General features: G+C 38.1%; 5 protein-coding genes across 5 annotated transcripts; 2 read left to right on the forward strand and 3 right to left on the reverse strand.

Moving 5' to 3' along the window:
- Positions 1-1,373: 1,373 nt before the first annotated feature.
- On the reverse strand, positions 1,374-2,477 carry LOC115955184. The gene has a single exon (XM_031073242.1). The coding sequence runs from the start codon at positions 2,475-2,477 to the stop codon at positions 1,374-1,376; it is 1,104 nt and encodes a 367-aa protein (XP_030929102.1).
- A 19,923-nt stretch (positions 2,478-22,400) lies between these two features.
- Positions 22,401-38,740, forward strand: LOC115958978 (serine carboxypeptidase-like 20). Its single transcript, XM_031077298.1, has 14 exons — positions 22,401-22,481; positions 22,645-22,815; positions 25,255-25,331; positions 25,534-25,656; positions 25,811-25,913; positions 26,038-26,075; positions 26,196-26,297; positions 26,600-26,680; positions 26,800-27,030; positions 27,265-27,330; positions 27,419-27,543; positions 37,604-37,717; positions 37,922-37,967; positions 38,428-38,740. The coding sequence occupies exons 1-14, from the start codon at positions 22,451-22,453 to the stop codon at positions 38,509-38,511; spliced, it is 1,392 nt and encodes a 463-aa protein (XP_030933158.1). The 5' UTR covers positions 22,401-22,450; the 3' UTR covers positions 38,512-38,740.
- Positions 38,741-43,065: 4,325 nt separating this feature from the next.
- On the forward strand, positions 43,066-43,476 carry LOC115955191 (uncharacterized mitochondrial protein AtMg00860-like). Its single transcript, XM_031073254.1, has one exon. It carries the CDS (start codon positions 43,066-43,068, stop codon positions 43,474-43,476), a length of 411 nt encoding a protein of 136 aa, XP_030929114.1.
- A 2,672-nt stretch (positions 43,477-46,148) lies between these two features.
- Positions 46,149-48,779, reverse strand: LOC115991592. The gene is made up of 4 exons (XM_031115406.1): positions 47,886-48,779; positions 47,195-47,759; positions 46,996-47,094; positions 46,149-46,884 (listed from the first exon to the last, which is right to left on the reverse strand). Exons 3-4 carry the CDS (start codon positions 47,084-47,086, stop codon positions 46,451-46,453), a joined length of 525 nt encoding a protein of 174 aa, XP_030971266.1. The 5' UTR covers positions 47,087-47,094; positions 47,195-47,759; positions 47,886-48,779; the 3' UTR covers positions 46,149-46,450.
- A 4,729-nt stretch (positions 48,780-53,508) lies between these two features.
- Positions 53,509-60,372, reverse strand: LOC115991584 (probable protein phosphatase 2C 33). Its single transcript, XM_031115394.1, has 5 exons — positions 59,157-60,372; positions 57,868-58,257; positions 57,651-57,768; positions 54,472-54,695; positions 53,509-54,356 (listed from the first exon to the last, which is right to left on the reverse strand). Exons 1-5 carry the CDS (start codon positions 59,409-59,411, stop codon positions 53,889-53,891), a joined length of 1,455 nt encoding a protein of 484 aa, XP_030971254.1. The 5' UTR covers positions 59,412-60,372; the 3' UTR covers positions 53,509-53,888.
- Positions 60,373-71,832: the final 11,460 nt, after the last annotated feature.

The raw sequence follows: 71,832 nt of genomic DNA on the forward strand, positions 1-71,832 counted from the left end.
CTTTGATACGCTTCCCTTATCACAAGGGGTCCCTCCCATTTTGGTGCAAACTTGGATGGTCCTGCCAGACCTCGTCTGACATAGTCTGCCACTTTTAACACTAGTTGTCCTTCCGCAAACACTCTTTCCTTGGTCATCCTGCCATAGGTTTCAGTCATCTTTTGCCTGTATCTTCGACTCCGTTCTTGGGCCTCTTCCCTCCTTTCATCAAGTTCTTCCAAGTCCTCAAACCTTTCTACCACGAAGACTTCTCCCTCTTTTTCTTTTTCTCGCATCTGCATGACCCTTAGGGACGGTGTCATTATTTCTGCCGGACTCACTACTTCAGTTCCGTAGACTAAGGAAAAGGGTGAAAAGCCTGTGGCTGACTTTGGTGATTTTTTGTAAGCCCAGAGAGCATCTGGCAGGTGCATTGCCCATCCTCCCACATACTCTTGGCTCATTTTGCTGATGATCTTTATGAGAATTTTGTTCGTTGCCTCTGCCTGCCCATTCCCTTGAGGGTAATAAGGTGATGACCTGTGGTGCTTGACTTGGTAGAACTCTAGCATTCTCCTTACATCACTGTTGACAAATGGTGTGCCGTTGTCACTGATGATCCTGTGGGGCACCCCAAACCTCACAATTATATTTTCTTTGATGAAGTTTGCCACTGCTCCCCCTGTGGCTTTGCGGAGTGGCACTGCTTCTGCCCACTTAGTAAAATATTCTGTAGCTACCAATATCCATATGTATCCATGTGATGGTGGGTTGACTGGCACTACCAAATCTAGCCCCCAAGTGTGGAAGAGCCATGGGGTGACCATGCTGTGCAAGCCTTGTGGATGGGTATGAATCAAGTTGGCTTGTACTTGACAATTGTGACACTTTTTTACAAATTCTGATGCATCTTTCTTCATGGTTGGCCAGTATTAACCCATCTGCAGCAGGCATCTATAAAGTTTTTTGTTCCCCTGATGTTCACCACATTCCCCTGAATGTACTTCATTTATCATTTCTTTAGCCTTTTCAGGGCCCAAGCATCTCAAAGGGTCTCCATCATATCCTTTTTTGAAAAGGACCGTGTTATGCAAGAAGTAACGTATTGCCAACCTCTTAAGCTTATACCTTTCACTGTGCCTTTGTGGCAGGACGCCTTCTGTTAGGTACTGCATGAAAGGGCTTCTCCAATCCTCGCTGATGAACACAGCGTAACTCTCCTCCCTGTCTGCCGCAAGCTGGCAGGTCCCACACTGGATTTGGACTTAATCTGCGTCTTTACCCATGCTTGGCCAATAGAAGCCTGCCCTCTGGAGTCTGTGGTAAAGACTGACTTCCCTGCAGGACCCGCAAGTCTTGTTGTGTATTTCTTTCAATTTTCTCTGGGCTTCCTCCTACCCCACGCATCTGGATAAGACCCCACCTGGCATCCTGCGGTACAACTCTTCTTTTACCAAGGCATAGTCTTTTAATATCTTCAATTCTGCTGCATCGTCTCCCTTCACCAAGGTTTCGTTTATGGGGATTCGCCAATCCCCTTCGCCCTGTTCCTCCCGGAACTTTTCCTTCAACACCTCAATGATGGATTCTTCCCTCTTGCTGACTTCTATATTAGTGTTATTTCCTTTGAAGATTATTTGTGAACCCAGTGCAACTAACATATCCGCAAATCGATTTTCATTTCTCGGAGCATGTTCTATCTCAAAGGTTGAGAATTTCTCTTCCATTCTTTGGGCCATCGCTCTGTACGGGGCTAGGCTGGGCTCCTTTAAGGAAAAACTTCCATTGGCCTGGCAAACGACCAAGTTCGAATCTCCCAGTACTTTCAAATGTTTGACTCCCATTTCGAGTGTCGTGGCAAGCCCAGTTAGATAGGCCTCGTACTCCGCCGTGTTGTTTAAACAGGGGAATTCCAACTTAAATGACAGTGCCACTACCTTGTCTTCTTCATGATACAGAACTACTCCCACCCCTCTGGAATGGGTAGTAAAAGACCCATCAAATTTCATTACCCACTGTTCCCTGACTTCTTCTACCATAGCTACTTCCCCTAGAACTTCATCATCCAGTGGGAATTCTTCCTCTCCTGGAAACTGCGCCAATAAATCTGCTATAGCCTGACTTTTCACTGCCCTAGGTGTCCCCATTCTCAAGTCGTATTGTGATAACTGTAGAAACCACTGGGATATCCTGCCGGAGAGAATCGGCTGTTGTAATAGAGTTTTAATGGCATAGGACTTAGTCATCAGCCACACTTCGTAGGCCAAGAAGTAGTGACGCAACTTCTGTGAAGCGTATACAATGGCTAGGCACGCTCTCTCTGCCCTTGGGTAACGAGTTTCTACATCTTTTAAGGCGCGGCTGATGTAGTATATTGGCTGCTCGATACCACCTCCATCTTCTTGAGCGATTAGTGCACTGATGGCGTATGAGTTGGTGGCCAGATAGAGTAGTAGTGGTCTTTTATGAATAGGGGCCTGCACTGTGGGGAGGTTCATCATTATCTGCTGTAGCCTTTTGAAGGCCGTCTACTGCGCTTCCCCGCATTCAAAACTTTGCCCCTTCTTAAGCAACTTGGTGAAGGCAGAGGTGATTGATGCCAACCTAGGAATGAATCTCCAGATATATGAGACTTTTCCCAAGAAGCTCTTCAATTCTTTTACTGTGGCCGGAGGTCTCATAGTTGCTATGGCTGTGGCTTTGGCTGGATCCACGTTTATACCTCTGCTGTGAACCAGGAAACCCAAAAAATTTTCCAGAGGACACTCCGAATGCACACTTGAGGGGATTCATTCTTAACTTAAAAGCTCTGCATCTTTCAAATACTCTTTTTAACACACAAAAGTGTTCTCCTCTCCTCCTCGACTTAACCACTATGTCATCCACATAGTCTTCTAGCTCCTGGTGCATCATGTCGTGAAATATGGCTGTCATTGCTCGTTGATAAGTTGCACCTGCATTTTTTAACTCGAAGGGCATCACAGTATAGTAGAAATTGCCCATGGGTGTTCTGAAGGCAGTTTTCTCTGCATCCCTTGGCGCCATCTTGATCTGATTATACCCGCCGAAGCCGTCCATGAATGAGAACATGGCGCTTCCTGACGCGGAATCTATTAGTAAATCCATGTTCGGCAATGGGAATTGTTGAGATTTCTGAAATCTACACAGCATCTTATCTGGCCGTTCTTCTTCTTTACTAGTACTATGTTGGATAGCCAGCGAGGATGCTGGATAGGCTTGATGAATCCTGCGGCTAGCAGCCTTTACACTTCTTTGGCTATCTGCCCTTTTATTTCTGTGTGAAATATCCTGGCAGGCTGGACCACCGGCTTGGCCTCTGGGTCCACATTCAATGTATACGCCACAAGCTCGAGATCGAGCCCTAGCATCTCATTGTAATCCCAAGCAAAAACGTCTTTGAATTCTTTCAACAACAGTATAAGTTTTAACTTCTCCTTTTCTGTCAGGCTTGCACTAATTGAGATAGCCTTGGTTCTCGCGAATCAGACCCTAAGTCAACTTCTTCCAACTCTTCCTCTGCCATAACCTGGATATCTTTTTCTGCCGCAACTGCCTCATCCTTTTCTTCTTCTTTTCCCAAACTTCCTTCAGCAGCGCAACACGCCAAACTCTTGTGTTGCCCTTTTTTGGGTGGGACCCACTTGCATCTCACCCGTGGGCCCCACGCACCTTCATAATTTATACACAATCCTGCCATCAAGGCCTCGGACCTTGATGCATTGAGGTATCTCGTCTAGCTCTGCGGCAGGCGCTTCTTTCCTTTTCTTCTTTCGCTCCAGTAGCTCTCTTAAATCAGGTTCCGGGACATCTTGAACATCTTCCCACCTAGGCACGAAGGTGCCTCATGGCTTTGAAACCGAATTTTCTCCAGATGGAGCCCATTGGTCATAAAACATGGTTTCCACCAAGTGGGTTTCTACCTGCTCGAACGGCGAGGGGTTCGCCGCTATGCGTATCATCCTGCCATTCAATCTTCCTTTCACACATTGGTGGTAGGTGGACGGGACTAGTTGGTGTTTGTGTAACCAGGGTCTTCCCAAAAGCACACGGTAAGATACTTCCGTTCTGACCACGTGGAAACGAGCTAAAGAGGCTATAGGGCCTACTTTCAACCATAACTGAATGTGACCTGCGGTGTACTCACCTCTTCCACCGAACCCCGTTACTTCCATCAGGCATCCTTGGATCTTTTTCTCTGAAATTCCTGCAGCTTGCAAGGTGCTCAACGGAATGAGGTTTACGGAAGCACCCGTATCCACTAGGGCCCTCTTGATGGGGATTTGATTTATAGATGATGCTAAATAGAGAGGCCTCCTATGATCTGGGTGCCCCACTTCCATATCCTCACTGCTAAACGTGATTTCTGTTGATTCCTACAGGAGGGCCCTATCTTCTGGCATCTCTGCTGACAGGCATTCCACCCCTGCCTCGGAGGCGATGCTTACCAAAGCCTCCATGGCTATTTTTCTTTCTTTTTCTGTAAGTCCCAATTGGTCAAATAGAGTTTTGAACTTGGCACTCTAATGAAGAGTGGTAATCGCCGCGGCAGGCAGGGCCAAGTTTTCTTCCTCGTCTTCTCCCGGGTTTGCACATATCACCACTGCTGCTGCAGCCTTTCCCTTGTGGTTTGGGAGAGGGTTTCTTTGGACTTCCTGCTGAGTCAGCTCTAATGTGCCTTCTTTAATCCTGCGGTGCACTAGCCTACGAAGTGCCCAGCATTCTGCAGTGGGATGTTGTACATAGTTGTGCAAGCGGCAGAAGCGAGGATCCCTCCTTTCTTCTTCCGTAGACTCTCTAGAAACCTGGTTAGGTTTAAAGATCCCGTCCGCTATCCATTTGTCAAGTAGCACATCCAGCTCCTTGGGAGTACATGGTAAGGGTGGGGGCGTATCATACTCTTTCCCCTATGTTTTCCTTTTCTGGTTTCCAGTGGACACCGCCATAGCCTACGGTCCGTTTCTCTTGTCTGAACTGGGTTTCACAGACTGAGCCATCTTTCTAGCTTTCTGCAATAGCTGTGCGAACTAGGAAATCTCCAGATTCTCTAGGACAGCTCTGAACTCCCGAATCATATTGGTCATGCACATTTCTACCAACGTCCTTTCTTCACAGTGGTCATAGCAATCAAGTGCTATGTCCCTGAATCGTTTGATGTATTCCATCAAATCCTCTCCATTCCTTTGCTTGGTTGCTTGCAAAGTTGCAAGCATTACCGTTTATTCCCCGTGAAAGTATTTAGTGCAAAATACATCCACCATGTCATCCCAGGTTAGGATTGATCCTGGTTTTAAGCCAATGTACCAGGTGTATGCCCGGTCGCACAGTGACTTTGAAAACTCCCGCAGAAATTAGTCTTCGTCTACTGCGTAAGGGCCAAGGGGGTCAATAAATTTGCTCATGTGCTCTACCGCACTTCCCTTCCTGCCATCGTACTGTGCAAAGGCCCTTGCTTCATACTTCTCGGGGTACGGTTTGCTGAGTACTTTTAGAGGATAAGGAGGTCTTCGTGCGTAAAACCTCTCCTTTGGTGTTCTGGCTCTCTCTTGCTCCAAGAGAGCCGCTACCTCAGCCATGGTAATGAAACGCTGTCCTGCGTTCCATGGGACACCTCCTGCCAGTGTCTCTTCCCTGTCTGCCACATGATCCGGGTCATGTTGGCTGCCTTTCTCTTTTGTTTTGTCTACCTTCAGTTGGTGGATCTCTTCCATCATTTGTTGCAGCGAGTGCTGCAATGATTGCAATACTTCGATGAAGGTGCTGACATTGTCCGCGCGGACTCTTGTCTGAGGCTAAGGATCAGCCCCCGTTCTGTTGGCACCTTTTGTTTGGTTAAGTTGCTCTTAGTGAGGCGTTGTTGGCCTGGATTCTACTTGTGAGGGTACGGCACTCATATTCCGTGTTGTCTTGGACTTTGGTGGCATTGTTTGCGAGGGGCTCTGTTTTCTTTTCCTTTGCCCTTGTCTGCTTCCCAACTCCCCAATGGAGTCGCCAATTTCATGTAGGAGCCTTTTTTGTGTTTTGTGTGTTGGGCTGGGCTACCTCCTACGGTGATGGGCCCGAATATTTCTGAGTAAAGGAGTTGGGGCCGGTCCAATTGTAACTCAACTTGGGCCGGTTTATACACAAACTTATACCTTGTCTGCTAGGAGTAAACTTACGGCAAGCAGAACTGTCACAGACGAGTTACTGCAGGCAGATACAATAACAATAATCGAAACAGAGTATTCTGACTATTTAAATAAATAGCTGTGTAATCCCTACTTATAAAGCATAAAGCATAAAGCATGATTACAGTTGTGATAATGTCATTGCACGGAGAAAAGTAAAGGAGAAAGAAAATAAATATAAGCTAATCCAGAATGGGCATAAATCAAGTTTTTTAATTTAGTCTGCTGAAGCAAGGCCAAAAAGGAGAGAACGCATCTTCTCAATGCAAATAATCTCCCAGGAAAGGATCCTGCCGTGGGGATTAATGGCTTTGAGGGAGTCGGATCTGAATGGTTATTGCCCAAAAGAAGGAGTCCTTGTTTACGTTTTAGAAGAGAGGAGGATTTGAAAGGGGAGAGAGGGAAACTGATCTACAGGTGCATGCCCATTGAACTATCTCTCTTTTTTCCTTAGTTTCCTCTCTTTTCTTCTCTGTTTTCTTTCTTATCTTTTTTCTTTTCTTCTTACTCTGTTTTTCTTTCTACTCCGTAAAAATTCTCTGTTTTTCAATCCTCCCTTCAGGGCACAGCAAGGGCCTTTTTATAGTGCTTGCCGTGACCAAGGTTTTACCATTTTGCCCCTTAACCGCCTTTGTCTGGTCTGGGCGTACTTGCCGACCACCAGAGGTGTGTGCCACTCACTCTTGCCAGATAGACGCAGGTTTCATTTCTCCTTCTACCGTAGCACTTCTTTCCTGTCACGGTATAAATGCTTTCTCTCTCTACTCTCAAGGCATGCACCCAACGGTTCCCCCTCAAACTTGCCTCTTTTGGGTGGTCTGTCATCCCAGCAGGACGTACCTCCCAAAAGGGCTTGGGCAGGAGCTGCAAATAGATCTTTTCCCCTCTCCCTACCACCAAACCATACCCCCCTTACCTCTTACCTCTGGCCCATGGCCCCACCAAGTCCTATATTGGCTGGGTACAGGCTGGTGGTGCCTGGGCCTTGCGCGTGCTTTCCTTTTAGATATGTCCAAGAGTCTGCCTACTGCTCATGCATCTGCCATGATCTGGAGGGTCTCCGTCTGTGTTTTCTGACCTTTCATGTGGGCTTTTCCTCGATTTCCTGCTCCATTCAGGAGCTGGGCTTTGTATGATGATGGGCCTTACATTTCTTTGGTCCACTCTTGATTTTCTTTATTTCCTGCAACATTGAACTGTTATTCCTGCTGTAATAACTTAATCCTGCTGTACCTCTTTTTGGGCCAACCGTTTATCCCTTTCCTCAGTGGCCTGTTATGGGCACTGTTTTGCTTTTACTCATGGGCTCCTATGTCCCTTTGGGCATCCACGGCCCACTTGCTTTCTTTGGGCTTCCTCAGCCCGTTTGCTAATTCCACACTCCCATGGGCTTTTTACTAACTTCATTGGGCTTCCTTGGCCCAATAACCTTATTCTTATCTTTGGGATTCATGGGCCTGCCATAAACTCCTTACTCTCTTAGTTTGCATTGCCTTGAGCCTGCGGCGGCCCTTTCTCACTTTTCTACCTCATACACTGCCCATGGGATGCTATTTCTTTCTTTCCTGGCTCCTTTGAGCCCGCTTGCCTCTTCAAGACCCATTTATTTATTTTTTAGGCCAGTGATCCATTATTCTTGCCGCTTGAGCCTAATGGGTTTTTTGCTATCTATTTTGTCAATTCTTTGTAGCCTCACTATTGGGCTTTCTTTCTATCTGGGCCTCTACAAATGGCCCTCAACAACGTGCTCGAGTGTAAAGTGGATTTATGGATATTAATCCTACTGGATATGGTCCCAATACAATATTAACCAGTTTTAAGCATTTCAAAATTAGACTTCTTCTTCTATAAAAAAAATTATAATAGTAAATAAATAAATTATACTTCTTCCGTTTGGTAAGCACTTCAAATTCAAACTTTCAAATTAAATGGAGTGGCTAGTATCACTTTTTTTTGGGAAACTAAGGGTTTAATTTAATATACAACTACAACAATAATTCTATTGTTTAAATAAGAACTAATTAATAAGTAAGCAATCAATTTGAAAGTTTAACAAAAATAATGTTATTTTTCATTTTTTTAACCAAATATAAAATTTAATAATTACAGTAATTATTAATGGGGCATTATGATTATGTTTCTATATCTTTTATAAAAAAAAAAGATTATGTTTCTATATAAAATTGTATATTCTACCTTATTTTAATATATATATATATATATATATTATTTGATAAGATTCTAATGAAATGATTAAATAAATAATAGAGCTAAAACTATAATTATATTGTTTTAATTTAAAAAAAAAATACAAATCAATAACCAGTGTACAGAAAAATCTAACAAAATATCCTTCTTTTATGTTTTATTTTTAGATTAAACATAGAATTTAATAATTATGTTAATTATTAATAGGAATTTATTCTTATTATGTTTCTATAAAGACTAAAGACATATATATATATATATATATATATTAGTATTTAAAGAAAATATGATTTGGTAAAATTTTAATGAAAGATTTAAATATAGAATAGAATTTAAATCAGTTAAAAAAATATAATAGAATAATGGCTTGTAAATAATGAGGCCTTAGAAGCTTATGTAATAAAATGGTATAAGTTTAACTAAAAGTTCCTATTTTTTAAAAAAAAAAAAAAAAAAAAAAAAAAAAAAAAAAAAACCTAAAAGTCAAAAGGTTTTTCGGTTTTATATATATTATAGAATATAATTGATATTAATATTGATATCAATATCAATATAAGCAAGAACCTCATGTGAGAAAGCAAGAGTTTCCACCATGTGGCGTATTGTTTAGAATTCTCTTAATTTTAGCCTTCCACATAACTAAATGATGCATTTATGTCAAAATATTATTAATTAATTTCCATTATAAAAAAATAATTTATTGTCATGTTTTAATGGATAAATGCATTTATAATCATGTATTAATTATCTTGGCAAACTATATATATATATATATATAGGAGAGAGAGAGAGAGAGAAGTTAATGGATGCCCTAAGGGCAGTGGTTTATGAAATAAAATCTAATCTTTCTTCTATGTTTTATATTTTTTCTAAACATAGAATTTAATAATTATGTTAATTATTAATAGGAATTTATTCTTATTATGTTTCTATAAAGACACACACACACACACACATATACATTAGTATTTAAAGAAAATATGATTTGGTAAGATTTTAATGAAAGATTTAAATATAGAATAGAATTCACAATCAGTTAAAAAAACATAATAGAATAATGGCTTGTAAATTATGAGGCCTCAAAAGCTTATGTAATAAAATGGTATGAGTTTAACTAAAATTTCCTATCTTTTGTCCTTCTTTTTTTTTTTTTTTTTTAAGCACTAAAAACTAAAAAATAAAAGTCAAAGGTTTTTTGGTTTTATATATACTAGTCGCTAACCCGTGTTATGCACAGGAACCTACCTATTTGTGAGGTAGACTAAAATAATTTTATAAAAAATTTAAGAAAATACACCATTGCATGATTTGCTCTTGTATGACTTCAATTTGTATTACGATTTGATGAAGAAGTCATTGCTTGAACGTGCAATAGCTAAAAAAAAATTTGTCAAACAATTTCAGATACTGCAAAAAAAAAACTCAAAAATTTAGATATTAAAACTTCTGAAAGACCAAAAAATATTAAAGAATCAGATGATTCATTGCTTAGAAATTGTTGAAACAAAACAAAATATGTATGACTAAATAATAGAGAAATATAAGAGAAAGATGGGTTACATTTAAAAGAATAATTTCAATTATTGCAAGCTTGTAAAAAATGGCTAGAGTTTGGAGGTACATGTACAAATATTACTTTTTTTAAAATACATGAAAAACCATACTATATATATATATACCAGTCGCTAACCCGTGCGATGCACAGAAATGTTTTTAGTAACTATAAGATTTTAGCAAATCAAATGCCTTAAAATTTGAAAATCTTAAAGAACTTACATTAGCACTCATCAATTTGTTTACAAACCCAATGCTAAATAGATCTACCAATTGCATTCTCATATCCTCTATCATTTGCAAGGTGAAAGGACTCTTTTGATTACGGTTTGCATCCTTCTATCCTTCAAAAGCTTTAAAAAGTACCATGTGGTCACTGCATAAGAATGTGTATAAGCTTCTACAAAATTTTGTCATTATAATCAACATCCTAAAGCTAATATCCAATCCAAAAATGTGTAACCAATGTTACATATTAGATAGTCTTAGGCACTTTTTGCACATAGATTCTTTAAATTATATATCAAATTAGAAGAAAGAAATTACATGTAAATATATATATATATATATATATATTGTAGCAATCATCATTGTGGGAGCAAGATTTCTAAATATGTATATATATATATATATATATATATAATTTGCTCATGCGAGTTCTAGCTTTAAAACATTGAAGTTAAGTCTATAAAAATCAAACTCCAGAAGATACAACAATGCAATTGTTTATAGGTAAAGCACACATATAATCAACATGATCATTAAAACAGAGTAAAATTCAACCAACCTTCATGACTCTTTTACAATTTTATTTGGATTGTGTGTCTCAACAACATACCAATGCAATTATTAATTACTTAAAATTCAAAAAAAAAAATTTATTTATACATGATAAGTTACAATTCAAATTGAGTTTCATGAGTTCTTTAAATGTAAACAGAACACTACAATATTTAGAAATTAGATGTACATAGACAAATAGTTAACCCTATACTAAAAAAAAATCAGAAATTTAGTACAAAGGCAAACGAATACCATACCTTTAACCTTGATTCGAATGGAGGAAAAGACTGAAGAGAAAGGCAATAAAAAAGCAAAAATAAATCAGGAATATTAAATCTAAATAAAAGTGAATGGAAGAGCAAAAATTAAGAATGAAACCTACTTTAAAACAACAAACGAATGTACAAAGAATTAAATCTGTTGCTGTTTGGTATTCATTGAAATCTGTTGTTTTAAATCTATTGCAGAGAAGGAACAACACAAATGTACAAAGAATTATAAACTGAACAACCGTGAATTGGTTTGGTGCACAGAAAATATATATAATATTAAAAAAAATAAATAAACATTATCGCAAAAACTATTCATAAGATAATGGTTATAGTGTCCTAATTAAATTTGTTTATAGTTACAGATTTCTAAACAAATTTGACAAATTTGATTAAAAAAGATATGAACTTGTACAGAAGAGGTAGAAGGTTTGAAAAAAAAAAAAACAAGGGACTGAAGAAGGCTGACGTTTTAGGTGCCCAAATAATTATTCAATCAAACAAATGATTAAGCTAAGTTAAATCAGATGTGCTAAAAAACCTAGATAGCAAAATAAAGCAAAACTTGAAGGTAAAGCAAAACCTATAGGATTGTTGTCAGATTTTGAAGGTTGGGAGGCTCTTCAATACATCTCCACTTTCTTACAAAACCTGTAGAATTTGAATTTCTATGAGTGTTTCCCTGACTTCAACAAAAAAGAATAGAGAGAAAAAGGGGTTAGGAATTGAAATCCCTAAATTGACAAAAAAAACCAAATTAAAGACGAAACCCTTAAATTGACAAAAAAAAAAAAAAAACTAATTAAAGACAATAGGAAAAGAGTTTATTCATAGATTAATTGAGAGATACCGAGAGAGAATGCTCTGATATGGAGGCTAGGTCGGAGATTGAAAATGTTGGCTCCCATGGTCGTGCCCTTGCAAACTTTCTGTGAAATAGCTTGGATCTGCGTTTGAGAGAGTGTATAGGTTCTACGTTTGGTGAGTAATGTCGAAAGGAGGGGTGCTGGGTTTAGTTTTGTTGAGAGGAGAGGTTCTGCCTTGCGTGTTTTGGTTTCAGAGGGTTTTGGTTTCAGAATTATATCGGGAAAAAGTATTTGGTTTGTGAAAGGAGAGTATATATATTTAATAAAAAAGAAATAAATCAGATTTAAAAATTAAAAATTTCTGACTTTTTTTTTTTTGTTTTAGTTTTATTTATTTTGTTTTATTATTATTTTTTTAATATTGTGCTGACGTGAAAAATTGTGGGAGTTTCAAAAGTTTCGGTTACCGTTTGGGTTTCCCAAAAGGTGCTTTTAATGACCGCTATTTACGAGACTACTTTAATTCGGCGGTTTGTTTTGATGGGGTGGAGAAACGGAACCGGCATGTTTGTGTTGGCAGATTCCTTTGGAGATCTGAACCTATTAAATGTCTCCCGCTCCACCCTCTGTATAAGAAGGAAAGGAGGAGGTTATTATTTTTGTAAAGAATTCCTTCTCATCCTTCTGAGATTTGAAATACTTGGCCTCCCCTAGGGTTCATTTTGCCCACTGGTTCACAAACTAAATCGTGATACACTTTATCATAACAACGAGTGATGCAGGAGCCAAACCCCTCCCATAAATGCCATGTTCCAATAAAACTCATTATGGCTCGATCGGGACAGGGATGGCGAAGACTCAAAATCAACCTCACCCTTCTTTCGGTCAAAATCCGAAGCAGGAACTTGTCACGTCAAACTTTCGGCGTGACTGAGTCGAGAACACCTATCATCAGTACCAACCGTTCTCCTATGAGCATACCTAGTATGGCTCTAGTGTGTTGGGAGTCAAGATCGGGGCAGGGACTAAATGTCTCTACTTCTTTCTCTCTTCCTTCGCTGGTGCTATCCTCCGTCTCCCTTTCTTAGTCTTCCCAGCACCAGTTCTATCCTGGTGCTTTCACTTCTCCCTCTTTTGCTCCTTTTTCTTTCTTTTCATCTCTTCTCTCTTCTTCTCCTCCTTCTTTACTCATGTCCTCCATCTTTTTCATTGATTTCTTCCTTACTATTTCCTTCTCTTTCATTTTTTTTTTTCAAAGAAGGTTCTTATCGTAATATGAGCAGTATTGAGGCAGAGATTGAAGAGATTTCGAAGACGAGTTTAAAAGACGCCTGCCAGTTTACTTATCTGTACTACGGATGTAATTGTTGCTTAGGCAGTTCTCATTTTGTATAGGCTCGTTTGAGCCCTCCTTTGTACGTTGTAATAATTTTTCGTATTAATAAAAATTGTTGTTATTTTATTTCGCATGTTTTGTCTCTATGCCTTTTCTTTTCTTCTTTTTTTTTTTTTAAATTCACAAACGCTGCTCGGCACAATAATATAGCATCTAAATCAATGACGAATAAGACCAAAATGCTTGATAATAAAAAGATGTCGCCATAACTTTTTAAAAAAAAACGCTTGGCACAATAAGGCCGACCAGTGAAAAGTAATACTTACCCCATGCTAGCCGAGGAGTAAAACGAAGGTTTGATGCCGTGTGAGGAATAACCATTTGAAGATATCTCACCCACCAAATGAACAGCCTTCTTATACGACTAAATGCTAGGGCGTTTCACCACCTTCCTCACAACTTTATTGGTCTTAACCTTTTTATGGTGTTTAAGCCGTGGATGAAGTGACCTGACATTTTTATCAAGTAACCCATCTTACAAAATTCAAATCTTTCCTTATCCAAGTATTTGGTTTCCCCATTGGCCTGGGTCCAAGGACCATACAAGGCCTTGGTTCTGTCCAAAACTTGTGATTTTTTCGTTTTCGTACTTGGTTTCCCCATAGGCTTGAGTCCAAGGACCATGCAAGGCCTTGGTTCTGTCCAAAACTTGTGATTTTTTCATTTTTGTACTTGGTTTCCCCATAAGCTTAAGTCCGAGGACCATACAAGGCCTTGGTTCTGTCCAAAAATTGTGATTTTTTCGTTTTTGTACTTGGTTTCCCCATAGGCTTGAGTCCGAGGACCATACAAGGCCTTGGTTCTGTCCTTGGGCCCATATGCTGAACGGGCCTGGGCCGCGAATTTACTGGGCCCACAAATTAAGAGGTATTTCCATAGTCTTTGATCACGCGGTACTTTTTGGCGTCCCAGTGTTCGAGGTGCGCCTTCTCGAGACTCCTTTAACCTCAGGGCCACAGACGACGTTGAAAATCGAGCCAGAGACGTTTTATCTGTAGCGTTCCTTGGGACGCTGCGTGAATTAAATGCCACCGGTTTACTTCTGGGTATAAATGGGATAAAGGGTCACTTCACTTGGAACTCTCATGTTCCCTTCAGAACCATATTTCTTCCATATCCGCGATCTCTCTTTCTGGTGCCATTGCCTCAAAGCAAGATGTTTGAGGCGTGCCTTAATCAAATCAAGGTTGCTTTGCTCCAATTCCGGTATGTGCACCTTTGTCTATAGATGTCCCTGCATGGTCAGTTCAGGTTTTTTCTTCTCCTGCAAGAAAAAAAAGGGTTTTTTTGAGATATTTCATTTAATTTGAGGAAAAAAATTTGACTTAGCTGGTTGTTCTCTGCCAAAAAAATTTTTTTTTTCCTCTTGTATTTTTTTATTGCGTTGTTAGCTTGTTTTTGTTTTTGCTTTTCATTGTATTTTTTTTTTGTTTAATAAAATATGTGTCTATTCTGTCTACCACATATCTTTCTTACAGCTTCTTAAGCAAACATAAAAGCTTACTTGGAAAATGTTTGTCTTAGACTGTCCTTAAATAAATCTAAACTTTACTTACTAGACGATTAAATAAATCCTAAATTTTTTCTGTAGCAGGGTTTAGTATGCTTCTGGGTTTTTTTGTGCCATCTTAATCAAATAATCAATTAAACAATGTTGGGGATTTGTTATAGAAAAGGTGAGGGTGGTGCCAAGTGGAGTTAGTGGAGTTTTTTTTTTTTTTTTTTTTTTTTTTTTTTTTTTTTTTTTTTTTTTTTTTTTTTTTTTTTTTTTTTTTTTTTTTTTTTCTTTTTTTTAATTCCAGAGTGGATTGAAAAGGCTTGATGTCCGAGGTGTATGCATCATTAACCCTCCAAACCCCCATCCTTTTGAATCGTTAACATTTTTGCTCTTGAATAAAACATAAGTTCTTTTGGTCTTTTTTTTTTTTTTTTTTTTTTTTTTTAATGGTTGTCATTCTGGGCTTTTTCTCCGATTTTTGCCCTTTAGCCAATTGGTCTGTCCCAGGTTCCTAGTTACTAGGTATATAGCTTGCAAATGCTTGCGTGGAAAACTCAAAGTTAGTGTCCTCATAGTTCTGGTTTAAGTTTTTGCTAGGTTTGCAATGCTTCTTATGCAACCCTAGTTTTTCCAATATTTGTTTTCATTTCCGGTTTAATTTGCCTTTGGAGGATGCTTCTTTCACCTATTTTCTATTTTTCCTCATTTTTTGCATGGTTTGTTTTAGGAGGACCTGCTGTCCAAAAATAGTATTCCTCATCCAGGTGTAGGTTTGGATAGGCTAGTCCGGCACTATGATTTGCTTGGTCTGTCCTACCTTTTTTGGGCCAAAAGTTGGTTTCCCCATAGGCTTGAGTCCGAGGACTATGCAACAGTTGGCTGTCCAAAACCTGTTTTTCCTCATCCAAGTAGTTGGTTTCCCCATAGGCTTGAGTCCGTGGACCATGCAATGCCTTGGTTCTGTCCAAAACCTAGTTTTCCTCATCCAGGTAGTTGGTTTCCCCATAGGCTTGAGTCCGTGGACCATGCAATGCCCTGGTTCTCTCCAAAACCTAGTTTTCCTCATTGTGTGGGATCTTGGCTTTATGGGAGTTAGCTCCTCAACCAAGCCCCTAAAGTTTATCCATACGATTAACGCTATCAAGTACCTAGTTTGCTCTTTACGGGGGACCTTGGCTTTAAGGGCGTTAGCTCCTCAGCCGAGCCCCTAGTCAAGAAACGTAGCCCCTAGCAGAACTTTATACTAGAACTCTATAACCAACGGTTAGAAATAACGAAGAAACTCTATCGACCCACATCCTATACCTACACACAAGCCTTTCCCACAGACGGCGCCAATTGTAAGGACGCGATTCGTGGCGAACCGTAACAGTGTCGGGTTCGCACGTAAAAAGGCCCCTAACAATATCATTTGTAGAGCGTGGGTTTGGAAGGCTAGGCCCAGGTTGACAGGCGGTAGATTTTTCCCGGTGTTCGTACAAGTTTAAGTTTTCCTTCACCCCTGGAGTCTTTCTCTTGGAGGTGGGTTGGGAGGCTCTGGTTTTTAGCCATTTTTCCCAACCCCCTCTTTAGGTTACTTGTTTTTCCTTTTATATTTGCCAGCGTTCATTGTCCTTCGTCCACGTATAGGGTCAACCTTTCCAAGATGGATACTTGTCCCATCAGCCCATATTCAAAGTCGTTGGGGGTGGTTGTAAAAACCAAAGAATGCGGCTCTGTCAGGTTCAGAGCATTGAATGGCAGTAAGGGCAGCTTTCCCTGGATATTTTAGATCTTTCTTCCTAGTTTCAGTCCTATACCGTTTTTACCCTTCTTTCAAGGGGACTTTGGGTCTGCCGAGGACTGAGCTGTCCTCGGCAGTATCCAAAGGCTATTTTGTCGAGCTTGGGCCATAGCCCTCCTCGGCTTGGGCCTTCGGATTCTCCCCGGGTAGATGGGCCTGGCCCATAAATCATTTGGGCCCCACATAAACAAATTTGACAAATTTGATTAAAAAAGATATGAACTTGTACAGAAGAGGTAGAAGGTTTGAAAAAAAAAAAACAGGGGACTGAAGAAGGCTGACGTTTTAGGTGCCCAAATAATTATTCAATCAAACAAATGATTAAGCTAAGTTAAATCAGATGTGCTAAAAAACCTAGATAGCAAAATAAAGCAAAACTTGAAGGTAAAGCAAAACCTATAGGATTGTTGTCAGATTTTGAAGGTTGGGAGGCTCTTCAATACATCTCCACTTTCTTACAAAACCTGTAGAATTTGAATTTCTATGAGTGTTTCCCTGACTTCAACAAAAAAGAATAGAGAGAAAAAGGGGTTAGGAATTGAAATCCCTAAATTGACAAAAAAAACCATTTAAAGACGAAACCCTTAAATTGACAAAAAAAAAAAAAAAAACTAATTAAAGACAATAGGAAAAGAGTTTATTCATAGATTAATTAAGAGATACCGAGAGAGAATGCTCTGATATGGAGGCTAGGTCGGAGATTGAAAATGTTGGCTCCCATGGTCGTGCCCTTGCAAACTTTCTGTGAAATAGCTTGGATCTGCGTTTGAGAGAGTGTATAGGTTCTACGTTTGGTGAGTAATGTCGAAAGGAGGGGTGCTGGGTTTAGTTTTGTTGAGAGGAGAGGTTCTGCCTTGCGTGTTTTGGTTTCAGAGGGTTTTGGTTTCAGAATTATATCGGGAAAAAGTATTTGGTTTGTGAAAGGAGAGTATATATATTTAATAAAAAAGAAATAAATCAGATTTAAAAATTAAAAATTTCTGACTTTTTTTTTTGTTTTAGTTTTATTTATTTTGTTTTATTATTATTTTTTTAATATTGTGCTGACATGAAAAATTGTGGGAGTTTCAAAAGTTTCGGTTATATATATATATATATATATATATATATATATAGATTAACAAAGTAGAGGAGAAGAAAATAACATAAGAAAAGCTCATACCTCTACTCGGCTTTAAAAAAGAATATTGGGGTTTGCTTTACTTTTATAGTGTTCATGATTAACCTCGTGAATTTGGAGATAAATTATCAATGTTTAAGTTTGAGTTTAAGTTTAAGTTAGACTTGTTAGAAAGATAGAGTTTCACTTCTTATTAAGTTTGGATTAACCAAAAATAATTTTGTTTTAAAAAAATGATAATTATGAGTTTGAGTTTAAGTTGGACTTGTTAGAGAGATATAGTTTCACTTCTTGTTAAGTTTGGATTAAACAAAAATAATTTCATTTAAATAAAATGATAATTTTATTTAAATATTGTGCTAGCGTGGAAAATTGTGAGAGTTTCAGAAGTTTTGGTCATATATATAAATATATATATATATATATATATATTACAGAATATAATTGATATTAATATCAATATCAATATAAGCAGGAACCTCATGTGAGAAAGCAGGAAGTTCCACCATGTGGTGTATTCTTTAGAATTCTCTTAATTTTAGCCTTCTACATAACTAAATGATGCATTTATGTCAAAATATTATTAATTATTTTCTATTATAAAAAAATAACTTATTGTCATGTTTTAATGGATAAATACATTTATAATCATGTATTAATTATCTTGGCATACTATATATATATATATATATATATAGGGTTTGGCTTACCTCCAGTACTTTTTTAATTGAAATCTCCTTTTATTTTAATGAAAAACTACCACATTACCCATTAACTAAATAAAAAGTGAAGATTAAAACCCACTACCACTCGCTATTATGTATTTAAGACAAAAGGAGATTTTCAGTTAAAAAAGTACTAGAAGTAAGCCAAACCCATACATATATATATAGGAGAGAGAGAGAGAGAGAGAGAGAGAGAGAGAGAGAGAAGTTAATGGATGCCCTAAGGACATTGGTTTATGAAATATTTTTAGAAACCTTTTATGGTGAAAGAAAGAAGTAATTGATTTTTTTGACAAATTTTTATATTTTTCATAAATATGGTATCAAAATTTTCCTAAAATTTTCTGTAAGAACTCAATTTGTAATGACCCCAAGTTGGAGTATTGGGTTCGAACGTTGAAGGCCCAAATAATAAATTTGTAAAGAGTGGGCTAAAAGGCCCGCGTCGATGAGAGTCGTTGCCGAGGACATGCAGCAAAAGTCCAAATGGCCTAGAGATGCAACCGAGGACGACCCTGTCCTTGGCATCCCAAGGCCTAGAAGGGAAGAACGACACGCCATTAAAAGCCGCCCCCAAAGCGCTCTCAGAAGAAAAGGCGAGTAGAATAAGACTTGCACGGGGGTACAGTGTGGGAGTGGTTCAAGAAAAAGACGTCACCTCAGCATTAAATGCGCCAACAAACGTTCTAGCCACATTAATGGGAAAAGATCCCTGAATAGTGTGGCTTCGGTTATTGCAACTAACAGAAAGTGGGGGAAGGCGGCTGATGGGACAAGCACTCGAGTAGTTACCTGCCTGATCAATAGATGGAAGATCAGGATCAACTGAGAGGGGCTATATAATGTAAGAATTCATGCGCCAAAAAAGAGGAGCATTATGTATCGACTCTTGAACCATTGTAACCAAAGGAAAAAGGAATAATAAGAGCATTAACTTCATCAGACGAGGTCCAATGACCAGAGCTGCTTAGGCCGTGCCAGAGAGAAAGTCTTCTTGGACAAACTCAGTTCACCTTTGTGTGACCATCATGAACACCATGACTAACAACTATCCGGTGACTAAGGCCTAGCCTTTTAGCCCACTCTCTACAAATTTATTGTTTGGGCTTTCAACGTTCGAACCCAATACACCAACTTGGGGTCGTTACAAATTGAGTCCTTATATTTTCAATTAAAAAATGCCCTAAAATACCCATTAAATGGACCCTCTATATATATATATATATATATATGAAATTGATTTTGATGGTGAACTAGAAATTGAATCGACTCCAATTCGTCCATAAGAGTCGTCCAGTTCAGAAACATTATCTTAACATAGGAAGGTCATCCCTAGTAGGACGGTCGTTCATGGGCATAAGAGTCGTCCATTAGGAAAGCGTCTGGACGACCCCCAGTACTTAGGAAATTTTCGGAAAGGTTTATCTACAAAAGCTTGTGAATCGGACCACGTGTTGCTATTTTGAAACATGAGCAAGATCCTTGTTCATCGCTATAACTTCCTACTAAGTACTTAACTTCCAATGGCAATTGTAGAAGATAAGATTTAATATTCTAACTTCTATAACGGTTGTGGAGGTTAAGTCTGAACCTTCTAACTTCCACAAATATTGGGGAAGTTACGAAACAAGTAATCACTCCAAAACTCACTATATAAGGACTCATCTACATCAAATGGAAGTAAGTTCTCACTACTCCTAAAAATTAGAATTCTGAAGTTCCAAAAAAACTAACTTAAGCATCGGAGGGTTTTTGGCCGATTCATCTCGGTCACCTTTGATCGTGTCTTTTTCTTTTCAAGCTTTCCAAGCAATCATTAGCCCATTAAACCCCGGAGCATTCTGCCTATTGATTTTCTTTGCATCATCAGATTTAATAATAAGAAAAATTAAGGATATAAAAAGTAATTTTAAATTCTTCTATCAAAATTTTTTTTTAATCCAATTCCATAAAAATTTGGACAATAAAACAAGTTAAGGATATATATTTAAAGTTACAAATTTAAAATTCAAGTTAAAAATCATAAAGTTAGGACACACATTTTATAATTAAGTTAAAACTACCTGCAATCATGACATAAAAGTATATTTTAATTAGAAAAATACGAGTCTCTTAACATGCTCATAGCACATACAATTTATACAAAATGAAAATATATAGTTATTTTTATTAAAAATTTATATAAAAATAAAAACTTATTTGGAATACTTATTACTATCCAAAACAATGAATGAATATATAACATGACATTCTTGTTTATATGCTTTGCCAAAAATTGAAATCTATGGAGGTATTGCTATAAATTTTACCACTTGGGCGACAATGCACTGCTATAGATGGCAGTGCACTGTAGCACAAAGGTATAATAGAATACTATTACTATATTTGCTCCTCAATTAAATAATGTTTTTCTTTTCTTTTTCTCTCTCTTTTTCAGTTTCATCCCTCTCGTTCCATTCACTCTCTCCCTTTTATTTTTCTTTTATCTCTTCTTCCACTCTCATCTCCCCTGCCCAGCCACCGTTTCTCTTGTTCCACTCACTCTCTCTTCATTCTTTCTCTCTCTTTTTTTACTCTTTTTCTCTTTCGCTCTCTCTAGCTGAGATTGGTGACGATGTGGGTCGGTTTGTTGTTGAGTTCTGTGTTGCTGGCTTTTTTGGCTTTTGTGGTTCGGTTTGTTGCAAGCAGTGGTGGGTGTTCTGTTGTTGGTGTTGCGTTGAATGCTAAAAGCCAAAAAAAAAATATTATTATATCATATTGAACGCTGAAATAAAATTATTAGTAGTGAGTGTTATGTAAAATAAAATGGTAAAATAGATAAAATAATGTTTTGTAGTATAAAATTATTAAATTTTTAAGAACATTAATACTAATATTCTTATAGTTGCTTTTGGCCGGAAGAAAGGCCACCTTGCATTGTAATTCAAGTCTATATCAATAAACAAATTGTGCTGCGTTGTAATATGCTTACTGATTTATGAAATGTAGATTCAAATTTCCTTTAAAAAAATGAAAAGAAAGCTAAGTCAAGAATATATATATATATATAAACCCAAAATAAATATATAAAAAACTAATAAATGAAAATTCTCAACCTCCTTCCACCAACGTCCCTTCAACAGAATTCATATAATCATTTTTTACATGCAAAGTTAAGTGGGTCCCAAATCATTTCTCATTGAAAATCACGCCAAAAAAAAATAAAAAAAAATATGCGAACTAATTTGAGTGCTTACATTTCTCTATTTCCAGAAAAGTTCCCCTTTTTTTTCATTGGAAGAAAAGTTCCATTTTGTCTCTTACATCATATTCATGGCAATTTCAGGACAGTTCATCAAATAGCAAAAGAAGTGTGAGGATACATCGAGGATGGTTTGTATCTGGTTTGACTCTCTTTGTTAATAAAATCTCTTTTCTCAGAAAAAAAAGAGTGCGGATACATCAAATTGTCTACAGCCAAAACTCCTAGATCCTCCTCTACTATACTCTAGTGAGTCAAGTCTCGTGCATGCACATATAATTGGTAATTTTTTATTTTTTAATCTTTTTTGTTCTATACCAAAAATCATTGGTGATGATTGGACAAAGCATTAGGCAAAAGATGCTCACTTTACCAACCATAGATGGTTTAACAATCATTTGGAAAAAGATTTACTCCAAATGAATCATTTAATTCTCTTTTTTATTTTCAGTCTAAATGTATAATTTTTAAATGCCATATAACAAAATACCAAAAGAAAATGAAAAAGAACCTTTTTCACTCTTTGACCCAAAAATTGGGGCTTTTTTCTTTCCTTCTTCATTTGCCGCTCACTTTGCTAACCAACCATAAATAGTCTGACAATAGTGCTCTTTGTTCCCTGGCATTGATTTCTTCATACCTCTCTCTCTCTCTCTCTCTCTCTCTCTCTCTCATTTTGCATTACTAACTCACAAATTTTACCTTCTTCTCAAAAAAAAAAAAGAAAAAAAAATTCACAAATTTTATCTAGTAAGCAATCTTAGAACCTTAGTTTAATTTACATGTCATTGGCCATGGCGAATTTCCTTTTCTTCACCATCTCTCTTTGCATGCTTTTAACTTTTGGAATTATTGAAGCTGCCCCAAAAGACGCTCTCATCACACATCTTCCTGGCTTCAATGGTACTTTTCCATCTAAACACTACGCAGGGTAAGTCTCATATTATACATGATTAATTAATGTTCATGGGTTCTGTCATCTGGGGTTTGTAGCTATATATTATCATCCAAACACTAGTAAAAATTAAGGCACACAGCAAGGAAAGTATGTATATATTTTATTTTAATGGGATTTTGTCATGTGGGTATTGTAGATATGTTACCAATAATAAAAATAAAAATAAAAATAAAAAATAATAATGGTGGAAAGAAGCTGTTCTACTACTTTGTTGAGTCTGAAAGAAAGGCATGGAAGGATCCTGTTGTTTTGTGGCTGAATGGTGGACCCGGTTGCTCGAGTATGGACGGTTTCGTCTACGAACATGGTACGCCTCCCTTCCCCTCCTACAACTTTTGTTTGCATACTGGACATGACAGATAACATCACCTAGCCTCCGTGTTCATTTCAAACCACAAAAGCCAAAACTACTCATGAATCTGCATGCGTGTCATCCTTGTTTGTTTTATTAATTTATAAAAATGAATTTGGGTGCTCTTCAGTTTCTTTTTTTTTTTTTGCGCTGAAGGGTGCTCTTTGAGTTTAAACTTTTTAAAGTGTTGAAGATTAATTAAAGCCACTTCCGATTACAAATAATCTCTATTAATTTTCATGAACTTCCACAGGACTACTCATTTTATAAATATCCCTTAACATTCTATGACCGTCATTTGAGAATGTAAATCTTTTGTACTATTTTTTATATTATACTATTCACAACTTACCTTCTTTTTTTTTTTCTTATATAATTAAATGAAGTTTAAGACGGAGAAAAAATCAAATATATGGTAAGTTATAATTTGTAGGAGATAAAGTGAAATATAACAAGTAGTACAAAATATTTGTATTCGCTTATTAGTTAGTATTTTTAAAGAAACGGATGCAATTCCAAAGGCTCTAACCGCATATATATATTACAGTGGGTGTCATATCTAGCTAATTTGTGTCAGAACATTTGTTGCATATGAAAAATATAAAAAATTATAATAATAATAAAAATAAAATAAAAATAAAACTTCTAACAATAAAAATTCTATTGGGTTTAAAATAAAGAAATTTGTATTCTATGTTTGTATCTTTTTTTTCTTTTTTCTTTTTTTCTTTTTTGATAAGCTATGTTTATATCATTGTATGTGACAAAGGCACTCAATTAATATATTTTAATCATCGAGAGTCTTATAATTTAGTCGTATTGTCCATTTCCCCATAAACAATGCCTGAGTTTGAATCCTTTTCTTCTCATTTATTGTAAGCTATTAAAAAAAATGTGCAAAGAGAAATACTAGCAATTTTAATCACAGATTTTCTTTCCTCTTCTCCTATATTCTCTCATATTTTTCTTTATAACATACCTTTTAACTTTCTGATTCTGCAAGCAGCCAATAGATGGTAAAGAATTTTTTGCTATCATCAATTCCACCCACAATGGGCTTCCACTTACGAAATTCTCCGAATGATATTTTAATGGTGTGGGGACAAACATTATGTGCAAAACTCCAATTGATCATAGCTCGACTGCACTTTTTTGTAATATCGCTTGATTCAAGCATTTAGATGTGCAAAATATGAATCTCCATCTTCTTATTATGAGTAATTCTTAAGTACTCTCGAAGTACGGAAAACTATGCTCCTTCCTCTCATATTCAAATGGGGTCCACTCATTAAATTCATAGCTAGTGGAGTCCATCATAAATATAAGAGGAGGAAGCATCATTTCTTCATACTCCGAGAATACCTAAGAATTTTCCCTTAGTATAGCATTCACATGCATTAACTATTGGTAGTTTACATTTTTGTAACAATTTATTATTATTATTGCTTGTATTCTTTTTAAGAATATACTATAATATATTTTAGGCGGTTGTCACAAAATTAATCAACTTTTAACCAATTAATTAATAAATTATGCCCTGGATCAAATTGATTAAAACATTACACTAGTATATATCACATATGACACCATATTGATGACCTAGGAAAACCAATAAAACAATTGTTTCACGGTAAAAAAATCTAGGAGGAATTAACCTAACAATTTTCAAGGTAACATATCACTAGAATAAAATCGAAATTTGTACAATAGACTTAATCCTAAATCTATTATTACCTTATGTAGTACTTTTTGGCATGACTACACAGAGATTTGAGATCCACAGACTCTTCTATTATGGATGGTTGCACGTGAACTTTCTTCTTCGTGACTCCAAGATCCATGCTCAAAGATTTGATTAGAAACTGTGGTTAACTGATGACAACAACTTTGCTTTATCACCAATTCTTTTTTTTTTCTTTTTTCTTTTTTCTTTTTTGCACGCAGTCTCAAGTTGATGCTTCAAGAACTGCATATAGAAACACTGCCATATTGTGTGTGTAAAATGTGATCTAGGGTTTGTATTTATATGTACTTAAGTTCCATCAAAATCCTAGATCAAACAGCTATGAAAAGAAGTTAAAATTCCAATTTGCACGAATCTCAATCGAGATAGACATGCAATTTGATCGGTTGAGATAAGTGGTTTTCGTTTTGGCCTATCAAGGTACAGTTAAAATGCAGTCTTCCAACAATTCATTTTCTATATTATTGAGTATTTCACTGTTTTGAACACGATTTGTCTTGATCAAATATTATCTAAGGTATTTTTTTTTTTTTTTGAAAAGGATTATCTAAGGTAATTCTATCTAGAAAAACTAAGTTCTAAATTGTTACAATCGTTCGTGGTTACCAATCTAAAATAATGGACTTTACATAATATTTGAATTCGTGCAGGACCATTCACCTTTGAAGAGGGAAAACCAAAAGGAAGCCTTCCTAGGCTGCGTCTTAATCCTTATAGCTGGTCCAAGGTAAATTAGTCTATCTCATGCTAATTTTCTTCATTTTTCCTTTTCTTTTGTCTTGTGTATATGGGAATTATCTACATTGATCATGATTATGGCCAATACCAATTACATTTAATTTACAATTCCACTGTCATTATGCATTCATTCTATATATAATCTTACTATTTTTTAAGCCCATATGTATATGTGTTTATTTATTTCTCAGGTTTCAAACATAATTTACTTGGATTCTCCTGCCGGTGTTGGCTTCTCTTACTGGAAATACTCAAGCGCACGCAAAACAGGAGACGTAGAAACTGCCTCTGATACACATGAATTCCTTCTCAAGGTTATTAGGATATCAAAACGCTCCTTAATAAGGTCAAAAAAAGAAGTTAGGAAATAACTAATAACATATTTATGAACTCCCAAATAAAGCATTAAAGAGATAATTAAATTATTGAAAATTTAAATATCGATTTAATTTATTGTTTTGCAAGCAGTGGTTTAAGCAATTCCCAGAGTTCATCTCCAATCCATTTTATATATCAGGAGAGTCTTATGCTGGAATTTATGTGCCAACTCTTGCTTCTGAAGTAATAAAAGGTACTAATTGAGCTCTCTTCTTTCTTTTTCTTTTTTATTAAAAAAGAATATGTTAAATAAATTATATATTTTCTCATAATACATATTAACTATGTGGTAGTATTAATTTTAAATTTTTCTTCAGGAATAAAAAATGGCGTAAAGCCCTTTATCAATTTGAAGGTATGTCAGTTTGGCATTTTGGATATTCAATCAATTATAGGCTAATTTTTTCGTTATTAAAAAAATTTAAAATTAAAAAAAAAAATATATATATATATATATATATATATATATATGCAGGGCTACATGGTGGGAAATGGAGTCACTGATGGCAAATTTGATGGCAATGCTCTTGTCCCATTTGCACACGGGATGAGCCTTATTTCAAACAATATCTTTGAGGTGGGTGAAATTTTATTCAAAGAAAGGAACAAAGTCTATACAATTGCAATTTGCAAGGTAGACCAACCATGCTAAGACATTGTTTAAATATTGGTTTTTTCTACATCATACCCTTGGCTTTATTGTGAAGCTTACTTAAAATGCTACAAAATCTGGACCAATTTTTATTCAAGATTTCCAATATGCTTGTACGGAATTTTAATTTAGAATCTTGCTTAATTATAATAATTATTCAAAGTGTGGTATACTGTTTCTCATAGTTAAAATCCTAATGGAGGCAAATTTGACTATGATTTTTGCAGAAAGTTCATTCTTCTTGCAAAGGAAATTACTATAACCCTGTAGGAAAATCTTGCAATCAGAACCTTCAACTAGTTTATGCGGTGAGATGATATTGCGTGGCCAATTACCATATGAATTAACTTCCAAAGAGTCTGAAATTGTGATGCATGTAGTCAGAAAAATAAAAACTGCAAATTTCTAAACATTTATCTCAGTATAGGCTATTGATGGGCTTAACGTTTATGACATCCTTGAGCCTTGTTATCACGCCCCGGGAACACAAGGAAACACAAGTTTACCATTAAGCTTCCAGCAATTAGGAGAATCTGAGAGGCCTCTTCCCGTGAGAAAAAGGATATTTGGCCGTGCTTGGCCTTTTAGGGCACCAGTAAGAGATGGCTTGGTACCATTGTGGCCTCAATTATCCCAAGGAATCAGCGTTCCCTGTGTAGTAAGTTTCAAATTTTCTTTTTCCAATGCTACATTCATATTTTTCAATGCCTTGGATCACTTAATTAATTAGCTGTGATTGTGAATGATAATCACATCTTGGTATGTATATATTTTTATAGATAATTTGATGATTACAACAGCAAGTTTGGATTTGAACAGCCGCCTACATATTTCCATTAGAAATATTTATTTAGTAGAAAATCTTAAAATTAATTTATTTTTGCTAGTGTAGAATGATGAAGTTGCAACTATATGGCTGAACAATAAAGAAGTTAGGGATGCAATTCATGCCAAGCCGGTAAATCAATCTATATATTATTGATTAGTAGTCTTCCAAAATTTCGCATCACTTATTTTCTTCTAATCCAAACTTAAACCAATGACAGCCAAGTGTGACTGGTGGTCCTTGGGTATTATGCACTGGTGCAATACATTATGAGCATGATGCTGGAAGTATGATCCCTTACCATAAAAATCTGACCCTTCAAGGATATCGAGCACTTATTTACAGGTAAATCTCTTTGATTGACTCAGGAGAAACTTAAATGCTAATTCAAGAAAACCAATTATATTTCTACGATTTTATTTTATGCAATGTTTACAGAAAGGGCTTATTTTGATTTCCATGCTACTTCTAATTATTTTGAGGATTTAGTTAGGAACTAATAATTAGGATATTACATTTCCAATATTTGCTATAATAATATTCAAAAATGACTACTAGAACTTCTAAAAATAAAAACTTGCTTTTTGGATGTAGATTATGTTGGTAAAGGTAGTCAAGCAAAAACGATTTGGTAGGTATATAGTAGGCATAAAATGACGAAGGATGAGAGCTGAAAGCATTTCATGTAGATTGGAAGTTCATCAGTTTCTTACTTAAAAATGTATTGCCTTCTTCTAGGAAAATCCTAGTGTTACCTACTAGTCTGAAGGGATATAAGAAAACACATTAAAACAAGTGTTTTCGTTTTTTTTAATTGCCAATTGGGATCTTGTGGCCATGTCCAAAGGCAACTAATTATGACTCAAATTGAAAGATACGTGAATTTAATTAGAGAGATGATGATAATTATATAGCAAAAGCTAGAAATTTATGGCCTGGACCAACCTGCTCAAGAGCCCACTTAACTTAAATGCAACATGCACGGTGTTACTCAAATGCTTTCTTTTTCAATGGGAACCAAAGGGCCTACTAAATAATTAAATTGTTATTCTTTGTTGGTACCTTTTCATTAATACGGTGGTCTACAACCCAATTCCACTGACATTGATGTTTTGGATTCGAACTAATACATTAACGTTATACATATACATGCAATCAAAATTCCACATTCTGTGCTCATCCCTAGGGATATATTTTGACAATGATGAAGCAGAAATCTTCAGTCAAGTGAACTCGTCCAAATGAGCCAACAACCTCGTCCCTGTACTTGAAAATGTTGTACGAAGACCTTCTTAGGTGGTCACCGGTGTGGTGCCTACCGAAGAATCTCCGATAATTAAGTTAGCATATGGAAATTCCAAGAGAATATTAGAGATTAGAGTTATGGCATATATTTTGATTATTAGTACCTTGTATTGGTTTTGTGGAGGGTTTATATATGGTGCCATAGCATCTAGCCGTTGTGGCTTTTATTGTAGCTTTAATGCCTCTATTGGTAACGCTTCCATGCTTAGTAATGTAGGCTTTGATGGGCCTCCAACGGTCTATACAGCTAGTCTCAAAACTGTCTAAGGTATTATTTACTGCATTGAATGGCTTTCCTCCATTCGTCAGTGACGTGGATATGTGGACGGAGATGTTTGATTAGTTCATCTGAGCAAAAGAGTTCATTTGAGTTTAACTCCGTATCTAAACATCTCTCCTTCAAGGGTGATGATGACAACCCCTACTCCGCCCCTTTTTCAGGCTAATGAACCATCGGTTCGAACCGTCCATCTTTTGGCTTCGTCAGTTGTATCTTCCTCATCTGGGATGGTGAACTTGGCGATGAAGTCTACCAATGCCTGTACCTTAATAACTGTCCTGGGGTGGTACTCAATGTCGAACTGGCTAAGCTCGATTGCCCATTGGACCATCCTTCCTGCCACCTCAGGTTTGTTCATGGACTTCTTAATGGGTTGGTCCGTCATCACCAAGATAAGGTTCACCTGGAACTAGGGTCACAATTTGCGTGAGGCTACGATCAATGTGAATGCAATCTTCTCTATCTGTGGGTACTTGGCTTCTGCCCCTTGGAAGGCTTGACTGACGTAGTAGACTAGGAGCCGCGTCTTGTTCTCTTACCGAATCAAGGCTGCACTCATAGCTGTTGTTGATACTACTAGATATAAATACAGGTTTTCTCCCTCCTTTGATGAACTCAAAAGGGGTGGATTGCTCAAGTAGTGCTTGAGTTCTTGAAAAGCTTTCTCATATTCATCAGTCTAGGTGAAAGCTTGCTTTAGTGTCTTGAAAAATGGCAAGCATTTGTCCATTGCTTTAGAGACGAACATGTTGAGTGCTGCTATCCTCCCTATGAGCTTCTGGACTTCCTTGATGGTCTTGGGCGATGTCATATTAAGTATGGCTTGTACCTTTTCTAGGTTTGCTTCTATCCCTCTTTGGGACACCATTGAATCCCAAGAACTTCCCTGAGGCTACTCCAAAAGTACACTTACTGGGGTTCAACTTCATTTGGTATTGCCTGAGAGTGGTGAATGTTTCTTGGAGATCGTCCAGGTGAGTAGACTCTTCCTTACTCTTGACGAGCATGTCATCCACATATACTTCCATGTTCCTCCTGATTTGTTTACTAAACATTTTATTTACTAGCCTCTAGTAAGTTGCTCCTGCGTTTTTCAGTCCGAAAGGCATTACCTTATAGCAGTAAAACCCTTAGTTCGTGATAAAGGCGGTTTTCTCCTGATCTTCTTTGGCCATCTTTATCTGATTGTACCCCGAGAATGCATCCATAAACATTAGTAGCTTACGTCTTACTGTGGAATCCACCAACTGATCTATCCTCAGCAGAGGGAAGTTGTCCTTTGGACAAGCTTTGTTTAGGTCCGTGAAGTCTACGCACATCCTCAATTTCCCATTTGCTTTCTTCACAAGGACGACATTGGCAAGCCAATCTAGGTAATAGGCCTCTCTAATGAAGCCTGCTACTAAAAGCTTGTTGACCTTATTAGTAATAGCTTGATTCCATTATGGAGCAAAGACTCGTCATCTCTACTGGACAGACTTCCTCTTAGGATCCACATTCAGCCTATGTTGGATGACTTTTGTGGATATGTCTGGCATGTCCTCGTGGTTCCATGCAAAGACGTCTAGGTTTCCTTTAAGGAATTGGACTAGTCTCGACTTCATCTCAAGACTCAAAGTCGTCCCTATCTTGGTCGTCTTTGCTATGTCTCTGTTGACCAATTCTATTGTCTCTAGGGCTTCAACTTTCTCTTCTTCTTTCTCCCCGATCATTCATGTATAGTTTTTTTTTGTTGCTAACACAGCCTAGTAGCACTTCCTAGCTAGCACTTGATCTCCTTTTACCTCGCTTATGTCGTTTTCTGTTGGGAATTTTACCTTCAGGTAATAGGTGGACGTGGCCGCCTTCCAACGATTGAGTGTGGGCCTCCCGATGATCACATTGTAAGAGGACGGACAGTCTACTACTAGGAAGTCCAATTGACGAGTCAATTGTCTCGAGTAAACTCCCATTGTGACCGTCAGTGTTACTATGCCCTTAGGATACACTTTATCTCCACTAAAGCTGGTGGGGGGGAAGTTAGAGGGACGCAGCCTCTCAGGAACACCTTCAACTTTTGAAAAGTGGAAAGGTAGATGATATATGCGGAACTGTCGTTGTCCATGAGGATTCTCCTGGTATTGAACTCTTCTATCGTAAGCATAATAACTAGGGGATTGTCATGCAACTGCTTCACTCCTCTGGCGTCTTCCTTGAAGAACAGGATATCCCTATCCGTTCGTCTATGCTTTAAGGGTGGTATCCTATGGATGTTGTTCACCTACCTCTGGTATGACTTCTTAAGGGATCTGAACGACCCCCCTGTGGATGGTCCCCCTATGATAGTCTTTATTTCTCCTATCACACTCTGCTGACAATGTGGCTTGTGATCATCATTCCTTGGAGAGGCTTCTGGCTTAACTCCGCCATCGTCTCCAGGCCTGATGGAATCTCCCTTCTTCACAAATTTTTACAGCTTCCCTCTTCGTATGAGTTCCTCTATCTGCTTATTCAGGTCTCTACAATCCTCTGTATAATGGCCGTGATCTTTATGAAAACGGAAATATTTCTTCTTATCACAGACATTGGGTGACGAGCGTAACGGCCTTGGCCACTTGAGGTAGTGCTCGTCCTTAATCTGTGTCAAAATTTTATCAATAGGCATAATTAAAGGAGTGAATTTTACTGTGCAAGGAGTTTTATCGTCTTTCCTCTTGTTCCCATCAGTACTTTGATGATCTACCCGCTCCCTTTTCCGTCCTCTTCGATCATCTCCCTTTCTTTCTCTCTCATTAGGCTTTTCAACTTCTTCAATTGCCACTAAAGCGTCCTCATCGTTCATATACTTTTGAGCTTACAGGAGCATCTCCGCCATCATCCGTGGGGGGTTCATCGTGAGCGAGACCACAAACTCCCTAGACTTCAACCCAGCTTTAAAGGCCGTAAGCTGCACTTTGTCATCTACTTCGTCCACCTCTAGCGTTTCTCAAGTGAAACGCTTCACGTACGATCTCAATGTCTCATTTTCTCCTTGTTTAATAGTAAGCAGGTGGTCAGTTGGCCTTTTTAGATGTTGTCCACCGACAAAATGGCGTAAGAAGGAGTTGCTCAGCTGCTCGAAATCATCAATGGACAAAGTTGGTAACTTCGTGAACTATTCCCTCGCAACTCCTTTGAGGGTAGTCGGGAAGGAACGACACAATATCTCATCAGACAGCTGCTGAAGACCCAAAGTTGTCTTGAAGGTATTAAGGTGATCCAAAGGATCCTTCAACCCGTCAAACGGCTCAAGCTGTGGTAGGCGAAACTTCGAGGGCACTAGGCACTCTAAAACCACCGTGGTGAAGGGTGAATCTTTCTTGCTGACCATACGGTCCAAGCTCTGGTCTGTTTTTTCCTTTATTGCACTCCTCAGCTCGTCCATCTCCTTTCTTATTTCCCAAAGGAGATCCGAGATCAATTCTTATGGGGTGGTAGGCCGTCGGCGTTCGTCCCTTCTCTGGCTGTCCCCATCGTCATCTCGGTTAGTCCCAGACCGATTCCCTTCTTGCTGCGACTACAACCTCATCTCTTGATTTTGTCGGGTAAGCTCTTCCACACTGGCTGTTAGTGTTTGGATTTGTAGAGCTAATGCTGCAGAATCCTGGGGAGTGTTGGGCTCCATAGACTTGTGAGTTGAGTGGAATTATGTTTTTGAACCTAAGCCCGAAAATATCATTTCCCACAGACGGCGCCAAACTAATGAAGTAGAAATCTTCAGTCAAGTGAACTCGTCCAGATGAGCCAACAACCTCGTCCCTGTACCTAAAAATGTTGTACGAAGACCTTCTTAGGTGGTCACCGATGTGATGCCTGCCAAAGAATCTCCGATGGTTAAGTCAGCGTATGAAAATTCCAAAAGAATATCAGAGATTAGAGTTATGGCATGTTTTTTGATTATTCATACCTTGTATTGGTTTTGTGGAGGGTTTATATATGGTGCCATAGCAATCTAGCTATTGTGGCTTTTATTGTAGCTTTAATGCCTCTATTGGTAATGCTTCCATACTCAGTAATGTAGGCTTTGATGGGCCTCCAACGGTCTATACAGCTGGTCTCGTAACCGTCCGAGTTATTATTTATAGCATTGAATGGCTTTCCTCCATTCGTCAGTGACATGGATATATGGACGAAGATGTTTGATTAGTTCATTTGAGCAAAAGAGTTCGTCAATCCCATCAGACAAATTCCTTGTGCTATATTACTTTTTCAAGATGTCACTAGAATACTATGCAACTAGTCGCTAACCCGTGCGATGCACGAGAAAGTTCTTAGAAATGCTAAATATTTTTTTTTAATCAAATTAAATGCATTTTTTGTCGGGTTGAGAGAAATTTAGTCAACTTAAATGAACCTTTTCACTTTGGATTTTAAGGAATAACTCACACAAAAAGGAATATACAAATTTCATTAGGATTTGAGCTGGTCAACCAAGGTAGTTATAGTGACCTTGTCAAATATTTCTTAATCTGCCAATAAAGCAAATTATTGCTCATTTGAAGAAATTTACAATGTTCATTCTAGGCAGAAGCTTACATACTTTTTGTTGTTGTGATTTACAATTTGAGTAGATGAAAAATAATATGATGGTCTATCACTGGTTATTGCCTTCACAACAAAAAGGATAAAATTTCAAATCAAAAGATTACATATCACATTTAAAAGAAACACTAACAGAAAGTAAAATATATGACATGCACTAATAACAAATGATCATAATATTCAAAGAGTTTTGTAAATCAACAACAAAATCTTATTAAATTTCTGGGGGCAGCTTCACTAACTATATTTTATCAATAAAAACAATTTTCTTCATAAGACTTGTTTGAGTTATCATATTAAATATGAGAAAACAGGTGCAAGCATATTGTTGTTGATTCAACACTGTATCACAAAGAGTCTCTCTTGGATTGCTTCATTCTTCTCTCTACTCTACAACTAATTAAAGCTCCCCCATCATAAGCTTCCTACCTTGCAAAACTGTGCAGACAAAAGCAGAATTCTAGAATTTTCATTTCCTACTTTTGCAGCCCTCAACAAAAGTTAAGATTCATGATTTATCAAAATCTTCCATGCCTTTATTATTAAAATTCTCAATATATACACCATTGGCATAAATACAAATTGATTCAAAAGCAGCCTTATTTTAAAAACACCATAATGCAAAAATATCACCAACAAATAATCGTAATATTTGAAGAGAGATGAATGAAGCAAAATAAAAATAATTAAAATTCACAAAATGAAGAACCAAATATCAAGAACAAAGAGGGAGATTGTTGGAAGTAGAATTAACAAACCTAGCATAAATTGTTAAGATTTTAGACTCGATTGGAAAGGAAGTAACTCTAAAAGTTTTAGCTCGCCAAGCTTTCTTGCGTTGTTTTATACCTCCTAGAGCAAGGATATCAAGGGAGTTACAGGATGAGCGGATAATAGACCAAACAAATCGGCACGTATATCAACCATCAATAACACACCCAATTATAAAAATCTAGATAGATTAAAATGTTAGATTGAGAAAGAACTTAACTGTTTATTTATAACTGCCAAAAATGTTTAAGGATTTCCAAAACTACTAAAGTTTGTCAGGGTTAACAAATTTTATACACCTATGAGAATCTAATTCTTTTCAATCCAGTCAAAGAATTAGATAAACAAACAAAAAGAATAGAAAGATATAATACCTGTTTTCAACGTTTTCAAGGGCTTTAACTAATTCCTCATACTTATATTCCTTTATCTCCACCTCTATCTCCACTTTCTCCACCACTCCTACACCTTTTAAAATGCCCAAATAACCCAACGATGTCGTTTAATGCAATATCTTTTAAATTAAAGCATGGACACAATAAAAATGAGTGAAAAAGATCATAAATTTATGTAAACATTCAAAAATTTAGGAATTTAGATTCAAATTCTGTAATAAGAACAAAACAGTTGGGTATATTATCTTAAAGGTGATGTCTAACACAGAACAGATTGGGTTGCCAAGCTGTTTGGTTTTTCCTTTACAGATGATGTACGGTAGCTATTTTTCCTTTCTTCCCCACTAACAAAATTAGTATTGTTTATGAGAAAAGTTTGAGTGGAAGCCAAGAGAAGATTTTTTTATAGATACAAAATATTCAAGGGCAGGTTGTATGATTGAAAACAAATATTTTACCTTCCAACCATTTAAAAGAAATTCTCACAATGAATTATTGGAAAAGCAACTAAAAACAATTATAATGAGTATAACAATCGCAATAAACAATATGTTTCAACTGTTTAAAAGAAATTTTTTTTTTTTAATTTTGTATAACAACTCAGCTAAGTCAAATATACTTTTAAAAAAAATTTAAAATGAAAATAGTCTAAAAATAAAAGTCTCGTTTTTTTTCTCTTTTTTCTTTTATTTAGCAAGTAAACAGAATAATAAACAAATATGGATTCCATAAACAAAACTATCTACATCAGACAAATAGTGCAATACATGTATTAGTAGCAAAGCAGTAAATGATTTGATTAATGGTTTTATATTGACTATTTATATATAACCTGTATTAGTAGCAAAGCAGTAAATGATCTGATTAATGGTTTTGTATTGACTATTTATATATATAACTTTTATGCAACAGGAACCTTTTTTTAAAAAAAATTACAGAAATTGCTAACAAACCTTGAGTCAATGCAGTTAAGTATGCAGCTCTTTATCCAAAAATGAAAGTATAACCTGCAAAATAAGTAATTTTTTTTTTAGTTTTTTTTAATTAAAATAATTTGTAAAAAACAGAATAATGAAGATCAATAATAGTGCAGTAAATGACCACCTAAATCAAGTTAATACCTACTCACAAAAACAACAGTGAGAGAATTAACTCCTACATCCTTTGCAACTCCAAGCACACAAAAAAGAAAGTAACATAATATATATTTCTAAACCTAGACACGGATCAATGTATGTCCGTCTATGTGTAGTACCAAAATGTTTAGTTTCTCAGAGAAAAGAGGTACTAGCTTTGCAATCTTTAATAGTCAGAAACTAATTCACATGCTTAGGTGCATTATGATTATAGAGGATTGCAATCTTTCGGAGGTAGTAATTGGAAACAGATTCACATGCTTAGTAGCTAATGTGATATTAGAACTAAAATCAAAAGTCATATCAAGCATAATTTAACATGAAATAAAAATTGCAAAGTGGAAACAATATTAGAAATTAAGATACCATAAACAAAAGTGTAATCAAAAGAAATCATAACACCATCACTTAACTGGGAAGAAGCCCAAGTTTGAAAAACCCCACTAAAGTATTCGATTTGTACCACAATAAGACATAGAAAAAATAAATATATTGGTAAGTATACGAAAAATTGATAATCACAATCAAATTCAAAAATCAAATGGAAAGACATGTCAATCTCACTGTCCATAGGATTGTTTTTGTAAAGAGAAATGCATGTTTTAATTTACTGTGTAGTTTTAGAAAAAAAAAAAAAGTTCTTGACAATATCTGAGGACCTTAAACAATCATATATTATGAACATTCTTTGTTAACAAAAAGAATTTTTCTTTCAAAAAATCAAATGCCCAAATGTAAGCCTAATTTTTTGATAAATCCAAACATAAGCCTAAATTAAAACAAATTCAGATAAAAAACGATATTAAAAACTCTAGCAACTCGAAACTGAAACAAACCCCAGCAACAACCCATAACTATCTGCAACACACAGCTCATACATATCATTGAAAATTCTGAAACCACAATCTACAACAATATGAATTAATTTTTCAGCCAAAATAAATTAATCATTGGGCCGACTCTTAGGCATTTCAAAAACACAGGAAAAAAAAACCATTAAATTGATACTATCTCCACTATGAAACCCATCGATACATACAATATTTTCTTACAAAACCTGTAGAATTTGAAATCCCTAAATCGATAGAAAACCTAATTGAAGACATATAATTAAAACATAACTTTGAGGCTCTGTTCCATTTAAACCAATTTCAATCTAAATTTTAATCCATATCAATCAAATAAAATTGAAACTTGAAAAATATCAAATTGGAATTCTGCATACTTGAAAAATTATCCAACATCAGAAATAGAAAAATATCCAAATTCTTCAAGTCAGTCCTAAAAATCAAATGCCCAGAAATGGGGCCAAAAAATAATCAATGCCCAGATGATAAAAACTCAAGAACAAAATAACCATGAATCAAAATACATCAGCCAGAGGAGTTGTGGCTAAGAAAAGGAGGGAGCTGCATTGAATTAGAGAGTTAAAGAAGAAGGAGATGGGAATGAGTTTGAAATAGAGAGAGTTTGATCGAGGGTTTTGTTAGGGCTGAGTTTGCGTTTGAGAGATAGGTTTGAGATATTTGTGGCTGAAACTTGCGTTTAGGCTCCTCTTGTAGTTGGGTTTTAATAACAATCGGGTTTATGATTTGTGTTTGGTAGGAAAAAAGATTTATTATTATTTATATAAGTATTACTGACGTGGAAAATTATGGGAGTTTTAAAAGCTTCGGTTATATATATATATATATGTATTATATGTCATAAATGTCCAACTGTTCCTTTATAAATGAGGAAAATTATACACGCTTATGAGTTAGGTGAGAGCCCCCAAAAGCTGTGATCATAGTCATTCACACCTAAGATGGTTACAGAAATATGTCACTATCGATTATATGTTTAATTTGTTAGAACAAAGTTACTATAATTTGGAAAATAATAGATCAAAAGTAGTTTATTTTCTTCAAGTGAGTCTTATATTTTGTGACAATTACCATTTTTCAATTTGAATGCAGTGGTGATCATGATATGTGTGTGCCGTTTACCGGGACCCAGGAATGGACTAGATCACTTGGATATAAGATTGTGGATGATTGGAGGTCTTGGCACTCTAAGGGGCAAGTTGCTGGGTAAATTTTTCCACTTCAAAAACAATTTCTTTAATTTCTATTACAAAAAAGACACATCAATAGTACATAAAAGACACATTCGAGAGAATTATAGTCAGGTGCTAGAGTTATGGACAACAACGTCAATAATATATATATATATATATATATATATATATATATCTAATATTTATGTTATAATTTGCTTGTTTTCATTTGTTGCAGATACTTACAAGGATATGATAATAATCTCACCTTTCTGACCGTCAAGGTTTGTATATATAAGTGCTATGCTTTAATCATTGCAAGAAAATTGACCAAAAAAAAACTAAAAGTGTACTTTCTATATGATATATCACCATAGATTTCCTATTTTTAGTAGCATTTATTTATTTTTTTTTTTTAAATTCAATAGTTGGGAATAGAGAATTTGAAAACATCTAAAATAGCATTCTCCTTTTTAATAATGTGCACACATACATGATACAAAAGTCTTTTTTTTTTCTTTTTTTTTTGGGCTAAACACATACAACATAGTCAAACAAGAACAACTACAGATGATATTATTATTATTATTATTATTATTGGGATTAGCTAGAAGCCTAGAAGGAACCCCTATTTGAATTTTTCTTTTCTTTTCTTTTTCTTTTTCCTAACAAAAAGAAAATCTCTAAGTCTATTAGTTGCATTACTCTATTTTATTTACAAACTGACTATATCTCATGGTGTAGGGTTCGGGGCACACAGTTCCTGAATACAAGCCACAAGAGGCACTGGATTTCTACCGTCGTTGGTTGGAAGGGAAACCAATATGACAGATGAAAACAATTAGCTTTATTCCACATCCAAGAAGAAAAGAAATAAATAGCTTTGTGGTTCACAGATTTTCAATTACTCATCTTTTTACATGTGAAAATATATGAGAAAAGAAAAGCATATATGAAAGCAAAGAAAATCAATAAATTATAAACAAGAACTTCTTTCTAGCTTCTATCCACCTAGCAATATTAGCCAGTCAAGATTCTCCTCTTCTACTTTGGGGCCAGCAAGAGGTTCACTAGCCTATAGACTAGACAATAGGAGGTAATTCTCTCGTTTCATTAAAAACTTATGTCCATTTGAGAATTACTTATTTCTATAGCTTATTTGCATAATGTGAAACAAAAAGCTAAAACTAGCTGATTTTAAAAAAAACTGAAAAGTAGATTATCTTAAATAAAGCTGAAACAAAAAATAAGAGAAAATAATAAAAAGCATTTATGAATGCAAAGAAATCAATAAATTATAAACAAGAACTTCCTTCTAGCTTCTATCCACCTAGCAATAGTAGTCGGTTAAGATTCCCACTCTTTTACTTTTGGGGCCAGCAAGAGGTTCATTGGGCCTATAAGCTAGACAATATGAGGTAAACCCCTCGTTCCTTTAAAAACTTGTGTCCATATGAGAATTGCTTATTTTTGTAGCTTATCTGCGTAATGTAAAACAAAAAGCTAAAACTAGCTTCTTCTTTTCTTTTCTTTTTTAAACTAAAAATTAGATTGTTTTAAATAAAGCTGAAAAAAAAAATATTGTGTGGGAACCGGTATATAAAATAAGCAAAAATCTAGCTTATACATTCCCCAAACACACATCTGGATTAGTTGAATTTAAATTTCAAGTTTTTTATTTCATGATAAAAGATAAATTACAAGTCTTTTGTTCAATGACAAGAGATTTTAAGTTGATAAAGACTCCCTTCATAACTAATATAGATAAGAGCACTAAATATGTATACATGTGGTTTGCCAAAACTCAAGCAATTTCTTGAAAACTTGCTTAAAAAATAAGACTTTTATTATTTAGATATGCTTTCATTATTCCCAATAAGATAGATGAGTGATTAGTTTACGATTCTGTAATTGAACTGTATGCTATAGTGTTGTTTTCATGGTTGTATTATTATGCCATAACCCTATTAGGCCATTTCCCTTTATTTAGGTGTTAATGTTATTTGTCTAGCACTTCTGCCATACTGTATTTCCTGCTATAATCTGTAACAGTTGTTCCTGCTGTGGGCACGCCATACACTCGGTACCTAGGCCAAAATGCGTCTGTGTTGGGATAGCCTGACTTGTGCACAAACTGGCCTAAAGTGTATTTCATTTAGGCTAACCCCAACTCTCTTACCTCAGACCCATGGGCCACAATACAGCAAAAAGAGACCAAAGCCCAACAACACAAAAATGCCCACCACATTTGAATTAGTGACTTCACTTAGGAGTTGGGAAAAAGACAGAAAAGCAAATAGATCCCTTGCAAGTTATGCCCCCAAGATCAAAGACTACGCGAAATATGAGTGTCATGCCATCGCAGGAAGAATCAAGGCTAACCATGCCACACCAACCCAATCAAGCAGAGGGTGCTAATGGAGTGGGGCTTGGGCCACAGCAACAACAAAGGAACCCCGCTAACAATACTAACTTCTTCACTAAAGTATTACAGTCCATACAGCATTCCCAATAGCAGCTGATGGAGGAAATGCGCCAGCTAAAGGCAAACAAGACTAAGGAAAAAAGGAGCCAACATGATCCCAAGCATGTGGCAAACAAAGAAGAAACCCCTGTGGGCAATGACCTGCAGAACACAAAGCAGCGTTTTGTCACAATGGCTGACGTTGCAGCACTGTTAAAGCAAGAAAGGGCCAAGGTGCCCAAGGAAAGATTCTATGCACAAAGACCTCCGTATCCAATAAGGATACTCAACAAGCCGTATCCCGAGAGATACGAGCCGCAAACCTTTGCACAGTATGATGGCAGAAGGGGAAGTGTTGTTAAGCATGTAAGTAGGTTTATTGACACCCTTGGTCCTTACACGGCAGATGAGGACCTTTGCCTCTGAAAGTTCTCGAAGTCCTTATGTGACTAGGCATACACCTGGTACACTGACTTGAAGCCAGGATCACAACTCTGTAAGGTAGACGTGTTCTGCACCAAGCATTTAAATGGAGAAGAAACTATAACGCTCACGACTTTGTAAGGTACTAAGCAAAAAAACAGTGAAGACCTGAAAGAGTACATCAAAAGGTTCAAGAACATAGCCCTCGATTGCTATGACCACTGTGAAGAGAAGACACTGGTGGAAATGTGCGTAGGCAATATAATCATAGAGTATAGAGCCGTCCTGGAAAACTTGGAAATTTCACAATTCGCGCAGCTATTGCAAAAGGCTAGGAAGGCTGCCCAATTAGTCAAGCCCAGCTCTAACAAGCCCAAGAAGCGGAGATCCACACTGCAAGCCATGACAGTGTCCACCGGCAAGAAGAAAAGGAAGCCAAAAGGAGGGAGTACGAGAACCCTCCGCCAATTCCATGCACACCAAAGGAGCTGGATGTGGTCTTAGAAAAATGGATTGCAGATGGAGTTTTCAAACCCAATTAAATCTCTAAAGAACCCACTGAAGAAGAACGGAGGGACCCATGTTTCTGCCGTCTGCATAATTATGTGCAGCACGCCATTGCAGAATGCTAGGCACTCTGCAAACTAGTGCACCACAAAATCAAAGAGGGAAGTAGGTAGCAGCAGTTGTTATTTGCGCAGACTCAGGAGAGGATGAAGAAGAAAGGTCAGCTCTGCCTTCCGTAGCCATTACTACCTTACAGAAGAGCTCCCAATTCAAAAACTTGTTTAACCAACTAGAGCTCATGGCAAACGAATGAAGGACGGCCACGGAGGCTTTGGTAAGCATTGCCTTAAGAACAGGAGTAGAATGTCTTGCTGCAAAAGCTAGAGCTAACAAAGCTTTCCTGCAAGTCACCAATGAGATTACTTTTAGCGATGAAGAAATGGAGGTGGGGTACTCAAACCACAAAAGGCCCCTCTACTTAGCAGCCTCCATAAACCAAATTCTCATTAAGAGAGCCTTGGTTGATACGGGAGCTTCAATGAACCTTATCCCACTCAACACATTGCAAGCAGCAGAAATTCCAAATAGCAAGATTCAAGGATGCCTAATGGAAGTAACGAGGAAGACATGAGTATACCGCAGGTCACATACAGCTATGGCTGAAGATGGGCCCGATAGCCTCTTTAGCCCATTTTCATGTAGTAAAGATAGAAGTTTCCTATCATGTGCTACTGGGAATGTCATGGCTACACAAACATCACTTAATTCCATCCACCTATCACCAGAGTGTGAAAGGGAGATTGAATGACAGGATGATACAGATAGCAGCAAACTTATCCCTATTCGAGCAAGTAGAGGCCCATTTGGTCGAAACTATGTTCTACAACGAATGGGCATTGTCTAGAGAAAGTTCAGTATCCAAGCCGCAAGGCACCTTTGCCCCCAAGTAGGACATCTAGGACGACCTAGAGCCTAACTTGAGAGAGTTGATGATGCGGAAGAAAAAAAGGAAAGAAGCACCAACTTCAGAGCTAGGTAGTATTCCACGATGTGTTAGGGTCCGAACATGCAACGGCAAGATAATATATAAATTATGAAGGTGTGCGAGGCTTACCTGTAGTATGCAAGGGGGTCCTAGAGGAGGGCCATAGCATAAGAGTCTAGTATGTTGTGTGGCCCAGGATGGTTTGGAGGAAGAAAATGACACGGAAAGTGAAAAGGAGATTGAGGCAGAAAAAGATGCGCAAGTGATGGCAAAAGAGAAGCTAAAAGAGATTGACTTGGGCACGGACCCACAAAAGCCAAGACCGATTTCAATAAACTCAAAGTTGTCAAAAGAAGAAAAGGTAGAATTAATCCTATTATTAAAAGAATTCAGAGACGTCTTTGCATGGGATTACAGTGAAATGCCTAGGCTCGACCTAGAGTTAGTGGTACACACACTCAATGTGGATCGTGAGGCCAAGCTAGTGGCTCAGCCTGCCAGGGTGTTTCAGACCAAAATAGAAAAGCCAAAAGTAAAGGAGATGCAAAAATTATTAGCAGCCAGTTTCATCAAACCGATCCAACACCCACGGTGGTTGTCTAACATTGTACCTGTGAAAAAGAAAAACGGGTAGATACAATGCTGCATCGATTTCAGAAATCTTAATCGAGTCTGCCTCAAAGACTAGTTTCCATCTACTGCGAGAAAGGCCATGTTTTCCTTTATGGACTAATTCAGTGGATACAATCAGATTCGAATGGCATCGAAGGATGCGGAAAAAAAATGCTTTCAGGACGCCTTTTGGGAAATTTTTTGTGATGCCTTTCTGGCTAAAAAAGTAGGTGCAACCTATTAGCGCACAATGACCGCCATATTTCATGACATGTTGCATCAAGAACTGGAGGACTATGTGGACAACATAGTAGTGAAATAGGAAAGGCGAGAAGATCATGTCAAGGTGTTAAGAAAGGTATTTGAAAGGTGCAAACCTTTCAAGCTAAGAATGAACCCACTGAAATGCGCCTTTGGAATGTCTACCAGGAAATTTCTAAGATTTCTGGTCCATAGTAGAGGGATAGATGTGGATCCAGCCAAGGCAATGGCAATAGCAACCAAGAAGCCATCAACCACAGTCAAGGAGTTGAAAAATTTCCTGGGCAAAGTCTCCTACATCAAGAGGTTTATCCCTAGTTTAGCATCAATCACTTCAGCTTTTACGAAGTTACTAAAGAAAGGACAAGACTTTGAGTGGGGCAGAAACAAAGCAGATAGTTTTCCAAAAGCTATAGGAGATTATGATGAACCTCCCCACAGTGCAAACCTCAATCCGCAGGAAATTGTTGCTGCTTTACCTAGCCTCAAGCTCGTCTGCCATTTGGGCTTTGATAGCCTAGGAGGACGAAGGCGGCATTGAACAGCCAGTCTACTACATAAGTTGTGCCCTAAAGGACGTAGAGACCTATTATCCTAGAACTGAAAGGGTATGCTTGGCAATCGTCTATGCGTCGCAAAGACTACGCCATTACTTCCTGGCTTACGAGGTACATTTAATGACGAAATCCCATGCGATCAAAGCTCTTCTCCGACAACCCATTCTGTCTGACAGAATATCTCAATGGCTATTATAGCTATCACAGTATGACTTAAAGGCGAGAACACCCAAGGCAGTGAAAAGCTAGTATATAGCAGACTTGTTGGCTCAATTTCTAGGAGAAGACGAATTTCTGCTAGATGATGAGGTACCAGGAGAAGTGGCTACAGTAGAAATGGCCAAAGAACAATGGATCATGAAGTTTAAAGGTTCCTCTACAACAAACTCAAGAGGTGAGGGAGTGGACCTTTATCACAATGGTGAAGAGACCGTGGCACTCTCATTCAAGTTAGAATTTTCGTGTTCAAACAATATAGCAAAATACGAGGCCTACCTAATGGGGTTGGCAACAGTCCTCAAAATGGGGTCAAACACTTAAAGGTGATAAGCGATTCCAATCTGATAATCTGCCAGGCTAAGGGGAGTTTTTCTTTAAAGGAACCAAGTCTAGCCATGTATAGGACTCTGGCCTAAAAGATGGAGGAAAAGTTGTGCACATTTGAAATAGAGCACACTTAGAGGAGCAAGAATCGATGTACAGATGCGTAAGCCATGTTGGGCTCACAAATAGCCTTTGAAGGGAGTACTACTAGAGTTGAGATTAACAAGCGAAGGGAGTCCATAATTGAAATACTCTAAGAAAGGTTTCAGGAGAAGCAAGGATGTGAGGATTGGAGGGCTCCCATCAGGGAAGCCCTGTTGAAGGAAGAAGACATGGCCGAATAAAAGATATTAAAGGAATACGTCCTAATGAAAGGGGAACTATATCATAAAATGTCAAGAGGAATTCTGTCAAGATGTGTGAGGCACGGAGAGGCCCAAAGAAAGCTAAAGGAAGTGCACAGCAGAACTTGTAGGTTCTGTGGTGAGAACAACCTATACCAAAGGTTGCAAAGAGCAGGTTTCTATTGGCCAAGCATGGGCAAGGACGCAGACTTAACCCAAACCCAATGCAAAATCTGCCATCTAGCTATGGACAGGGAAGAGAGCTATGCCGTTTACCATGGAGGATTAGAGAAACTCATAAAGAGAATACTAGACATAAGGCGTTTTGCCATAAAAGCATGGAGAAAGGTATAAACTCAGGAAGCTGGTAACCCACGACTTCCTACACGAGCGAATTCTTTTTAAGAAGGGATATGATGGGGACCCACTACGGTGTTTGGGTCCATAAGAAGCTGGTGATATATTAAAGGAAGTGCATACAGGAGAATGCGGAGAGCATCAGGGAAAGAAGAAGTTGTATCGGTGCATATTGCAGATGGGCTACTATTGGCCCACTATGAAGAAGGATGCAGCAATATTTGTGAAAAAAGTGCCACAGTTGCCAAGTGCAAGCCAATTTGATCCACATTCACCTATAAAGCTTGCATAGCATGGTCACTCCATGGCCTTTCCACACTTAGGGGCTTGATTTGGTAGGACCAGTCAATCCACCTTCCCACGGGTACATATGAATCCTTGTGGCTACAGAATATTTCACCAAGTGGTCAGAGGCCATACCACTCCGCAAAGCCACCAAAGGAGTTGTGGCAAATTTCATTAAAGAAAACATAATTGTCCAATTTGGGGTACCTCACAAAATCATAAGCGACAATGGTACCCCACTTGTCAATAAAGAAGTAAGGAAGATGTTAGAGTTCTATCAGGTGAAGCATCATTGGTCATTGCCTTATTACCCGCAAGGGAATGGGTAGGTGGAAGCAACAAAAAAAACCCTCATTAAGATCATCAGCAAGATGAGGCAAGAGTACAGTGGAGGTTGGGCAATGCATCTGCCAGACACACTTTGGGCTTATCAAAGCTCGCCCAAATCTGCCACAGGATTCACTCCCTTCTCCTTATTGTATAGGACAGAAGTGGTGAGCCCAACAGAAGTAATGATACCATCTCTGAGGGTTTGTAGACATGAAGGAAGGAAAAGGAAAAGGAAATCTTTACGGAAGAAAGGTGCAAGGACCTGGAAGGGTTGGATGAAAAGAGGGAGGAAGCCCAAGAGCGTAGCTACAGATATAGGTAAAGGATAACCAAAACTTATAGTAGGACAATTAAAGAAAGAATGTTTAAAGAAGGACAACTCGTGTTAAGGATAGTAGACCATGTCAAGCAAGGTATAGCAGGACCATCTAAATTCTCACCAAAATGGAAATGACCCTTCGTGGTAAAGGAAGCACATGCAAGTGAGTACTATCGTTTAGCCCAGATGGATGGAAAAGATTTAATGGACCCCATTAATGGCAAGTGACTGAAACACTATTATGCATAGGAAATATTATGTAATCATTCCTTTTCTTCCTTGTTTTTTTTCTTTCCTCCAAGTGACCACCCTTGCAGGGGATAATGTCACAAGAAAGCATTGTAGTATGTTTTACCTGTAAATCATGATTAAAAGCAATAGCAAAAAGTAATGAAGATCATGAAGTATTAGCAATACTGTATCATAAAGCATAATAGTAGTTGTAGCAAATGTAGCATAATAGATTACAAACCCAAAATGTATAAGTCATAGCAGACTTATCAAAATAAGTGCTAGAGAAATAAAGTGTACTATGTAGAGAAAGGGGGGAAAGAAGTAAACACAAGGGAAGGAAATAAAGCAACTTAAGGAATTAGTGTCTAATCAAAGGCCTGAAATAAGGGTCTGATCCTCAAAGTGGCTAGAGCCAGTAGCACCAAAAAGCAGACGCTCACGACGTGCCTCTAAGTCTGCCACCTCCTTCTTCAAGCTCTCGATGTAAGCATCAATGGCATCCACAGCAAGCTAGACCTTCTTCATGAAGAAGGCCCGAGCAATCTCTCATAAGTGGTCCAACAAAAACTCTACAGCGAATCCAATTATGATCAACTCTTGAACTGCAACCCTCCACTGCAAGATCCTCTTCGCAGAAATGGTGTCGATAAAGTTATGCTCAATGTTGTTCATCAAACTCCCTAACAGCTTAAGGAAGTGGTCCCTCGTAGAACGACTGAGAAGGAATCCCTGCATGAAATCTCCACAGTTGCTATAGACCGCCTCCAAATGGGTGATACACTCCTTAGGTACTCGAAAGCCACGAAAATCAACATAAAGAGATCCAACACCCCATAAGTCTGAAAGGTCGAGGTCATTGGTCTCAACATGATTGAATCGAGTAAAGAAGATAGCAGCCTTACTCACAGGGTTAGGAATGGTGGCAAAACTGCTACCAACCTCAAATCGAAAGGTTGGAACCACCTCAATAAGAGACGGACCTGAAAGAGAACAAGAGGTACAACATAAGCCCGTAACGAATAAAAGAAGGAAAGAGATGAATGCAACGATGAAGATTTTAGTTGAAGAAAGTACAAAGGTGAGGAAATTACCAGGACCCACAAGAGTGAGGGTTGTGGGTACTGCAGAAATAGGGGATGTAAGCATTGTGGGGTCTGCTACAGTCTTGGGCCCCTCAAGCATGTCCGTGACTACAAGGCAGGAACAATATACGAAGTAAATCAAGGGATATGCTGAGAAATAACAGGAAGAGAAGAAAAAGAAGATCCAGTAGAAGTAAAGGACACATACCTATGGCCTCGGCCTCCTGCTCATTACCATCATTGTCCTCATTGGAATCAGAAACTTATGTCTTCATAATGGGTTCATCCTCAGAGTCCTCAAGGAACTCCTTTAACCCCTCATTTGAAGACAAGTCAACATCAGGCCCTCAGGTGGCAGAACTAGGGATAGCAGATAGGGTGACCACCAAGAAAGAACCATTCTTCATGGCTTGGGAGAGGGCAATGAAGGGATCGCTAGCAGATATGACAGAAGGAGTAGCAGGAGAGGTGCTCTCAGTCTAGGATGCTCCTACGAGAGTAACTCCCTTTTGAGGAGTGGGGATCTCAATAGGAATAGGGGCAGACTCCACAGTAACAACTCTTTCGGCCTGGGTACTCTCCTTAGCAAAAATAGGCTCAGATGGAGGAACTAAAGCCTTGGCAGGAGCTCCCTGTGTAGCAACAGCAGAAGCAGAAGCCATGGCCTCAACCACATCATTTGCCTCGTCAAAGAAGCCCTCCATAGGTGTGCCAGCAGAAGCAGGAACCTCCTCACTTGTGGGGTGATAAACAAAGATGGGCTCGGGATCAACCTAAAGGAAGAGTATTAAAGCAGAGAAGGAGATAAACAAACATGCAAAAAAAAAGTATATGGTAATATGTGATAATGACAAAAAATGAAGATGCATGTACAAATAACGCAAAGGAAAGGGGTGTACCTCAAACTCATGCTCATCAAGCAGTATAAGGTGAGTGGCTGAAGTATCCTCTGTGTTTAGACTGCCAGTGGAGGAGAAAAACACGTGTACAAAGTTAGCCGCAGGAAAGCCCAATAAATAACTAAAATGAAGAAAGAATAAAAGTTAGAGATAGCACACTCTCCTCTTGGCAGTGGCAGATGGGGCTAGTGGAGATGTCTTCCTTTACTGCCACAGGTCCTACTAAAAGGAGGAACATCCACGGATGGCCTTGGAGCAAAAGGCTTAGGCTTTCTTGTAGTAGAACACCTGCTGGAATGAGTACGAGCAAAAGGAGGAGGAGAGCTTTCGAGAACTATGCTGCTAATAGGGGGAAGGCCTCCCTTATATGGAACAAGACAAGAACAAGTCTCGAAAGAGTCATCACCTCTCTTGGCAAACTTAGACTTGGTGTTCCGAGACTTCGAGCCATTCTTCACATGTGTAGGAAGGTTCACTACCTTCACCTTCTTCTCCATCTGCTTCCTAGCATACGCCACCACAAACTTGGTGGGAAGCAACAACCGAAAGTTGGTAGAAATAAGAACATGAAGGCCCTTAAGAGGGATAAGGGAAAACCCACGGCCACCCAACAACTCTTGGCCAAAAGAGGTCATCACAACCTGCCAATACCCATGCATCTGAGTAATGCAAAGGCCCTCTCTTTAAGAACTCGGAATGGTGACTACTATGAAGTGCCTGATCCAAAACTCAAAGGCACTAGGGCACAAGAAAGGCCGGACAGAAGTAGTAGACTCCAAGATAGCAGTGAAGTCATCAAGTATGATCTAATGAACATAGCGGATGCCCTCATCAGCCAAATAAGGCAACCACCCAGCATTGATGGTTGCCAAGTATGTAATCCCCCTCTCATCAAAAGCAGTTAACGAGGTGGTGGTTCCAGTAGTGATCATAAAGGGGCCCATGGCCGAATCAGCACAAGTGAATCCACTACTTAAGTCTCTATAAGCTCTCCAAGAAAAGCCCACTCCCTTATCAAAGAACTCTATGGCAAGGTGCCCAAATGACTTCAACCCAACCCAATGATAAGCCAACGAAAAATCATAAGCAAAATGGCCATAGAAATCGGTAATCACCTTCGGACAAGACTAGTATTTCTCCTTGGAAAAGCAGACTGACTTGCACTTAGCCAAATGCCTGGCACAATGCTCCCACAATAGGTTCTGTAATATGGTACTATAGGTGGAGGTAGTAACTATATGGTAGGAATCTGCCTGCCTCTCATCACTCTGCAGAATATCTAGCCATACTTACAAATGACCCAAAAACATAGGAGCCAATGGCAAACTCACCCCAACAGAAATTTTTATGGCTAACCAAAAGTAAAGGGGTTTTACAGCATAATGAGGATGAGAACCAAAGATAAACTTACAAAGCCAAAACGCGACAAAGGTGGCATGGCGGACGGTGGATGGCGGTGGAAGCCTTGGAGAAAGCCCCAACCCAGTGAGACAACTTCACATTCCCACTCATGCCTTTCTTCAACTCGGCCTCCATGGCCTCCCCCTCGGCAGAAAGCTCAATATCATTCAGGTTTGTATCACTGAGAATGGGTAGCAATAGTTGATTCGCCACATCCTCTAAGATCACGGTGATCTCACTGCAAAACAAGAAGGTATGGGTGGCACTACACCATCGATGGACCAAATGGCGGAGGTTGAACAAATCCCAATAGTTGGACAAACACCGCCATAAAAACAATGGCCTTCAACACGCCGGCTTGCTATAACGCCGCTATAAAACCCACATTAGACAACTCTGTGTCCACCCATTCTTTCTAACCCAAAGACGTACCCGACCCAAATTCAAAGAGAATGGGCACAGGTAGTGAGGTTCCTTGGCGGATATCAAGGTCGGGAATTGAGGAAGCTAAAGGAGCCCAAGAAACTCCGGTGTCGCGATAGCAAATGGAAAGCCACACGCAGCCCAACGGAGGAGGTGAGTAATCGTCGAGTGCCACAGGAAAGTGGATATGGGTATTGTACCATGGGTCAATGAGAGGAAGGCATTCACTACCTAGATTGCGACCCTCTTCGTCCTCCTCGGAACAGTCAGATTTGGAATGGGGAACCTCTCCACCCATGGTTTTGGCAGGCGGATCGTCAGTGGCAACCTCTTTCCTTTTACGGCAGGAAAAACTATCACCTTTCGCCGGTGACATTATAGATGGATCGAATGAAGAAGGTAATGAGTAATGAGGTTTTGGGAAGATGAGACGGTGAAGGGAAATGAAAAGAAAAGTTTATGATAGAATAATGAGGAAAAGAAAAATGAAGAGACTAAGGACAATAAAAGCGACGTAAAGGAAGCAATGGGTCAGTTGTCAAAAGACATTAAATTAATGAAGCAGAGGTTGTGTTCCAGAATAACTACTAAACTGGGAAATTCGAAGAGACAAGTCTGTTCATGGCAAGAAAGGAAACAAGGCGGGGCCCACTGTTTAAAAAACCCGTAAAGGAAAAAAAAAATTATTACGTAAGCATTCGCATGTGAATTGCAGGATTAATCCATATGCTCAGGGGGCTGAATGTCGATACCCACTTTTGACAAAGGGCCCAACGACATAAGAAGCCCAACAATATGAAGAAAGTGAGAAAGGGAAAACTGTAAAGGAACAAGAATAAAAAGAGGTTAAAAAAAAAGGGTTGAGGAAGCCCAAGGAATGAAGTATTTGCCTATGGGAATAATAAGAGATAAAAAGGAAGTAAATGGGCCAGAAAAGCTTGGGAAATAAATTAGTAAACTCATTAGGTTGGCTTAAAGGCCAATAAGACCAAAAAGCAATAAAATGTAGAGATGTGGTAATTAGGCCGAGGAGGCCCAAAGGATCTAGCAAAAAGCCCATGGGAGTAAAAGAGGTAAAGAGGAAGTAAATGAGCTGAGAAAGCCCTAGAAATGAAATAATGAAATGGGCTGGCACAGCAGGAATGTTGGCTAATAAAATCCAAAAAAGGTAAAGATGTAGAAAGTGGGCCTGGGAAGCCCTGAGAAAAGGATTGACAAAAAAGTGGATTGGCACGTCAGTCCACGAGTTCACAGGGTAACATGAAGTAAAAGGGAGGGTATAGCTACAGTAGACACGATGAAGTGATGTGACAGGATTAGTAGCCAAGAGGCCCACGAACACCAAGAAGAAAAACATGGGCTCAGCTGGAAGATGAGGTCCTTCGCCCAAGCAATGCCCAGTCCAAAGAAAGGAAGAAAGACAAGGAACAAGAGCACAAAAGCCCACACATCCTTCACGCCACAAGAGATAAACCTCAATCAAAACATACAGCAGAATCAAACAAACACAGAGGCAGTAGAAATGGAATGAAGGCCAAAAAGAAACAAATTCAGACAAAGTGGAACATGCACAAAGGATCAAGGCACCACCTACTTGTACCCAGCCAATACATGGGAGGTGAGCCATGGGTCAAGGTATTCAGAGGGTGTGGTCTAACGGTGGGGAGAAAGAGGGGGTTTATTTTAGGATTCCCACTCAAATTTCTTTGGGAGAGATATCCTGGTAGGATGGCATCTCACCCAAAAGAAGTAAATGAGGGTTGGGACCACTTGATGCATGCTATAGAGGTAGGTGATGAAGAGGCTTAATCCTTATCCAGATAAGAGTAGTAAAAAACAGAGAGAGGTAAGAAACAAGACAAACAATTTTGTCTGGAAATGAGAAGTGATGCAACCAACACATTCAGAGCTATAGTAGTGGCTAAGCAACTGACAAGCCAATGAGTAGTCTTGGAAGGACACCCATAAGAAGTCAAAAGTAGTTAAGGGGTATAAATAGCAAATCCCACCATGGCAGATGGTATAAAAAGCAATAGTTGTGAACAGTAAAGGGGAGAGGAAGGAACCGAAAGAAGAGAAGGTAGAACAAGAAGGAAAAACAGAGAAAAGAAAAGAATAAAAAGAAAATCAGAGAAGCATAAGTGGTAGGAATAGAGGTATGCATCAATAGACTACCTTTTTCTCTCCCTCTTGATAGACCCACTCTTTGGGAGACTAGGGATTGAAACTTAAACCATTTAAGTCATTTTTTCTAAAGTGCATAACTTCTATGGCAGAAGCCTTCCTTGAGATTACTCACATTGGAGATTAGTTCCCTTCTTAGACTCGCATCTGCTGAGAAGCTAAGCCTATTTTACTGGCAAACAAGTTTTTCTTTTTATGATTGATGAGTGATTAGTTTACTATTCTGTTATTGAACTGCCTACTGTAGTGTTGTTTTCACGGTTGTATTATTTTGCCATAACCTTATTAGGTCATTTCCCTTTATTTAGGCATTAATGTTATTTGTCTAGCACTATAGTTATTTTGTCATACTGTATTTCCTGCTATAACATCTATAATAGTTGTTCCTGCTGTGGACACGCCGTACACTTGATACCTAGGCCAGAACACGTCTGTGTTGGGATGGCCCGACTTGTGACAAACAGGCCTAAAATGTATTTCATTTAGGTCAGCCCCAACTCTCTTACCTCAAACCCATGGGCCGCAATACAGCAAAAGAGACCAAAGCCCAACAACACAAAAAGGCCCACCACAACTGGTTATATAGTTATTATTACCAAAACCTGCATAAGATTCCATTCAATTGAATTCTCCAATTCCTTGCGACACATAGCATTTATTTGATACAAACCAAAAATTTTGCTGCAACTTGTAATTTGCACCCTCAAATATTACAATAATATCAACGTATCCCAACTGTCAACATTTATTATTAACTTACACATAAATAACCTTTTGAATAGATTACAATTTTCTATATATGTGTGTGTGTATATATATTAAGCAAGGTTAATAACAAAATCGTGACTAATCAAACTTAAAGGGTGTAGAGAGTTTTTGCACTATAATCAAGTGACCGATTTAGAAACAACCTCAAACTTGGGTGTAGAGAGTTTTTGCACTAAATAATAATCAAAATGTATGAAGATCCCATTATATTTTCCTTTATATTTTATAATATAAAACAGTCGTTCAGAAAATCACCATCCCTATGCTTAAGTTGTTATTGTGAGCTATCTGGGTGAGGGTGAGCCTAATAACCAAAACAAAAGAATTGCAATGTGGCAGGTAACTCAGGTTTTAGGCTATAAAAGATAAGACAAAAAACTTATGGACTGGCAAACTTTCATATGGTCAAAAGAAATGGTAGGCCAACCTTGCCCTCCTGCCAGTTATTTAGCAATTGCATAGTCTTGGACCAGCAAAATTCAAATAGCCAAGAAAAAATGGTAGGCCAGCATTGGCCCCCTGCCAGTCATTCAACACACTTAGCTTAAGTCACATCATGAGCTCTAAACAAATATGTTCTGTTCCATTCAGGCCTTTCATTTTCTTATGGTGAACTTATCATCTTTTCTGCCAGTCGTTTAGCCTTTCAAATATCTGTTTTCTATCTGAGAGTGGCAAAAACAAGTAGTAGCTACTAAAAGGATCCATATTATTCCATTTTCATTGGTGAAATAATTTGAACCACAAAGAAGAAAGAAAATATACTTTTCCGGCAAAAGCATGCGCTATAATATAATTTCAGTCTACATCTGAACGTGACAAGAAAAGAAATTCGAACACGATACCATTCAAGTTGCACTATAATAGGAGGCTTCATTATCACAAAATTATTATCAACATGACAATTGCCAACAAATCACACAAGGAATTTCAAAAATGAAAAATTGAAATTAAACGAAACTTGACGGAGAGTTGGATTTTACAAAAATTCCAATTCTACCCACACTAGAGAGAGAAAGGACTATTTCCCAGACACCTTAATATAGCCGGGTCCACCTCTCCGGTTCAAATTTAACATTGATGGCCCTATAAATCTTTTTCCCTTTCTGTAGAATATTAAAATTTTAAAAAAAAAAAAAAACCCACTAAACAGAAACAAGGAAAAAGAAATATAAGACAAATTGAATTATGGATTTCAAAGACAAAGCTAACCTTCTTTCCTTTCCATCATTTCCATTCTTTATCTTCTTTTCCTGGCACAAACCTAGGCAAATTCAACAATGTGTTTACACGAGACACTCCTTCTAGAGCAGACCAGTCTTTTCCCACATCTGTATGCATTTCCTCCTCCCTTGAGGCATCTTCACTGCTTCCTTCTTGCGGAATCTCATTACCATTTCGGACAGTTCCTGAACGGTCCAAAGTGGCTGGACCAGAGGGATCTTCTTTCTCACTGCAAGACTCAACCTGGTCCACTGAAGTGAGCTGATCATTTAACTTGCTATTGGAAGCAGTACATGCGCTGTTTGTGTCAAAGAAGAGGCAAACTACAGCACAGTCATCAATTTTGGAAGTTGGATATTTGCATCTCCAAGCACGAACTGCTGACTCAACCAGGTACCTAGCCACAGAGGCACGTGCTGGGGCTGATGCTACAATGTCTACCACTTCTTTGTTTGATAGCACATCCCAAATCTGTGGAAAAGTCACATTAGTCTTACTTGAAAGTTAGAAGAAACAGTATAGGCAGGCAAAAAAGAAATCCAATTATTGAAACAGAGGACAAAAGACCTATACTTGGCTCTCTTACCCCATCCGTAGCTAAGACAATAAATTCATCCTTCTCAGTGATGCGCCAATAGGATATATCCGGCACAGAGATCAGACCATAATCTTTTAGGCAGAAATCTCCAAAAGCACGTGCCATGGCAAGGCCAGGGGAGTCATTATTTGGCAGCCAGACACGAGCAACCTCAGGTTCATCCTGGAGAGCAAAAACACGCCCTTTACACTTTCGGATTCTCTCTGCTTCCGCTGTAAGGGGACATAAACAAAGAAAAAGACTTAAGCAAGACATTGACGACAAGGAGAAAGAGGATAAACCAAATTGATGGTGAAAAGAAGTGACCAAGTAAGAATAAAATTGATCACTAAAATCTTCCCTTTCTATTTCCTGCTCAATGTTCAAGGTAAATGAAAACAATTAACCTGTATATCAAGAAACCCCACTCCAAAAGAGCAATGGCAAACCACAAATATGCAAGCCCCTAATTGTGACATCATAAACCAGCAAATCCTATTTACCAAGAAGGTCCTTCGATTCATAATTGACATTACATCACAATGCAAGCCTAATGCCAACTGTTTGCCTCATGCCAAACCACAACAATACCAGCACCCCAATCAAGTTAGATTAATGGAACCTGCAAATTAATGGGCTTTTAGGTTTTTTTCCCATCAGTTACAACAGTGAACTTTAAGGCCATTTCCGTCTGATTCATAAATATAATATTCTATACATTAGGTCCATTATAGAATCATCAGTGGAGTCCTAGTGGATTGTATGCTTGCTCCTTTAGTCATTACCCATCATAGTAATGTTAGATTTTCTCCAGCTATTTTATAGATTTGACCATTGCAATCTAACATGTGCCGCAACCATTTCTAGTGCGTTCTAATTTGCCCACTACTCTGCTTCATGTATTGACAGTCCTAATATTTCAATAATTTGTTGTTCTTAACAATTGTGCCAAACATATATTGCTAGACCATCATTTAAGAATTAATTGTTAAAATAGAAACAAATTTTAGGAATTAAAAGTTGACAAGTTCTTTAGCAGGTTTCTTCTAAATGACAGGACTACCATGTTGTAAACTGAGATAATTGAAAGATAGATTAGTCAATTCGAGGTGACTAGCCTCCTGAACTTGAGAGAGGAAATAGACATTTTTGGTTAATTTTCTGCTTACTTCATTCATAATTTCTATGTACATAAATACTAGTGAGGAGATAAGCTTCATCACAACCAAGTCCTAAAACATAGGATCCGAAACCTATTTAAATTTAAATACAAATTGAAATTAAATCATAATCCTCATCCTAATCTACTACAGAATTTTATTAGAATTCTATTCAAATTCAAACTTCTTCAACTACTTTAGAGTAATTTGCCATTTGGCCTTGGGACACAACATTCCCTTCCCCTTCAGATGAATCTTGTCCTCAAAGATTCTGCAACATAGAAATTAACCCTTGCTCACATTCACTGGAGAATACTCAGCCTCGGAGTTTAAAGTGTTGAATGAAAATTATGACCATGGAGACTTGCACCAACTCTTTAACCATTTCTGTGAGCACTACAAACAAATATATCTTGCTTCTCATACCCTTGAACTCATTGGGAATGACAAATTCAATGTGTGGGAATGAGATCGGCTCATTTGAATTCATGAAAAGATCCCTTTGATCAATCTTTTCCACTTCATTGAACCTTTGATCTTCTAACTCAATTTTTGTAGAAAGTGCACCCTCCAATGTATTACTTTCTTGAATTGTTGGTGATGCTTGGAGCACATCACATTGATTCTCCAAAATTTCATGGGATCCTTGATCTTTTGATTGTTCTTTGAGTTCCAAAAGTATATTGGATTGTTTATCTACCTCTATCATTTGATCCCACGAATCTTGCATCCTTGCTATGCTTTTGGACATGTCATTGACAATCTCTAACATATGGTTAACATGCTCTGACATTGTTCGTTGTTCTTCAAGATTGAAGCTTTGATATAGGCTAGACATGATTTACCTTGAGCTTGATCCAAAAACTGAATTTTCAATTTTTTTTTTTTTTTTTTGGGTGTGGGTCGTGGGGACTAGTGTGTGGGGTTTTCTTTCTGGCTGGGTCAGGAACTATTTGGTGTTTTAAGGCAGGGGCTAATAAAAAGCAAGTTGAAGGTGGTATGATTACTGGTTGACAAGTTGGACTCTTGATGGAACGGGTTGTTTGGGGCTTGCAAATCTGGTGTTGTTTTGCCTTTTTTTTCTTTTTCTTTTTCTTTTTTTTTTTTTTTTTTTTTTTTTTTTTTTTGTGGGTTGTAGTTGGTGGCTGGCTGAGGAAGATGGTGGTGGTTGGCTTTGATACTAAATGTTGTGAACTAAGATAATTGAAAGATAGATTAGTCAATTCAAGATGACTAGCCTCCTAAACTTGAGAGAGGAAATAGACATTTTTGGTTAATTTTCTGCTTACTTCATTCATAATTCCTACGTACAATACTAATGAGGAGATAAGCTTCATCACAACCAAGTCCTAAAACATAAGGATCCAATTCCTATTTAAATTTAAATACAAATTGAGATTAAATCCTAATCCTCATCCTAATCTACTACATAATTTTATTAGAATTCTATTCAAATTCAAACTTCTTCAACTACTTCAGAGTTATTTGCCATTTGGCCTTCGGACACAACATTATACCAAATGTTGTGAACTGAGATAATTGAAAGATAGATTAGTCAATTCGAGGGTGACTAGCCTCCTGAATTTGAGAGAGGAAATAAACATTTTTGGTTAATTTTCTGCTTACTTCATTCATAATTCCTACATACATAAATACTAGTGAGGAGATAAGCTTCATCACAACCAAGTCCTAAAACATAGGATCCAACTCCTATTTAAATTTAAATACAAATTGAAATTAAATCCTAATCCTCATCCTAATCTACTACATAATTTTATTAGAATTCTATTCAAATTCAAACTTCTTCAACTACTTCAAAGTCAGGATAGCTCAAGATTACAAAACTAACTAGGAGTACCCCAAATGAAACCATAGATCAAACTAAAATTTAGATGTAAGTCCAAAAAGGCACATTCTATGTGTGTGTGTGTGTGTGTGACACAGAACAAGGTCATGTACATGTGTAGATTACAAGGTAGTAGTAGGAAAGAACTTAATTGAGAGAGAGAGAGAGAGAGAGAGAGAGACCTGGAAGATTTGGTTTAAGATCCACAGTCAACTGAACTGCAATTAAAGAATCATCATTTTCTCTTGTACCCAATACCGCTCTGGAATCCCCAACATTTCCAATGATAAGATCCCGACCCTAAAACATGCAGCCATTGCTATTCATGAGCATGAAGAGAATATCAAAATATACTAACATCATATTGGAAACAAGTTTCTAATGGTTGAAGACAAAAACCTGTTTAACCAGAGTTACTGCTGTTGTCCCACTACAGAAGCAATTAATGCTAGGATGCACTCTCAGTTCCCTGTCCATGACTCTAAAAGCCTTCAGAAATGACTCTTTCAGAGTCTGAAAGATCTCGGGATGCTTATCTGCTTCCTCAAGATCAATGGAGACCCTGGATTCTTCATCAACAGATATGAAGGGAGTATCTTCCGAGTTCATGCTTCCAGCAGTAGTAAGGCTGATCTCTTTGAGAACATCCTCACTGGTTATGTTCACTTCCCAATGGGCACTCAGTTTCAGAGGAAGAGAATCTCTCACTCTCTTTGCAACCATGTGACCATAGGGACCATGGCCATCAAAAACACCACAGAAAATTGTGTCTGTTCTGGAACCAAAGTTCTGGAACCCACAGTTTAAAAAACAAAATCTAATAAGCAAGCAAACTGAGATATTGCTACTGCTACTATTAAGGATACAAAAGCAAGAATGTTGACATCATATAACATAGATAATTCCAAAGAATATTCTGATAATAAGAAGATATAGACATACAAAGGAAAATAAACAAGGAGCCGGTATGGAAGTAATACTATGAGAACAATTATGATGGAGCAGTCTGAGTTCTGACATTCATGGAAAACTTCATACATTTAACTCAACCAAGCCTTAATACCAACTAATTGGGGCCACCTAAAATGTCAAACACATGTAAGAAATGGGCAGAATGGCTTGTTTATGGGATCTTTGAATTACATGATATGAAGGTGAGCCAATTCTTTTGTTCCTCATACACACTGACTAGTGATGACAAGAGTGAACTGAAAACAAAAGAAGGTAAATTTCAATTTGCCACCATAGAAGTGTGGTTTGGTGAGGCAACTGAAAGTAGACAATTTCCTGAAAACAAAAATATAGAGAAGCTGCAAGCAATTAATACAAACTTGCTGCTTTTTCTTGTACTCTAAAGTAGAATTTCCTCTATCTGAATGCATCACTATACATAAGGTAAATATGAGGATAAGATCAGAATTGGCAGTGGAAGACTAAATCCTGATATATAATTAATATATCAGTTAAATACCCATCAAAGCTACAGATCATTATGCTACCATTCAATTGGCTAGACAAGCAATTGCAAAAAGAGCATATTCTTTTATTCAAGAAAGAAATAACTTTTTTTAATAGTTTGTTTGCCATGATACTCAAGAATCAACATAAATAAATCTAACTCTAACTAAACAACCAAAAATTTGACCAGAAATAGTCTGCTGAGCAGGTGATGATGAGTAAGAGCTCACCTCCCAAACAATCATGGCATCTTGATTGGTCCCTTTCTTGCCTTGTTGGGTAAACATAGATGCCACTTCACTAGACCCATTCAAGAACATCCTCCCCGGAATCCTATGCAGAGGTTCATCCCTCCGGTACTCGAATGAAGAATTCCGTGAGCCGAACCGTTTTTTCGAGCTCTTTCTCTTCCTGACCCCGACTGCAGGGGACAAGGGTGAACCAGGGAGAGGGCTCCTGCTTTCTGCAGACAAGCAGGACCCCATTCGGAGGGCCCTGACAATGTTTAGTATGCACTCCAGAGGAGCCAGCCAATAAGACCTCCTATTCTCAATTGATGGATCCGTCAGAAACCCCCTTTGTAAACTTCTTTTCTTTCTTGAAATCACACACTCCTTTACCAAATCTAAAGGATTCACACCCTAAATATCCAATTTTTCCATTAAAATCACAATCTATCACCAAATTGGCACAGACCCTTTTCAACTCACAGCCTAAACAACTCCTCAAATGTGAACCCAAATTCTGGAAAAACAGAATTCAGCAAGAAGCAAAACCAGAATTCAATTCTCAATTTACACCGCCCACCAGCAAAGAAAAGGTAACTTTTTGTAACGATATTGGGATAAAAGCACCAATGAGAAAGGAGGACTCCAACACCTTTTAAGCTATCTTTTAATCACAAAATATGCTAAAAAGGGCTTTCTTTTATAATTAAAAAAAAAAAAAAACAAAGGTCATGCAGCACAAAGAACAACAAATCTATATAGAAAGATCTACAGCCAGAAACAACTCTCTCTCTCTCTCTCTCAATATCTAACTAGCAATAACAACTCTTATCTGACAAAAAAGAGAAAAGCAATCACAAATCACCAAATCTCACAAAAAATAGAAAACTTGCTCAATATCTAATACAATCCCACAAATTTTGTCCGAAATGAAAGCAGAGCACTTGAAGCAGTGATTTTGATTATCAGATCAAGCTTTATAAAGAAGCGAGATAAAAGGAAAATCGTATCAGAATAGGCACAAACCAAAGGAGTGTTTGGCTTGGCACAGAGGATGCCAACAAAATGAAGAGAGAGAGAGAGAGAGAGAGCAGTGGAGTTAACAGGTTGGCGCAAAAGGAGTGCTTTCATGAACGTTACCACAACACAACAAATGGGTAAACAGAGAATTTCACAAAAGAGCAAGGGTAGAGAGAGAAAGAGAGGTAAGGACACCAACCAAAAAATAAAATTAAAAAATTAAAAATGAAAGTTCCAATTGGAGAAAAAATTGCAACCACCAAAGGAGGAAAAAAGATCCCACAAAACCCGTTCTTATAAAGACGTGACCTTCATACACACACAGATTTTTATTTATTTTTAAAAAGAGGGAGATATTATCTTATTACAAAGAAATAAAGAATAGAAAAATTAAGCGAATTCGAGTGAAAATGGCAACTTTTTTACTAGTAGTAGCATTATTTTGCAATTGTAAAACTTGTAGCATATATTTTACTTTCCTTTTTTTTTTTTTATTAAAGAGAGAGATTGTACATAAAATTTTGGGATTTTACTTATTGGTCGGGAGGTGAGATACCATTTTCCATTTCCATGGCTAGGAGTTTCTGTGTTTTTACTTTTTTTTACACTAACATGTTTTTGGTTTTGTAAATTACTCCTCAGTTTGCTTATGAGGAAAAAAATAATAATAAATAACAACGAAAATGCAATGCGTTTTCCTTAAAAAAATACAATTAAATTTGAATTTATAATGCCTACTTTTAATGATAGTTCTTTAGTGATGAATTTATGTCTCCACAAACATTTTGTTCTCCTCGTACTGCCATAAGCAGTTGGGTTCCAGTCACCATTAGAACCTGGGGCTAGCCATACGTGTGAAGAAACATCTTGCTAAGTAGGAAGTAATCTTATTCCTTTTATTCAAATATAAATAAATATATACATAAATAAATACATACCTACATATATATATATATATATAGAGGTTAGTGAAAAACTTTAGGCTAAATTATGATTCTCTAGTCTCCTAATTCCCTGCTCTCCTAATATGCTACCTGCAATAAGCTTCCCTCAAAAGCCGCTGTTCCCTAGGTTCTTTCCACCACTCGAGTCAAGGCCTGAGCTGCCTCCCTCCTAGCCAATGGCCTGAAACCTATTTCTTCAAGAAAGGTATGAACTTTATCATCTTGCTAGATTCTCAACGTCATTTTTTCATCTTGTAATTGGGGGGGAGGGGGGGGGGGGTGCTAGCTGCACTCCTAGCCTCTTCTTCCATAAGGTCCTCACAACCTATGAAAAAAGTCATTGCTACCTTGGGTCTGTGCATCCTCTAGTTTGTATGCTTCCCATTCTTGATGATCAAATCACCCTTGGCCACCTTGTCATGGAATATGTTTCTTAGAGTGTAGCAGTCCATGGTGTGGTGGTCACTTCTTCTATGATACCTACAGTAAAGTGCACCTCGTTTTTCCTCCTCTGTTGGCTCACGTTTGCACTCAAGAAAAACCACCATGCCATCCTTCACTCAGGCTTTTAGGATGTTGTATAGCTCTTCTACCAAAACAGAAAAAGGGAGAGGAATACCATTTCTCTCTCTATCTCTTCCTGCCTTTGGTGGTTTTCTTTGGCTCCTCTACCACAGCTATTTCCACATTTTTGCTCTCCCTCTTCCAAGGTTGTCTGGGAGCACTCATGGTTTGTGAAGTCGAGCCCTTGGAAGGCTTCCTCACTGACATGCTTGTCCTCTTAGATGCTTCCATCAGCCTTGTAAAACTTGGGATCTGTAAGTTCTCCAAGTAGGGGCGGTACTCATATAGCATGCCAACAATGCAAATATCCACCAATCTTTCCTCTTCTACAAGATCATAGCATATCAATGAGAGGTCCCTGAACTTGCGAATGTAGTCTAGTAACCCCTCAAATACCCTTTGCCTTTCCTGCTTCAGATTTGACAAAGTAAGCTTTTCATCCAAAGTGAAAAACCTCTTCATGAATTGGGCAGCCATGTCATTCCAGCTCAAAACTGATTCCTAGCCACCTCTTCGGGGTAAGGAGGTCTCGTATTAATAGAAGCAAAACTCTCTATCTTTTTAATCTCAAGCAAAATGGCTGCAATATCCTCTTTAGTTAGGTAGGGAGATGCTTGAGGCCCCTCAGGCTATGGAGGTGCCCTTTGGTTGAGAAGTGGATCTTGGTTCTTGGGTGGAACAAGATTCGACCTTTCGGTCTTTCCCTAAGGTCCTCGACCTCCCTGTGGGCTTTAAAGGGTGGCTGTCCTTTAGCGTAAGGACTGGAACTCTTCCTATATGATGGCTTGAGAACGTTGAAGGTCCTCAATGACTGCCGCAAGGTTCTTATTATCAGGTTGTCTAACCTCCTCAAGCAATTTTGTGCCCTCAATGTGTATAGAAACATGGTCCACTCTTGCCCCTACTTGTTGGTTTTCACTTGAACCAACTTGAGCACCTGCGATTTTCTTTCGCAGAGGCATTGAATGGCCAAGGAGAAAGATAATCAAATACAAGACTGGAAAAGGACAAATAGAAAATAACTAAAAGGGAAAATAACTAGAGATAATCCCTAACAGAGTCGCCAAAAATGTACGTGCAAGTTAGATTATCAAAACTATGTAAGAGAATGGGTGATGCATCTAGCAGTACATTTAAGTGAAAAAGTATAAGAACACTAAAAATGAAAGCTTTAACACTTTAAAGTCGAGAGAAATAGAAAGCATGACATGGAAAGTAAAAAAGGTATGGGAAATACGTGGAAAACCCTTTGGAAGGGACGAAAAACCATGGGTGAGCAAGGGGAAATGTTCCTCACTCTTTAGGGCTCTCTATTATGCAAAGATGAAGGTCTTTGTACAATGGTGATGTTCTTTCCCAAAGAAAGCCTTTTTCTCTTTACCTCACTTTCCTACCCAAACTTTTTGGCCTTTCTCTTGGATTCTCTAGGTTCTTGCCCTAATTGTCTAGCAATACGTTCCTCTTATAACACGAGGAATGTTGCTGAGTGCATAAGGACAGGTGTTAAACCGTGATTCCTCCATTTGAATCTCAATACAACTATTGTACTATGTTGAGGCCAGAAGAGAGAGAAAACACGCCAATGTCAGGGTAGTGGGATGGAAGGCAACTCTATTACAACGTGGGGAGCAAGTCTTGGAAAAGGAAATAGACATTAGGGATACCAAGAGTGATACATGTGTCTTCAACAGTGGTCCAATACAAGCTCAGCCAATAAGTGGTGTTCTATAGCATCTAACCATAGGGAGTTGCTACCTCCCTTTTGTGCAAGTGTTAGGTGTCTGTGTCATGTGCAAATCTCACTCTTCTCCAAGATGGTCACGCCTTTGGCACGGGACAAAGATTCTCTCCTTTAGCCAACGTTTCCTTTCCTTTGCTCATAACTGCCCCACATGTAGGGTCCGGATCTCACGTGCCTTGGCTGGTGGGATGTACACACTACTTTTATGTAGATAATTTTGAAAATCACTATTGGATAATACATATACAATATCAATTCACAATCACTATCCGTGAAATTCTACTAAATACAACACAAATAAAAGAATAAATTGGTTCAATAGTATCTCCTAAATTGAATGGTGATAGGTGCATGAGATCATTTAGTTCAATTACAATTTGTTATGTTCAAGATCCTGACTTACAAAATATCTAAATAGAAAGAGTATAAAAAAAAATGTTCATTAGTTTAGAGAAAAAATAATTGCAAAAATCTAAACAACTTAATTTGTATGAAAAACTAACAAAAGCAAAATTCAAATTTGAATCTAATTAAATTTTCTCTAAGCATTGGTTATATATATATTACCTAGTTAGTAATGGATCGTATATAGTCATGGTATATCAAAAAAAAAAAAAAATGATTAGGTTTTTTATGGTTTATTTATATTAAATTCCTCATTTTCTACATTGAATTAACTCACTTGGCACAAAAATTTAAAAACTTACATTAGATGAAACACGTGACATAAAATTAAATTTTAATTAAATTCCAGTTTTTACATTGAATTAACTAACTGGGCACAAAAAATTTAAAAACTTAAATTAGATGAGACATGTGACACAAAATTAGACTCTAATTGAATTTTCTCTCATCTTTGCCTAATAATATATATATATATATATATATATATATTACATGCTTGGCAAACAGAGTGTTGATGTTCAACAAAATAAAATTTTACACATAATTTGTTTAGTCATAAATGTTTTCTAGAAAATAGGCCATTTTTCGGGAAAAAAAAATTTTTAAGAAAACCATCTCACTTTCCTATGTTTAGTATTGACCTTGAAAATGAGCTAAAAACATTTTCTGATATTTGGTATGCACAAAAAATCACTAAAATGTTTTGTATAATTCAAAATATATATAACATGTATATTGTGTAAACCAACTACATAATCAACATGAAATAGTACATAACCAAGAGTTTTGTAGTTCAATTGGTTAGCACCTCCTAATATTTCTAACAGAGACATCCATAATTCAATCCCATTCCTATTGTGAATCTCAAATTATCAACAAAATATATATATATATATATATATGTATATATACACACACACATAAATAGTAGTATAGCACATAAACATTACAAAAAATTATAAAAAATTTGCATAATTTTTTATTGTTAGTGTATAGTTTAGACTAGTTTAGCCCATTGGGCTTAGCCTAGTATACTGTACTTGTAGTTTACTCATTTTACTTGTACTGCACACATATCTAGCCTATATAAGACTCTCTATTGTACATTATTATACACACATCAATATACAGACTATTCAGTCTTTCTCTCACACTTTATATTGTTAACATGGTATCAAAGTCATTCCTTTGACTTTCTGGTTCCTGTGGTCATCTCCGACATTCTTCTGCTACCCTCGCCTTCATCCAGTAGTCACTGTCAGAAGCAAGTCACCGCCGTCACGCCCACAGTCCCAGCAACTCTCGAATCTCATCGTTCTGCTCGTCCAATTACCAAAGCAAAGGCATTGAGTGACAGAACAGACAATCCCGAGCAAAACCCAACCAAGAATGGCCAGAAACCACCACACACACGCCCCCACGCGCCGGCTGAAGTTTCTGCCTCACGAGCATGCGCTCCACGCCAGCCACACGCCTCCATGCGCCATCCGTATCTCTCACGCGCCAGGACACACGGCCTCTTCTCGCCCCACGCGCTCACATGCGCCACACACGCCAGCTCTGTTTCACGTACTGCCACGTCAGCCCTAGGGTGACGTCACATTGCCATGTCAGCACACATCATCAGTTGACCATTGACTTGACCAGATCGTTGACCGTTGACTTTAACCAAGTCAAAATATTTCAACAGGACCTGTCTTGCTCAGTTTTTCGTGTAGATTCTGATTTTGGGCTCCGTTTCTACATTTGAGGTCTCTAAATCTCACTTTTTGGTCATTTTCTTCATTATGGCTCAACAAAGTGAACGAGATATCATACATCCTATCACCATTATGTTGGATGGTCCTACTAGCTATCATGCATGGTCTCAGAATATGACTGTCTTTCTCAAGGGTCGTAAACTATGGAGATATGTGACTGGTTCAATTCCTAAGCCAGTACCAAACCTTAAGTCCAAAGCCACAACTGCTGAAGAGTCTTCCAAGACCGTTGATACAACAGATGATTATGAAGAACGCCTAGAGGAATGGGAGGGTAGTCAGAGTAAGATCTTGTCTTGGTTTTATCAATACCTCTATTCCCTCCATTCATAATCTTCTTCCTCGTCTTGAAACTGCTGAGGCTGCTTGGAAATTTTTGGCCGATCGTTATAATTGCACTAATGATTCAAGCTTGGAGTTCCACATTGAATCAAAGCTTTATCAAATGCGCCAAAAGATAGGTCAGTCTATTTCTGATTTTTATTCTCAGACTTCTACTATGTGGGAACAACTCTCTGCTGCAGATCCTCCACTGGTGTGTTCTAAGGACATTGAGCTTTTTGTCAAATATCGGGATCGCCGTAAATTTATGCACTTCATGATGAGTTTACGTCAGGATTTTGAGCCTACTAGAGCTTCTCTACTTAGCCGGTCTCCTACTCCTTCTCTTGATACTGCTGTAAAGGAGCTCATTTCTAAGGAGAATCGTCGGCCTACTTATCACATGTCATCATCTAATCATGTATTGGCTACACCCTCTCCACAGCCTCCCATTGTTGCATTCACTACTCCTCCACGAATAAACTCCAAGCGTCCCACCTCTCAGTCTTCCAAAGATACTTACTGCAAGTTTTGCCATGCCAAAGGCCATGACATCTTTGTTTGTCGCAAACTACAAAAATTTATGCAAGAGCAGAATAAAGCCTCTCTTCCTTAGGCAGCTGCTGTATGTCCTTCAGATCCATCGGTTCCTACAGGTCCATCTTTGGCTTCCTCACTTACTACGGTTGATATTGAGGCAGTTGTTCAACAGGTTTTATCCTGCACTTCCACTACCCTTTCTGTCACCTCAAGTAAACAACCTTGGTTTTTTGATACTGCATGTTGTAACCATATGACTCCTGATGAATCCCAATTTTCTGATAAGGCACCCTTAGAACATCCAATCACCATTTACACTGCTGATGGAACTCCTATGCCTATTAGTCATAAAGGAACAATCTCTTCTCCTTGTTTATCCCTTAGTGACACTTTTCATATTCCAAAGTTATCCCTCAATTTGCTTTCTGTTGGTCAACTTTGTGAATTAGGCGTAGATCTTCTATTTACTAATCATGGTGTGGATGTGCAGGATCCCCGAACAGGTCAAGTGCTTGGGACAGGCCGTAAGGTTGGTCGCATGTTTGAGGTTCATGACTTGAAGATTCCTTCACAAGTTGTTTCTGCCACTGCTACCACTACCACCTCATCACCTAATCTATGGCTTGCTCGTCTTGGTCATCCATCCTTATCTCGTCTTCAGTTGTTAGCTTCTCAAGGTCATTTAGGTTCAGTTCAGTTTCAAAATTTTGATTGTACTTCTTGTCATTTTGGCAAACAAACAAAATTGCCCTTTAATAAAAGTGACTCATTTTCTTCTGCCCCTTTTGATCTTATACATTCTGATATTTGGGGTCTTGCACCTGTTCCCACTGAGGGGGGATCTAAATATTTTGTCATAGTTGTGGATGATTTTTCTTAATATACTTGGATTTATCTGCTTCACCATAGGTCTGAACTTGTGTCTATTTACCAAACATTTCATAAAATGATTGAAGCACAGTTCAATCGCACCATTAAAGTCTTTCGATCAGATAATGCTCAAGAATATAATGATAAATCTTTCCTATCCTTTTTAGACAGTCATGGTACTCTTCCTCAACGGTCTTGTACTGAAACCTCTCAACAAAATGGTCGTGCAAAATGAAAACATCGTCACATTCTTGATATTGTCCGCACCCTTCTCATTTCTGCCTCTCTTCTTAAGTGCTTTTAGGGTGAGGCCACACTCACTGCTGTGTACACCATTAATCGTATTCCTTCACCAACTACACATAACAAATCACCATTTGAGCTTCTCTATGGTCAAACTCCTGACTACTCCTCTCTTCGGGTTTTTGGTTGTGCTTACTTTGTCTCTCTTCCTCCTCATGAATGAACAAAACTCCAACCTTGTACTCGTCTCTGTTGTTTCCTTGGTTATGGTGTGTCTCAAAAGGGGTTTCGCTGCTATGAACCCATTTCTGATCGCCTTCGTGTCTCCCGTCATGTTGAGTTTTGGGAACATTGTCCTTTCACGAGTCTTCAGCAGTTTCCTGCATCTTCTTCCTCAGAGTCTCTCATTTTTACTGATCTTTTCCTCCCTCTCTATCCTGAACTTGTGGAGGATTCTTCAACATCGACTGCCTCTCCAAACGACTCATCTTTGGTTCTGTCTCCGGCATATGACCCGCCTGTCTTGGATCTTGTGGCACCACCTTCTCCTGAGTCTCCTGTTGGTCCTGAATTTCGTCATTCCACTCGGGTAAGCATTCCTCCCCCTTATCTCACTGATTATCACTGCTTTTTTGCTCTTGCCACCCTCTATGAACCTCACACCTATCGTAAGGCCCATACTGACCCTCTTTGGCAACAAGCTATGAATGAAGAACTAGATGCCCTTCATAAGAATCACATTTGGGATATGGTTGATTTGCCTCCTGGTCAGTCTGTAGTAGGTTGTAGGTGGGTTTACAAGATCAAGACCAAGGCTGATGGATCTGTTGAACGATACAAGGCTCGCCTAGTTGCCAAGGGCTTTACTCAGGAGTATGGTATTGACTATGAGGAAACATTTGCTCCTGTTGCTCGTCTTACATCTGTCAGATGTCTCATTGCTGTAGCTGCTGTTCGTCGTTGGTCTCTTTATCAAATAGATGTGAAGAATGCTTTCCTCAAGGGAGACCTCCATGAAGAAGTGTACATGCAACCACTCCCTGGCTATCCACACTCAGGCAGTCAAGTTTGTCGCCTTCGCCGTGCTCTTTATGGCCTCAAGCAGGCTCCTCGAGCTTGGTTTGAAAAGTTTAGCTCAGTTGTTACTCAGCAGGGTTTCACTTCGAGTCCTCATGACACTGCTCTCTTTGTTCGAAGATCCTCTGCTGGTATTACTCTTATTCTTCTTTATGTTGATGATATGATTATTACTGGAGATGATTCTGTAGGTATCCGCTCTCTTCAGCACTTCCTTAGTCAGCATTTTAAGATGAAAAATCTAGGCACTCTCAGCTATTTTCTAGGGCTTGAGGTTACCTCATCCTCTAATGGATACTATCTTTCCCAGGCTAAATATGCTTCTGATCTTCTCTCCAAGGCCGGTATCACCGACAACATGACTGTTTCCACTCCTTTAGAATACAATGCAAAGCTCACACCCTTAGACGGTGAACCTATATCCGATGCTACTCGCTATCGTCAGTTGGTTGGCAGTTTTATCTATGTCACTGTTACTCGTTCGGATATTTCACATGTCGTGGGTATGGTTAGTAAGTTCATGGATGCACCTCATTCTGTCCACTATGCTGCTGTTCTTCGGATTCTCCGATATGTCAAAGGCACACTTTATCATGGTCTGCATTACTCCTCTATATCTTCTCTCGAGCTTCATGCTTATTCAGATGCTGACTGGGCAGGTGATCCGACTGATCGATGCTCTATCATAGGTTTCTGTTTCCTGTTAGGTACTTCTCTTGTTTCGTGGCGCAGCAAGAAGCAGGATGTGGTTTCCCGTTCCAATACTGAGGCTGAGTATCGTGCCCTTGCCGACACCACTTGTGAGCTTGTTTGGCTTCACTGGCTCTTGGCTGACATGGATGCTCCACAGCCCACTGCCACTCCTCTTTATTGTGACAATCGTAGTGCTATCTACATTGCTCATAATGATGTCTTCCACGAACACACCAAGCATATTTAGATCGACTACCACATCACTCACCAGCATCTTAAGAAAGGAAATCTCAAGTTGTTCTCCATCTCCTCTGCTGACCAGCCTGCTCATATCTTTACCAAAACTCACCCGCTTGGTCGTCTTCGAGATCTTATATCCAAACTCCAGTTGGCTTCCTCCTTGCCACCTCGAGTTTAAGGGAGGATGTTAGTGTATAGTTTAGACTAGTTTAGCCTATTGGGCTTAGCCCAGTATACTGTACTTGTAGTTTACTCCTTTTACTTTTACTGCACACATACCTAGCCTATATAAGACTCTCTATTATACATTATTATACACACGTCAATATACAGACTATTCAGTCTTTCTCACACTTTATATTGTTAACATTTATAATCATATATATGGTAGCCAAAGGTAATCTAAGTAGGAAAATATAAAATTTTTTTCTACCATCTAACGTTGCCCCATGAGGTTGAAAGAGTTTTTTTTAAACTCAATAGCTCTGTGGTATACCACTTCCTCAATAGTTGTAGAAACCATCTACACTAGCCTAAATAGTCTTGCTGAGTGAGTTGAATCTGTTACTACACAAAACATTGAGAGAGAGAGAGATACAAAAATATTTAGTGGAAAACAAATTCTAAAAAATAAGCCTTATTTTCAATAGAATTTTTACTGATAAAAATAGTTTTCCATTGAAATTTCTTTTTAATGCTGCTAAACACCGTGAAACACAAAAAATTATCTTTACATAAAATTTTCTATTGAAACATAGAGAGATGTAAATTATAATTTTCCAAATTCATGAGAAGAAAATCAAACTTAAACCAAATTTTAGAGAGGTAAATTTTACTCAAAAAAAATAAAAAAGAGAGATGTAAATTTTACTTTAATATCTATATTTAAAAAATTACTTTATTTATAAGAAAAAGACGAAGGACACGCAGAAAGTGTGCTACTTGGTTTTGAATTTCTTTTTTCTATTTTTCTCATTTTTTTCATGATATATAAAAGTGAGGAAATTTGTTGCAACATTGTATGCAGGCGCAGCAATTGTTACATAAAGGGTAAGGTGGCAGCCAAAAAGAGTTGATAAGTGTCCAATAGTTATGTTCAATACACATAACCAGAAATCAATAGGACTAAGACTAAGTTGTTCACATCATTGACAAGGGGTTGTTCTCAGACGCTTAAGCTGTAGGGTTTTCTCTAAGGCTGGGCTCTGTAGTATTTTTGTTTCCTTTCTCATTGAGAAAGAAGTGTTTGTCTCCTTATAGTGACACGGTCACTAGTAGGGCTTGGGTTTTATTTTTTCGTGGGGTGGGGAAACAGATTAGTAGGGCTTGGGTTTTTTATCTAAAAAACATCAAGAGTCTAAGTTCATTCTAGCAACCAAATTTTACACTAGACTAGTGTAAGGACACGATTCCTTTGCGGCCCATTAACATTTTTGGGCTCACACACGAAAGATCCCTCACAATATGATTTGTAGAGAGTGGGCTTGAAAAGCTAGCCGCTGGTCAAGGGGCGATACCCGGTCATGGTTTTTAGAGGAGTTCATGTAGAAAAAAGGAGTTGGGCTTGAACATTTAAGCCCTAAGGCGTCGCACCCTATGGGATGGGACTCCTCGGAGTTGATCCGAGGACCATTGAGGCCTTATCCCGGTTACCCAACGACGGACTTTCTTCAGTGAGGTCCGGTGTTGTTGAGAGGTTCTCCCCTATGTAGTCTTTCTTTTTCCGAGGTGGGATGAGACCCCCCCTAGATTTACTTACTTTCTTCTTTTATACTCGTCTGCGTTAACTGTCATTCGTCCACGTGTAGGGTCAGCCTTTACAAGACTGATATTTGTCCCATCAGTCTAATCCCAGAATTGTTGGGGATGAGTGATAAGGCTGAGGAATACAGCTCTGTTAGGTGCAGAGCCTTATCTGGGAAGGGTCATAAGGGTGACTTTCCCAAGATATTTTAGATCTCCTTCCACATTTGTTCCTTTATCTCTTTTTTACCCCTCCCTTCAATGGAGCTTTGGGGTCTGCCGAGGACGAAACTGTCCTCGGCTGCATCTCCGGGCCATTATCTTTTTCGGCTTGGGCCTTTGGACTCCCCATGAGCAAGTGGGCCTGGTCCATAAATTATTGGGCCCCACAACTAGCTTTGAATATGGAGGCAGTGGCTCGCACTTTCCAGCCACTCTGGAGAATGAGGGAAAGTTTTCATCTCTCTAAAGCAGGAAACAATATTTTACTCTTCGACTTTGATGTGGAAGTTGATGCC

Source organism: Quercus lobata, chromosome 1 (assembly GCF_001633185.2).
Source record: "Quercus lobata isolate SW786 chromosome 1, ValleyOak3.0 Primary Assembly, whole genome shotgun sequence".
Taxonomy (NCBI): Eukaryota; Viridiplantae; Streptophyta; class Magnoliopsida; order Fagales; family Fagaceae; genus Quercus; species Quercus lobata.

Excerpts from the sequence above, each read along its gene's own strand:
- LOC115955184 (XM_031073242.1), bottom strand. The coding sequence starts at position 2,477 with ATGAACCTCCCCACAGTGCAGGCCCCTATTCATAAAAGACCACTACTA.
- LOC115958978 (XM_031077298.1), top strand. The coding sequence starts at position 22,451 with ATGGTACTTTTCCATCTAAACACTACGCAGG. Across the intron at positions 25,914-26,037 it reads TGCTTCTGAAGTAATAAAAG|GAATAAAAAATGGCGTAAAG; the intron begins GTACTAATTGAG and ends ATTTTTCTTCAG. Across the intron at positions 37,718-37,921 it reads TCTAAGGGGCAAGTTGCTGG|ATACTTACAAGGATATGATA; the intron begins GTAAATTTTTCC and ends CATTTGTTGCAG.
- LOC115955191 (XM_031073254.1), top strand. The coding sequence starts at position 43,066 with ATGAACCCACTGAAATGCGCCTTTGGAATGTCTACCAGGAAATTTCTA.
- LOC115991592 (XM_031115406.1), bottom strand. The coding sequence starts at position 47,086 with ATGCTTGAGGGGCCCAAGACTGTAGCAGACCCCACAATGCTTACATCC. Across the intron at positions 46,885-46,995 it reads CCTCACTCTTGTGGGTCCTG|GTCCGTCTCTTATTGAGGTG; the intron begins GTAATTTCCTCA and ends GTTCTCTTTCAG.
- LOC115991584 (XM_031115394.1), bottom strand. The coding sequence starts at position 59,411 with ATGGGGTCCTGCTTGTCTGCAGAAAGCAGGAGCCCTCTCCCTGGTTCA. Across the intron at positions 58,258-59,156 it reads ATGCCATGATTGTTTGGGAG|AACTTTGGTTCCAGAACAGA; the intron begins GTGAGCTCTTAC and ends TGTGGGTTCCAG. Across the intron at positions 54,357-54,471 it reads TTGTCTTAGCTACGGATGGG|ATTTGGGATGTGCTATCAAA; the intron begins GTAAGAGAGCCA and ends ACTTTTCCACAG.